Consider the following 72,089-nt stretch of genomic DNA (forward strand, 5'->3'; position numbering starts at 1 on the left):
TGACTGCACTGTCCCTCTGGGTGGTCACTCACTTCCCTCTATCTGCACAGTATCTGTGCTGTTACCTCTTCCTGTGGTGAGCTGCAGGTTACTGCTCGTGATCTGGACCCTTTGTGAGGTCAGAAATTATATTTTGATGAATTTTCTGAACCTACCTGTGTCCATTCTCATTCTTGTTGAAGATGTTGGATCTCCTCCCCTATTTGAACCTTCAGCCATGGTGGTGACAGATTCCCAGATTCTGATGCTCTGTAATAAATATATTAATATGAAGTTAGACAGAAATATTAAAATGAGGAGAGCGTTGCCTTGTTAAACATGATACCAAGTCCCTCCTCCCCCATCAGTACAACATTTGTTAGCTCTGGGATCGAGCATTTCACGAGTGTTATGATCAACGTTCCACATCAGGTGTGAAACAGACAGCTGCCCAGTGAAACCCACTGAGTCCTTGTTCTCCACCATAAATTCTCCCGCTTCTGACCGTGATGGACTCACATTTGTCTTCACTAATCTTTTTCTTTTTAAATACTTGTAGAAGATTTTACAGTCCACTTTTATGTTCCTTCCACGTTTACTCTCATACTCTGTTTTTCCTCTTAATCATCTTGGTCCTTTTTCGCTGAATTCTAAACTGCTCCCAATCCTCAGGTTTGCTGCTTTTTCTGGTAACTTTATATGACTCTTCTTTGAATCTATCCTTAATCTCTTTTGTTAGCCTCGGCGGAGCCACGTTTCCTTTTGTGTTTTTGCACCAGAAAGGAATGAATGACCAGAAATATGGCCCACTCTTCGTCTTAGGATAAACCCAATCACTGAAACTATCGATAGTTGGTGGGGAATTGAGGGGAAACATCTCTCGGGGCCTCTCCAGACACAAAGGGGAATGTGTCTTTTTCTGATCCAAAGTGGATGACCTCACACTTGCCCACATAAAACACCATCTCCCACAGTTTTCCTCACTCACTGAGTCTGTCTGTGTCCCTGGTTTCCAGTTCCCCAATAGGGTCAGATTCTGTTTTCAGCACAAAGTAACAGGTAATGAAATCTACCCTTTTATTAGGTATATTAAGGTGACATGCAGCTAAGGCGGGAAATGGAGTTGAGGTACAGATCGGTTACGATCTAATAGAGTGACGGGACAGGTTTGAGGGGCTGAACGGCGTCCTCCTGTTCCTGTCTAATGTCATTGGGTGGAGTGTGAAACAAACGGGTGATGATACAGTGTCACACACTTTGGGGAAGGCATTGTGTCACCACACGATGGCAGTGTACCCTGTGAGAGAGACAGTGAGAGAGGATGCCTCTGAACATCAGTGAGTGTGAGAGAGAGAGGATGCCTCTGAACATCAATGAGTGTGAGAGAGAGAGAGGATGCCTCTGAACATCAATGAGTGTGAGAGAGAGAGAGGATGCCTCTGAACATCAATGAGTGTGAGAGAGAGAGAGGATGCCTCTGAACATCAATGAGTGTGAGAGAGAGAGGATGCCTCTGAACATCAATGAGTGTGAGAGAGAGAGGATGCCTCTGAACATCAATGAGTGTGAGAGAGAGAGGATGCCTCTGAACATCAATGAGTGTGAGAGAGAGAGGATGCCTCTGAACATCAATGCGTGTGAGAGAGAGAAGATGCCTCTGAACATCAATGAGTGTGAGAGAGAGAAGATGCCTCTGAACATCAGTGAGTGACTGAGTGTTTTGTGTGGAGAGAAGTGCCAGGATGATGAAACCCGACCTTTAACCATCAACGATTTGTAAAATCCGGCACAGACTGGGATTGAACAAGTTAAATTGCCAGAAGACACGTGTCCATATCACAGGTTGGATCAGACACAGCAAGTGGCGTCTCGGGGCAAAGGATCAGAAACCTCTTCCTCATATCGATCCAAAGTTGGAGGAAGTGAGGTTCCCACAAACGGAAAATTTTCGCTTCTGTCTCTGCGAGTTTCAGCATTTTGCTTTTACTTTGTGTCACTCGGGCATAAATGTTGAGACCCACTCAGTTCCCCCTTCAGTGTGATTTTTTTACCAGAAGGCTTCTTCAATCCCAGTGCTTTTTGATTAAAGTAGATCTGGGTTACAATTCGACCCTAACATCCACCTGAGAATAATGGGGTCACCCGCATTTGGTGTTGATTGATTCTCTGCATTAGGTTTTATCTTTAATTCTGATCACCATCTGGTTTCCACCCAGAACCGTGTGTGTGATGAGAGAAAGAGGGGAGATTGACTTTACCCTCCAGTCTCCAGGTTACAAACCGTCGCCAGCAGAAGGGGGCGATGCAACAGATCTACTTTACCCCCTAGTCTCCAGATGACAAACCGCCGTCAGCAGAGGCGTGCGATGCAACAGATCTACTTTACCCCCCAAGTCTCCAGGTTACAAACCTCAGTCAGCAGAGGGGGGCGATGCAACAGATCTCGTTTCCGTTCCTTGAGCTCGCTGACAACTTACAGCCGGCAAATGGAAAGAAGTGTTTTGAACTTTGTGTCGCTGCAATTATATTTGTTTTTCATAGAACACATATTATAACCCCGCCATTTCTTAACAATGGTATTACTGAAAATGATCTCTTTATAATATGAAAGTAACTTTACACACCAGACTTGTACTTTAATCTAAAGGACCTGTCTCAGTGATGTTTTAAAATCACATATTAAAACACGGTCCTCTATTTATACCTGTTAAGTTAGATTAAAGATATTTATTAATCGATAAACGGATGGTTAGAAAAAGGCTTTTAAGATTAATATGTGTCGATAACCAGGGGACACAGATTTAAGATAATTGACAAAAGAACCAGGGCGGGGGGTGGGGGAAATGAAGAGATTTTCATTTTGATGTGGCCAGATATTATGATCTGGAATGCACTACCTGAACGGGTGGTGGAAGCAGATTCAATAGTAACTTTCAAAAGGGAATTGGATAGAATAATGGAATGATTACAGCATCAAAGGAGGCCATTCAGGCCATCGAGCCTGTGCCAGCTCTTTGTAAGAGCATTCAAGTTCGTCCCATTCCCCCGCTCATTCCACGCAGGTCTGCAAATATTTTCCCTTACACAATTTATCCAATTCGCTTTTGAAATTTATTATTGAATCTGCTTCCACCACCCTGTCAGGCAGCGCATTCCAGATCATTAAACTCACTGAATGTGGTTCTTTCGCCAATCACCTTTAATGTGTGTCCTCTGGTTTTTGATCCTTCCGCCAATGGGAACAGTTTCTCTTTATTTACTTTATCTAAATCGCCATGATTTTGAACATTTCTATCAAATCAAAGAGCAGGGAAATGAATCTGGATTGTATCGGGACAAACATCGCTCTCAGTTTAATAAAAAGAACCCTCGGCAGAGGCCGGGAGCTGGATCATGTGATCACCCAGAACATTATTTTGTGCTTTGTATCAGAATAATCAATTGGAAGAAATTTTACAAATCATTAAATAAGATTTACGCATCATTTAATCACCAGTTTATATTTAAATGATAATCATTTAATTCAACTACAATTGTTAAATCCAGAAATAGATTTACTGATGGGAAATAACATTAAGTTAAACCCAATATCCAGTTCCGAATTTTAAGTTGATTTATTTTGACTGTTGGATAGGAAATATATTTGAATTCGGTAACACTGTCTGGCACGACCTTAACTCACAGTGTAATATCGATATTATCGGGGCTATAAAGGTGGGTTCTTTCCGAGTTGGTGCTGGGGGCGGGGAGACACTGTATATCTGCTAGGCACTGCCTCAGACTGGAGTCACCTCTTAGATCAAACCCCTTTTCTCTAAAACACACACAAGATTCATTTGTGACTGTGTGTTTTGAGACAGAAACTGATCTCACTTCACATTTCATTGCACGGCCTCATGCTGGATAATTGTACTCGGTGATCAGACTCTCCCAGTCTCATTCTCACCATTTCCCCCATTACCTTGTAACTTTTGTGGACTGTCTACAGGACCAGTGTTTATCTGAGTAAATGGGACTTTCTCTTACCTTTCTCCTCAGTCGATCTATGGAAGCTTTTTGAATCGGAAGGATTCTCTCTGGTTGCTGCTCTCACAATCCTGTGCTGATTCACCTGCTGTTGTTCATCAGTCTACAATCCCTGTTTACTTCCAGCTGTGGACTTTTCTCAATCACCCCGTCATTCACCAGGATATCTAATTATGGCGGGGCAGAAAATGACATCAATATTGACGGTGTGAAGGAGAATCTAATCTAAACTTTTCCTTAAATATTGAATTTAATACACTGTTTGATGAACTCTGTTCCCACATTCCATGTCTCTTCACCATCCCGACCACAATATGTGATCGTTTCATTCTCCTGCCCCAGTTTGAGGCAATTCCCTCTCCATGTGCCACCCCTGTTTTTAGGATCATATTTTCCTCTGGATTCTGATCCACTCCCTTCCCTCCGTGTGGCCCCCAGTCCCGCACAGTCTGATCCTGATCCACCCCTTCCCTCCGAGTGGCCCCCAGTCCCGCACAGTCTGATCCTGATCCCCCCTTCCCTCCGAGTGGCCCCCAGTCCCGCACAGTCTGATCCTGATCCACCCCTTCCCTCCGAGTGGCCCCCAGTCCCGCACAGTCTGATCCTGATCCACCCCTTCCCTCCGAGTGGCCCCCAGTCCCGCACAGTCTGATCCTGATCCACCCCTTCCCTCCGAGTGGCCCCCAGTCCCGCACAATCTGATCCTGATCCCCCCTTCCCTCCGAGTGGCCCCCAGTCCCGCACAATCTGATCCTGATCCTTCCCTCCGAGTGGCCCCCTGTCCCGCACAGTCTGATCCTGATCCACCCCTTCCCTCCGAGTGGCCCCCAGTCCCGCACAGTCTGATCCTGATCCCCCCTTCCCTCCGAGTGGCCCCCAGTCCCGCACAGTCTGATCCTGATCCACCCCTTCCCTCCGAGTGGCCCCCAGTCCCGCACAGTCTGATCCTGATCCACCCCTTCCCTCCGAGTGGCCCCCAGTCCCACACAGTCTGATCCTGATCCACCCCTTCCCTCCGAGTGGCCCCCAGTCCCGCACAATCTGATCCTGATCCCCCCTTCCCTCCGAGTGGCCCCCAGTCCCGCACAATCTGATCCTGATCCTTCCCTCCGAGTGGCCCCCTGTCCCGCACAGTCTGATCCTGATCCACCCCTTCCCTCCGAGTGGCCCCCAGTCCCGCACAATCTGATCCTGATCCTTCCCTCCGAGTGGCCCCCTGTCCCGCACAGTCTGATCCTGATCCACCCCTTCCCTCCGAGTGGCCCCCAGTCCCGCACAGTCTGATCCTGATCCCCCCTTCCCTCCGAGTGGCCCCCAGTCCCGCACAGTCTGATCCTGATCCACCCCTTCCCTCCGAGTGGCCCCCAGTCCCGCACAGTCTGATCCTGATCCACCCCTTCCCTCCGAGTGGCCCCCAGTCCCGCACAATCTGATCCTGATCCCCCCTTCCCTCCGAGTGGCCCCCAGTCCCGCACAATCTGATCCTGATCCTTCCCTCCGAGTGGCCCCCTGTCCCGCACAGTCTGATCCTGATCCACCCCTTCCCTCCGAGTGGCCCCCAGTCCCGCACAGTCTGATCCTGATCCCCCCTTCCCTCCGAGTGGCCCCCAGTCCCGCAGTCTGATCCTGATCCCCCCTTCCCTCCGAGTGGCCCCCAGTCCCGCACAGTCTGATCCTGATCCCCCCTTCCCTCCGAGTGGCCCCCAGTCCCGCACAGTCTGATCCTGATCCACCCCTTCCCTCCGAGTGGCCCCCAGTCCCGCACAGTCTGATCCTGATCCACCCCTTCCCTCCGAGTGGCCCCCAGTCCCGCACAGTCTGATCCTGATCCACCCCTTCCCTCCGAGTGGCCCCCAGTCCCGCACAATCTGATCCTGATCCCCCCTTCCCTCCGAGTGGCCCCCAGTCCCGCACAATCTGATCCTGATCCTTCCCTCCGAGTGGCCCCCTGTCCCGCACAGTCTGATCCTGATCCACCCCTTCCCTCCGAGTGGCCCCCAGTCCCGCACAGTCTGATCCTGATCCCCCCTTCCCTCCGAGTGGCCCCCAGTCCCGCAGTCTGATCCTGATCCCCCCTTCCCTCCGAGTGGCCCCCAGTCCCGCACAGTCTGATCCTGATCCCCCCTTCCCTCCGAGTGGCCCCCAGTCCCGCACAGTCTGATCCTGATCCCCCCCTTCCCTCCGAGTGGCCCCCAGTCCCGCACAGTCTGATCCTGATCCTTCCCTCCAAGTGGCCCCCAGTCCCACACAGTCTGATCCTGATCCTTCCCACCGAGTGGCCCCCAGTCCCGCACAGTCTGATCCTGATCCTTCCCTCCGAGTGGCCCCCAGTCCCGCACAGTCTGATCCTGATCCTTCCCTCCGAGTGGCCCCCAGTCCCGCACAGTCTGATCCTGATCCTTCCCTCCGAGTGGCCCCCAGTCCCGCACAGTCTGATCCTGATCCTTCCCTCCGAGTGGCCCCCAGTCCCACAGTCTGATCCCCCCCTTCCCTCCGAGTGGCCCCCAGAACCGCACAGTCTGATCCTGATCATTTCCTCTGAGTAGCCCCCAGTCCCGCACAGTCTGATCCTGATCCCCCCTTCCCTCCGAGTGACCCCAGCCCCGCACAGTCTGATCCTGATCCCCCCTTCCCTCCGAGTGGCCCCCAGACCCGCACAGTCCGATCCTGAACCCCCCTTCCCTCCGAGTGGCCCACAGACCCGCACAGTCTGATCCTGATCCCCCCCTTCCCTCCGAGTGGCCCCCAGTCCCGCACAGTCTGATCCTGATCCTTCCCTCCGAGTGGCCCCCTGTCCCGCACAGTCTGATCCTGATCCTTCCCTCCGAGTGACCCCAGCCCCGCACAGTCTGATCCTGATCCCCCCTTCCCTCCGAGTGGCCCACAGACCCGCACAGTCTGATCCTGATCCCCCCCTTCCCTCCGAGTGGCCCCCAGTCCCGCACAGTCTGATCCTGATCCTTCCCTCCGAGTGGCCCCCAGTCCCGCACAGTCTGATCCTGATCCTTCCCTCCGAGTGGCCCCCTGTCCCGCAGTCTGATCCTGATCCTTCCCTCCGAGTGGCCCCCAAACCCGCACTCGATTGACTGAACAATACCGAGACCCCCTCCCATCAGTTCATCAAATACCGAGACCCCCTCCCGTCAGTTCATCAAATACCGAGACCCCCCCCTCAGTTCATCAAATACTGAGACCCCCCCCTCAGTTCATCAAATACCGAGACCCCCTCCCATCAGTTCATCAAATACTGAGACCCCCCCACTCAGTTCATCAAATACTGAGACCCCCCCCCCTCAGTTCATCAAATACTGAGCCCCCCCCTCAGTTCATCAAATACCGAAACCCTCCCCTCAGTTCATCAAATACTGAGACCCCCCCCCCTCAGTTCATCAAATACTGAGACCCCCCCTCAGTTCATCAAATACCGAAACCCTCCCCTCAGTTCATCAAATACTGAGACCCCCCCCCCCTCAGTTCATCAAATACTGAGACCCCCCCCCTCAGTTCATCAAATACTGAGACCCCCCCCCCCCTCAGTTCATCAAATACTGAGACCCCCCCCTCAGTTCATCAAATACTGAGACCCCCCCCCCTCAGTTCATCAAATACTGAGACCCCCCCCCTCAGTTCATCAAATACTGAGACCCCCCCCCCCTCAGTTCATCAAATACTGAGACCGCCCCCCTCAGTTCATCAAATACTGAGACCCCCCCCCTCAGTTCATCAAATACTGAGACCCCCCCATCAGTTCATCAAATACTGAGACCCCCTCCCCTCAGTTCATCAAATACTGAGACCCCCCCCCCTCAGTTCATCAAATACTGAGACCACCCCCCTCAGTTCATCAAATACTGAGACCACCCCCCTCAGTTCATCAAATACTGAGACCCCCCCCCCTCAGTTCATCAAATACTGAGACCCCCCCCTCAGTTCATCAAATACTGAGACCCCCCCTCAGTTCATCAAATACTGAGACCCCCTCCTCAGTTCATCAAATACTGAGACCACCCCCCTCAGTTCATCAAATACTGAGACCCCCCCTCAGTTCATCAAATACTGAGACCCCCTCCTCAGTTCATCAAATACTGAGACCCCCCCTCAGTTCATCAAATACTGAGACCCCCTCCTCAGTTCATCAAATACTGAGACCACCCCCCTCAGTTCATCAAATACTGAGACCACCCCCCTCAGTTCATCAAATACTGAGACCACCCCCCTCAGTTCATCAAATACTGAGACCACCCCCCTCAGTTCATCAAATACTGAGACCCCCTCCTCAGTTCAAATACTGAGACCCCCCCCCTCAGTTCATCAAATACTGAGACCCCCCCCCTCAGTTCATCAAATACTGAGACCCCCCCCTCAGTTCATCAAATACTGAGACCCCCCCTCAGTTCCTCCTTCTCTCTGATTGTTTTTCCCGGGAGTTTATTCAATCCCCGGGGCCGGGGTTTTGATTAAAGGAGCTCCGGCTCTCAGTCTCGGGACCCGGGCTGATCTAATCTCCGATTCACAGATCTCCCCGCGCCCCGCCATCTCCGGAGGGAGGGGGGAGATCACCGAGACCGACCGCCCGCTCATCTCAAGCTCCCCTCACTCACCCGCCCGCCCGCTCCCTCCATCCACAGGGCGGCGGCTCCGTCCGTCCGCGGGGGGTGAGGTGGATTCAGCCTCACTCACTCACCTTCTCTCTCTTTTTTTCTCTCCATTACACCCGCTCCGCCTTGGCCGCCATTTTGTCTCCAAACCGCCTTCTTCTCCACCGACTGCGCTCCATCCGGGGTTGGGCGGGTCGGGGCATGCGCACTGCGGACATTCACCGTCAATTAACGCCCCCTCCCAGAGTCCGCCCCTGCGATTGGGTCAGAACCCGCTGATTGACATCCCCGTTGACCAATCGGGGCTCGGTCCCCGCCCCGCGCTTGATTAACTGACCGCGAGGGGGGCGGTGCGGCCCCGATCACGAGACGGCTGATTTTAAAACTGCGCGGCCGTTAAACCGAAACCGCGCGAGCCGGGAGTGCGCGTGATGTCAGTCACCTGGGTGGATCATTTTCAGCTACAGGCACGATGGGCAGAATGGCCTCCTGGGTCATAAATTTCTATGATTCTGAGATGGTATGTGGTTCTGTGCCATGTGATATTTGATTCTATTAATACAGTCAGTGATGGAGAGGGAGAGTATTAATGCTCTCAGTAATAGAAGGGGTAATATAACTGTCAGGAATGGAGCGGGTGGAATTAATACCGTCAGAAATCGAGCGAGGGAGCATTAATACTATCAGAAATGAGCGAGGGAGTATTAATACCGTCAGAAATGAGCGAGGGAGCATTAATACCATCAGAAATGAGCGAGGGAGCATTAATACCATCAGAAATGAGCGAGGGAGCATTAATACCATCAGAAATGAGCGAGGGAGCATTAATACCATCAGAAATGAGTGAGGGAGCATTAATACCATCAGAAATGAGTGAGGGAGCATTAATACCATCAGAAATGAGCGAGGGAGCATTAATACCATCAGAAATGAGCGAGGGAGCATTAATACCATCAGAAATTAGAGAGGGAGCATTAATACCATCAGAAATGAGCGAGGGAGCATTAATACCATCAGAAATGAGCGAGGGAGCATTAATACCATCAGAAATGAGCGAGGGAGCATTAATACCGTCAGAAATGAGCGAGGGAGCATTAATACCATCAGAAATGAGCGAGGGAGCATTAATACCATCAGAAATGAGCGAGGGAGCATTAATACCATCAGAAATGAGCGAGGGAGCATTAATACCATCAGAAATGAGCGAGGGAGCATTAATACCATCAGAAATGAGCGAGGGAGCATTAATACCATCAGAAATGAGCGAGGGAGCATTAATACCATCAGAAATGAGCGAGGGAGCATTAATACCATCAGAAATGAGCGAGGGAGCATTAATACCATCAGAAATGAGCGAGGGAGCATTAATACCATCAGAAATGAGCGAGGGAGCATTAATACCATCAGAAATCGAGCGAGGGAGCATTAATACCATCAGAAATCGAGCGAGGGAGTATTAATACCATCAGAAATCGAGCGAGGGAGTATTAATGCCGTCAGAAATCGAGCGAGGGAGTAATAATACTGTCAGAAATCGAGTGAGGGAGTATTAATACCGTCAGCAATCGAGCGAGGGAGTATTAATACCGTCAGAAATCGAGCGAGGGAGTATTAATACTGTCAGAAATCGAGCGAGGGAGTATGAATACCGTCAGAAATCGAGCGAGGGAGTATGAATACCGTCAGAAATCGAGCGAGGGAGCATGAATACCGTCAGAAATCGAGCGAGGGAGTATGAATACCGTCAGAAATCGAGCGAGGGAGTATTAATACCGTCAGAAATCGAGTGAGGGAGTATTAATACCGTCAGAAATCGAGTGAGGGAGTATGAATACCGTCAGAAATCGAGCGAGGGAGCATGAATACCGTCAGAAATCGAGTGAGGGAGTATGAATACCGTCAGAAATCGAGTGAGGGAGTATTAATACCGTCAGAAATCGAGTGAGGGAGTATTAATACCGTCAGAAATCGAGTGAGGGAGTATTAATACCGTCAGAAATCGAGTGAGGGAGTATGAATACCGTCAGAAATCGAGCGAGGGAGTATTAATACCGTCAGAAATCGAGCGAGGGAGCATTAATACCATCAGAAATGAGCGAGGGAGCATTAATACCATCAGAAATGAGCGAGGGAGCATTAATACCATCAGAAATGAGCGAGGGAGCATTAATACCATCAGAAATGAGCGAGGGAGCATTAATACCATCAGAAATGAGCGAGGGAGCATTAATACCATCAGAAATGAGCGAGGGAGCATTAATACCATCAGAAATCGAGTGAGGGAGTATGAATACCGTCAGAAATCGAGTGAGGGAGTATTAATACCGTCAGAAATCGAGTGAGGGAGTATAAATACCGTCAGAAATCGAGTGAGGGAGTATTAATACCGTCAGGAATCGAGCGAGGGAGTATGAATACCGTCAGAAATCGAGCGAGAGAGTATGAATACCGTCAGAAATCGAGCGAGGGAGTATTAATACCGTCAGAAATCGAGTGAGGGAGTATTAATACCGTCAGGAATGGAGCGTTGGAATATTAATATTGTCAGTGATGGAGCAGGGAGTATTTATACTGTCAGGAATGGAGTTGGGGCGTATTGATACCTTATGGAATGGAGCGGGGAAGATCAATACTGTCAGGAATGGAGTGGGGGAGTATTCAAACCATCAACATTTCTTCAGTTTAATATTAATACTTTAAGGAATGGAGCTGGGGCGTATTCATTCTGTCAGTGTGTTAATACAGTCTGATTTAGCAGCGGATTATCACTACTGTCAGGAATCGAATGGGGAGTATTAATACTGTCAGGATTAGAGCTGTGAAGTATTAATACCATCAGGATTAGAGTGGTGGAGTATTAATTACCTCGGTAATGGAGCATGAGATTATTAATACCGTCAGTAATAAAGTGGGGTAGTATTAACACCGTCAGGAATGGAGCATTGGAGTATTAAAACTGTCAGTGATGGAACAGGGAGTATTGATACTGTCAGTAATGGAGTGGGGAGTATTAACACTTTCAGTGATAGTGGATCAGGCTGGATAGCTCATTTTCGGCCAGCGCAGGCACGATGGGCCGAATGGCAACCTTCTGGGCCGTAAATCTCTATGATTAAGATTCGATATGATTCTGTGATATGTGATTCTACGATCTATCATCCTGTGATTTCAGATTCTATGGTCGGTTAGTCAATCATTTTATGGTCCTGTGAGATCTAGAAGAACATAAGAAATAGGAGCAGGAGTCGGCCTCACGGCCCCTCGAGCCTGCTCCGCCATTCAATCAGATCACGGCTGAACTTCAACCTCAACTCCACTTTTCTGCCCGACCCCCATATCCCTTAATTTCCCTTCGAGTCCAAAAATCTATCGATCTCAGCCTTGAATATATTCAATGACTGAGCATCCACAGCCCTCTTGGGTAGAGAATTCCAAAGATTCACAACCCCCTGAGTGAAAAAAATCATCCTCATCTCAGTCCTAAATGTCTGACCCCTTATCCTGAGACTATGCCCCCTTGTTCGAGACTCTCCAGCCAGGGGAAACATCCTCTCAGCATCGACCCTGTCAAACCCCCTCATAATCTTTGATGTTTAAATGAGATCACCTCTCATTATTTTAAACTCCAGAGAGTATCGGCCCATTCCACTCAATCTCTCCTCAGAGGAGAACCCTCTCATCCCAGGGATTAATGCAGTGAACCTTTGTTGTACCGCCTCGAAGCCAAGTATATCTTTCCTCAGATAAGGAGACCAGAATTGTCCCCAGTATTCCAGGTGAGCTCTCCCCAAGTCCCTGTCCAATTACAGTCAGACTTCCTCACCCCTGTACTCCAGGTGAGCTCTCACCAAGTCCCTGTACAATTACAGTCAGACTTCCTCACCCCTGTACTTCAGGTGAGCTCTCACCAAGTCCCTTTACAATTACAGTCAGACTTCCTCACCCCTGTACTCCAGGTGAGCTCTCACCAAGTCCCTGTACAATTACAGTCAGACTTCCTCACCCCTGTACTCCAGGTGAGCTCTCACCAAGTCCCTTGACAATTACAGTCAGACTTCCTCACCCCAGTACTCCAGGTGAGCTCTCACCAAGTCCCTGTCCAATTACAGTCAGACTTCCTCACCACTGTACTCCAGGTGAGCTCTCACCAAGTCCCTGTACAATTACAGTCAGACTTCCTCACCCCTGTACTCCAGGTGAGCTCTCACCAAGTCCCTGTCCAATTACAGTCAGACTTCCTCACCCCTGTACTCCAGGTGAGCTCTCAACAAGTCCCTGTACAATTACAGTCAGACTTCCTCACCCCTGTACTCCAGGTGAGCTCTCACCATGTCCCTGTACAATTACAGTCAGACTTCCTCACCCCTGTACTCCAGGTGAGCTCTCACCATGTCCCTGTACAATTACAGTCAGACTTCCTCACCCCTGTACTCCAGGTGAGCTCTCACCATGTCCCTGTACAATTACAGTCAGACTTCCTCACCCCTGTACTCCAGGTGAGCTCTCACCATGTCCCTGTACAATTACAGTCCGACTTCCTCACCCCTGTACTCCAGGTGAGCTCTCACCATGTCCCTGTCCAATTACAGTCAGACTTCCTCACCCCTGTACTCCAGGTGAGCTCTCACCAAGTCCCTGTCCAATTACAGTCAGACTTCCTCACCCCTGTACTCCAGGTGAGCTCTCACCATGTCCCTGTACAATTACAGTCAGACTTCCTCACCCCTGTACTCCAGGTGAGCTCTCACCATGTCCCTGTACAATTACAGTCAGACTTCCTCACCCCTGTACTCCAGGTGAGCTCTCACCATGTCCCTGTCCAATTGCAGTCAGACTTCCTCACCCCTGTACTCCAGGTGAGCTCTCACCATGTCCCTGTACAATTACAGTCAGACTTCCTCACCCCTGCACTCCAGGTGAGCTCTCACCATGTCCCTGTACAATTACAGTCAGACTTCCTCACCCCTGTACTCCAGGTGAGCTCTCACCAAGTCCCTGTACAATTACAGTCAGACTTCCTCACCCCTGTACTCCAGGTGAGCTCTCACCAAGTCCCTGTCCAATTACAGTCAGACTTCCTCACCCCTGTACTCCAGGTGAGCTCTCACCATGTCCCTGTCCAATTACAGTCAGAGTTCCTCACCCCTGTACTCCAGGTGAGCTCTCACCAAGTCCCTGTCCAATTACAGTCAGACTTCCTCACCCCTGTACTCCAGGTGAGCTCTCACCAAGTCCCTGTACAATTACAGTCAGACTTCCTCACCCCTGTCCTCCAGGTGAGCTCTCACCAAGTCCCTGTCCAATTACAGTCAGACTTCCTCACCCCTGTACTCCAGGTGAGCTCTCACCAAGTCCCTGTAGAATTACAGTCAGACTTCCTCACCCCTGTACTCCAGGTGAGCTCTCACCAAGTCCCTGTCCAATTACAGTCAGACTTCCTCACCCCTGTACTCCAGGTGAGCTCTCACCAAATCCCTGTACAATGACAGTCAGACTTCCTCACCCCTGTACTCCAGGTGAGCTCTCACCAAGTCCCTGTCCAATTACATTCAGACTTCCTCACCCCTGTACTCCAGGTGAGCTCTCACCAAGTCCCTGTACAATTGCAGTCAGACTTCCTCACCCCTGTCCTCCAGGTGAGCTCTCACCATGTCCCTGTACAATTACAGTCAGACTTCCTCACCCCTGTACTCCAGGTGAGCTCTCACCATGTCCCTGTACAATTACAGTCAGACTTCCTCACCCCTGTACTCCAGGTGAGCTCTCACCAAGTCCCTGTACAATTACAGTCAGACTTCCTCACCCCTGTACTCCAGGTGAGCTCTCACCAAGTCCCTGTACAATTACAGTCAGACTTCCTCACCCCTGTACTCCAGGTGAGCTCTCACCAAGTCCCTGTCCAATTACAGTCAGTCTTCCTCACCCCTGTACTCCAGGTGAGCTCTCACCAAGTCCCTGTACAATTACAGTCAGACTTCCTCACCCCTGTACTCCAGGTGAGCTCTCACCAAGTCCCTGTACAATTACAGTCAGACTTCCTCACCCCTGTACTCCAGGTGAGCTCTCACCATGTCCCTGTACAATTACAGTCAGACTTCCTCACCCCTGTACTCCAGGTGAGCTCTCACCAAGTCCCTGTCGAATTACAGTCAGACTTCCTCACCCCTGTACTCCAGGTGAGCTCTCACCAAGTCCCTGTCGAATTACAGTCAGACTTCCTCACACCTGTACTCCAGGTGAGCTCTCACCAAGTCCCTGTCCAATTACAGTCAGACTTCCTCACCCCTGTACTCCAGGTGAGCTCTCACCAAGTCCCTGTACAATTACAGTCAGACTTCCTCACCCCTGTACTCCAGATGAGCTCTCACCAAGTCCCTGTACAATTACAGTCAGACTTCCTCACCCCTGTACTCCAGGTGAGCTCTCACCATGTCCCTGTACAATTACAGTCAGACTTCCTCACCCCTGTACTCCAGGTGAGCTCTCACCAAGTCCCTGTCGAATTACAGTCAGACTTCCTCACCCCTGTACTCCAGGTGAGCTCTCACCAAGTCCCTGTCCAATTACAGTCAGACTTCCTCACCCCTGTACTCCAGGTGAGCTCTCACCAAGTCCCTGTCCAATTACAGTCAGACTTCCTCACCCCTGTACTCCAGGTGAGCTCTCACCAAGTCCCTGTCGAATTAGTCAGACTTCCTCACCCCTGTACTCCAGGTGAGCTCTCACCAAGTCCCTGTCCAATTACAGTCAGACTTCCTCACCCCTGTACTCCAGGTGAGCTCTCACCAAGTCCCTGTCGAATTACAGTCAGACTTCCTCACCCCTGTACTCCAGGTGAGCTCTCACCAAGTCCCTGTCGAATTACAGTCAGACTTCCTCACCCCTGTACTCCAGGTGAGCTCTCACCAAGTCCCTGTACAATGACAGTCAGACTTCCTCACCCCTGTACTCCAGGTGAGCTCTCACCAAGTCCCTGTCGAATTACAGTCAGACTTCCTCACACCTGTACTCCAGGTGAGCTCTCACCATGTCCCTGTCCAATTACAGTCAGACTTCCTCACCCCTGTACTCCAGGTGAGCTCTCACCAAGTCCCTGTACAATTACAGTCAGACTTCCTCACCCCTGTACTCCAGGTGAGCTCTCACCAAGTCCCTGTCCAATTACAGTCAGACTTCCTCACCCCTGTACTCCAGGTGAGCTCTCACCAAGTCCCTGTACAATTACAGTCAGACTTCCTCACCCCTGTACTCCAGGTGAGCTCTCACCAAGTCCCTGTACAATTACAGTCAGACTTCCTCACCCCTGTACTCCAGGTGAGCTCTCACCAAGTCCCTGTAGAATTACAGTCAGACTTCCTCACCCCTGTACTCCAGGTGAGCTCTCACCAAGTCCCTGTACAATTACAGTCAGACTTCCTCACCCCTGTACTCCAGGTGAGCTCTCACCAAGTCCCTGTACAATTACAGTCAGACTTCCTCACCCCTGTACTCCAGGTGAGCTCTCACCAAGTCCCTGTACAATTACAGTCAGACTTCCTCACCCCTGTACTCCAGGTGAGCTCTCACCAAGTCCCTGTACAATTACAGTCAGACTTCCTCACCCCTGTACTCCAGGTGAGCTCTCACCAAGTCCCTGTACAATTACAGTCAGACTTCCTCACCCCTGTACTCCAGGTGAGCTCTCACCTAGTCCCTGTGCAATTACAGTCAGTCTTCCTCACCCCTGTACTCCAGGTGAGCTCTCACCAAGTCCCTGTACAATTACAGTCAGACTTCCTCACCCCTGTACTCCAGGTGAGCTCTCACCAAGTCCCTTTACAATTACAGTCAGACTTCCTCACCCCTGTACTCCAGGTGAGCTCTCACCAAGTCCCTGTACAATTACAGTCAGACTTCCTCACCCCTGTACTCCAGGTGAGCTCTCACCAAGTCCCTTGACAATTACAGTCAGACTTCCTCACCCCAGTACTCCAGGTGAGCTCTCACCAAGTCCCTGTCCAATTACAGTCAGACTTCCTCACCACTGTACTCCAGGTGAGCTCTCACCAAGTCCCTGTACAATTAGTCAGACTTCCTCACCCCTGTACTCCAGGTGAGCTCTCACCAAGTCCCTGTCCAATTACAGTCAGACTTCCTCACCCCTGTACTCCAGGTGAGCTCTCAACAAGTCCCTGTACAATTACAGTCAGACTTCCTCACCCCTGTACTCCAGGTGAGCTCTCACCATGTCCCTGTACAATTACAGTCAGACTTCCTCACCCCTGTACTCCAGGTGAGCTCTCACCATGTCCCTGTACAATTACAGTCAGACTTCCTCACCCCTGTACTCCAGGTGAGCTCTCACCATGTCCCTGTACAATTACAGTCAGACTTCCTCACCCCTGTACTCCAGGTGAGCTCTCACCATGTCCCTGTCCAATTGCAGTCAGACTTCCTCACCCCTGTACTCCAGGTGAGCTCTCACCATGTCCCTGTACAATTACAGTCAGACTTCCTCACCCCTGTCCTCCAGGTGAGCTCTCACCATGTCCCTGTACAATTACAGTCAGACTTCCTCACCCCTGTACTCCAGGTGAGCTCTCACCAAGTCCCTGTACAATTACAGTCCGACTTCCTCACCCCTGTACTCCAGGTGAGCTCTCACCATGTCCCTGTCCAATTACAGTCAGACTTCCTCACCCCTGTACTCCAGGTGAGCTCTCACCAAGTCCCTGTCCAATTACAGTCAGACTTCCTCACCCCTGTACTCCAGGTGAGCTCTCACCATGTCCCTGTACAATTACAGTCAGACTTCCTCACCCCTGTACTCCAGGTGAGCTCTCACCATGTCCCTGTACAATTACAGTCAGACTTCCTCACCCCTGTACTCCAGGTGAGCTCTCACCATGTCCCTGTCCAATTGCAGTCAGACTTCCTCACCCCTGTACTCCAGGTGAGCTCTCACCATGTCCCTGTACAATTACAGTCAGACTTCCTCACCCCTGCACTCCAGGTGAGCTCTCACCATGTCCCTGTACAATTACAGTCAGACTTCCTCACCCCTGTACTCCAGGTGAGCTCTCACCAAGTCCCTGTACAATTACAGTCAGACTTCCTCACCCCTGTACTCCAGGTGAGCTCTCACCAAGTCCCTGTCCAATTACAGTCAGACTTCCTCACCCCTGTACTCCAGGTGAGCTCTCACCATGTCCCTGTCCAATTACAGTCAGACTTCCTCACCCCTGTACTCCAGGTGAGCTCTCACCAAGTCCCTGTCCAATTACAGTCAGACTTCCTCACCCCTGTACTCCAGGTGAGCTCTCACCAAGTCCCTGTACAATTACAGTCAGACTTCCTCACCCCTGTCCTCCAGGTGAGCTCTCACCAAGTCCCTGTCCAATTACAGTCAGACTTCCTCACCCCTGTACTCCAGGTGAGCTCTCACCAAGTCCCTGTAGAATTACAGTCAGACTTCCTCACCCCTGTACTCCAGGTGAGCTCTCACCAAGTCCCTGTCCAATTACAGTCAGACTTCCTCACCCCTGTACTCCAGGTGAGCTCTCACCAAATCCCTGTCCAATTACATTCAGACTTCCTCACCCCTGTACTCCAGGTGAGCTCTCACCAAGTCCCTGTCCAATTACAGTCAGACTTCCTCACCCCTGTACTCCAGGTGAGCTCTCACCAAGTCCCTGTAGAATTACAGTCAGACTTCCTCACCCCTGTACTCCAGGTGAGCTCTCACCAAGTCCCTGTCCAATTACATTCAGACTTCCTCACCCCTGTACTCCAGGTGAGCTCTCACCAAGTCCCTGTACAATTACAGTCAGACTTCCTCACCCCTGTCCTCCAGGTGAGCTCTCACCATGTCCCTGTACAATTACAGTCAGACTTCCTCACCCCTGTACTCCAGGTGAGCTCTCACCATGTCCCTGTACAATTACAGTCAGACTTCCTCACCCCTGTACTCCAGGTGAGCTCTCACCAAGTCCCTGTACAATTACAGTCAGACTTCCTCACCCCTGTACTCCAGGTGAGCTCTCACCAAGTCCCTGTCCAATTACAGTCAGTCTTCCTCACCCCTGTACTCCAGGTGAGCTCTCACCAAGTCCCTGTACAATTACAGTCAGACTTCCTCACCCCTGTACTCCAGGTGAGCTCTCACCAAGTCCCTGTACAATTACAGTCAGACTTCCTCACCCCTGTACTCCAGGTGAGCTCTCACCATGTCCCTGTACAATTACAGTCAGACTTCCTCACCCCTGTACTCCAGGTGAGCTCTCACCAAGTCCCTGTCGAATTACAGTCAGACTTCCTCACCCCTGTACTCCAGGTGAGCTCTCACCAAGTCCCTGTCGAATTACAGTCAGACTTCCTCACACCTGTACTCCAGGTGAGCTCTCACCAAGTCCCTGTCCAATTACAGTCAGACTTCCTCACCCCTGTACTCCAGGTGAGCTCTCACCAAGTCCCTGTACAATTACAGTCAGACTTCCTCACCCCTGTACTCCAGATGAGCTCTCACCAAGTCCCTGTACAATTACAGTCAGACTTCCTCACCCCTGTACTCCAGGTGAGCTCTCACCATGTCCCTGTACAATTACAGTCAGACTTCCTCACCCCTGTACTCCAGGTGAGCTCTCACCAAGTCCCTGTCGAATTACAGTCAGACTTCCTCACCCCTGTACTCCAGGTGAGCTCTCACCAAGTCCCTGTCCAATTACAGTCAGACTTCCTCACCCCTGTACTCCAGGTGAGCTCTCACCAAGTCCCTGTCCAATTACAGTCAGACTTCCTCACCCCTGTACTCCAGGTGAGCTCTCACCAAGTCCCTGTCGAATTAGTCAGACTTCCTCACCCCTGTACTCCAGGTGAGCTCTCACCAAGTCCCTGTCCAATTACAGTCAGACTTCCTCACCCCTGTACTCCAGGTGAGCTCTCACCAAGTCCCTGTCGAATTACAGTCAGACTTCCTCACCCCTGTACTCCAGGTGAGCTCTCACCAAGTCCCTGTCGAATTACAGTCAGACTTCCTCACCCCTGTACTCCAGGTGAGCTCTCACCAAGTCCCTGTACAATGACAGTCAGACTTCCTCACCCCTGTACTCCAGGTGAGCTCTCACCAAGTCCCTGTCGAATTACAGTCAGACTTCCTCACACCTGTACTCCAGGTGAGCTCTCACCATGTCCCTGTCCAATTACAGTCAGACTTCCTCACCCCTGTACTCCAGGTGAGCTCTCACCAAGTCCCTGTACAATTACAGTCAGACTTCCTCACCCCTGTACTCCAGGTGAGCTCTCACCAAGTCCCTGTCCAATTACAGTCAGACTTCCTCACCCCTGTACTCCAGGTGAGCTCTCACCAAGTCCCTGTACAATTACAGTCAGACTTCCTCACCCCTGTACTCCAGGTGAGCTCTCACCAAGTCCCTGTACAATTACAGTCAGACTTCCTCACCCCTGTACTCCAGGTGAGCTCTCACCAAGTCCCTGTCCAATTACAGTCAGACTTCCTCACCCCTGTACTCCAGGTGAGCTCTCACCAAGTCCCTGTACAATTACAGTCAGACTTCCTCACCCCTGTACTCCAGGTGAGCTCTCACCAAGTCCCTGTACAATTACAGTCAGACTTCCTCACCCCTGTACTCCAGGTGAGCTCTCACCAAGTCCCTGTACAATTACAGTCAGACTTCCTCACCCCTGTACTCCAGGTGAGCTCTCACCAAGTCCCTGTACAATTACAGTCAGACTTCCTCACCCCTGTACTCCAGGTGAGCTCTCACCAAGTCCCTGTACAATTACAGTCAGACTTCCTCACCCCTGTACTCCAGGTGAGCTCTCACCATGTCCCTGTACAATTACAGTCAGACTTTCTCACCCCTGTACTCCAGGTGAGCTCTCACCATGTCCCTGTACAATTACAGTCAGACTTCCTCACCCCTGTACTCCAGGTGAGCTCTCACCAAGTCCCAGTACAATTACAGTCAGACTTCCTCACCCCTGTACTCCAGGTGAGCTCTCACCAAGTCCCTGTACAATTACAGTCAGACTTCCTCACCCCTGTACTCCAGGTGAGCTCTCACCATGTCCCTGTACAATTACAGTCAGACTTCCTCACCCCTGTACTCCAGGTGAGCTCTCACCAAGTCCCTGTACAATTACAGTCAGACTTCCTCACCCCTGTACTCCAGGTGAGCTCTCACCAAGTCCCTGCACAATTACAGTCAGACTTCCTCACCCCTGTACTCCAGGTGAGCTCTCACCAAGTCCCTGTCCAATTACAGTCAGACTTCCTCACCCCTGTACTCCAGGTGAGCTCTCACCAAGTCCCTGTCCAATTACAGTCAGACTTTCTCACCCCTGTGCTCCAGGTGAGCTCTCACCAAGTCCCTGTCCAATTACAGTCAGACTTCCTCACCCCTGTCCTCCACCCCCCGCACTCCTGACAATAAAATGATTCTCTGACCCATGATTCCCAGTCCCTGGAAGCGCCCTCTCCGTCAATCTCTTTGGTTGTCAGGGTAACAGGGGACGGGCCTGGGCCTCAGTGTCACTCACCGAGCGGCTGCCGGGGAGGCGAGGGCGGGGTCACCGCCCGCCTGTCAGTCAGTCAACCAACCAATCAGCTGCCGTGGTGATGGAGTGGGCGGGGCTGTCACTCACCGTCCGGTTTTCAGGGGCGGGGCTGTGTTTGACGCAGGCGCGCTGACGCTTTTGCAGACTCACGGTGGAGGGCTCTTGTTGGGAGAGCGCGGCCGGTGGAGCATCTGTCCGAGAGTCGGCAATGTGGCGGTGGTGGAGGAAGAGGCAGAGTGCGGGCGGCGCAGAGGAGAAGGATGAGCGGCAGGCGGAGGGCGGCCAAGAGGAGGAGGAGGAGGAGGAGGAGCGGGGGTTGAAGGGCCCGGGGGTGGTGGAAGCAGAAGAGCGGGCCGGGCGGCCTGAGAGTCCACCTTCGCCATTGTCTGCGGCCCCAGCAGACGGTGGGTGTGGGAAGGGAATATTAATACTGTCTGGAATGGAGCGGAGGAGTACTAACAACGTGAGTAATGAAGCCCGGGATTATTAATACTGTCTAGAATGGAGCTGAGGAGTACTAACAGCGTGAGTAATGAAGCGTGGGACTATTAATACTGTCTGGAATGTAGCGGCGGAGTATTAATAGTCTGAGTAATGAAACCCGGGATTATTAATACTGTCAGGAATGGAGTGGAGGAGCATTAATAGTCTGAGTAATGAACCCCGGGAATATTAATACTGTCAGGAATGAAGCGGATGAGCATTGTGTAAACTCCTATCTGTATATTCAGACCATGAAACATTCAGTTTAAACTCCTATCTGTATATTCAGACCATGAAACATTCAGTTTAAACTCCTATCTGTATATTCAGACCATGAAACATTCAGTGTAAACTCCTATCGATATATTCAGATCATGAAACATTCAGTTTAAACTCCTATCTGTATATTCAGACCATGAAACATTCAGTTTAAACTCCTATCTGTATATTCAGACCATGAAACATTCAGTGTAAACTCCTATCGATATATTCAGACCATGAAACATTCAGTGTAAACTCCTATCGATATATTCAGACCATGAAACATTCAGTGTAAACTCCTATCGAAATATTCAGACCATGAAACATTCAGTGTAAACTCCTATCGATATATTCAGACCATGAAACATTCAGTTTAAACTCCTATCTGTATATTCAGACCATGAAACATTCAGTTTAAACTCCTATCGATATATTCAGACCATGAAACATTCAGTGTAAACTCCTATCGATATATTCAGACCATGAAACATTCAGTGTAAACTCCTATCGATTGTTTCATGGACTGAATATATCGATAGGAGTTTGCACTGAATGTTTCATGGTCTGAATATATTCAGTGTAAACTCCTATCGATATATTCAGACAATGAAACATTCAGTGTAAACTATCGATATATTCAGACCATGAAACTTTCAGTGTAAACTCCTCTCTATATATTTGGCATACCAGGAGTTGGGACATCTGGATACGATAAAAATTTTAAAGAGTTTGTATTATCAGAAAAATGAGATTATAATCCAGCAGTAGGTTGTGTAGATATGTATAATTCATAAGACTTCCTGTTGCCATGGTTTAATAATACTTTTCTAAAACAAACAACTCCTGTTTGAATACTATTTTAACTGAGAAAATTATTCTACGATTTATTCAGTCCTCCCAGCACTGCTGGTATTATAGTGAACATTCACACATGTCCGCCTCCCATTCTGGCCTGTTTCAAAAACAGCGAGAACACATTCCAGTTCATCTGTCACAGTTTGAACAAGGCCATCGAGATGCTCTAGTAACGAATTAAAAGTCTTATTTCTAACGCTCATTTGCCCTACGTGTCACACTTAATGCTTCACTCGTCTCCTGTCACATTCACTTCCTGTTACACATCAGAATACACAATTCAGGTATTAAAATTGGAGTGTAACCTCTCGCCCACTGTCAGTGGGGTGTGGGTGTGGGGCCGGGTCAGTGAGGTGTGGGTGTGGGGCCGGGTCGGTGGGGTGTGGGTGCGGGGCCGGGTCAGTGGGGTGTCGGTGTCAGTTTGACTTTGTGGGATGGACAAACAACAACACGTGAACTGTACAGGGTCGGTGAGAAGGCAATCTCCAGATTACAAAGCCTCACTACAAAGAAAAGATGCTTTGAAGTTTGAAACTCGATAAACACGAGGGATAGAAGGATATGTTGATCAGGTTTGATTAAGTGTGGTTGGAGGAGGCTCAAGTGAAGCATCAACACCTGCCTCGACCAGTTGATCCGAATGGCCTATTTCTGTGCTGTCCACCTGTGTGATTCTATGTAATAAAGGGAAGTGACGAGGCTGCATTTTATGAATCAGTTTTGCAAAAAGGGAATTTTGGAATCTTTTCTCTAATTCTGTATCTTGGAACAAGCGAACTCCTCCGGTGAAAATGGGAGATTCCAGTATCCCAGCCAGAGCGTGGAATGTTATGGAAAAGTTGACTGAGTTTAACTTGTTCGTTAAGATTAAACCACAAATGAGACTTTTGTATTACAGAGGAGAGGGCTTGATCAATGAGAGGCGCCCAGATAGACAAGTGGGTGAATCGTTAGACACGTGTATCCCGACTGCCAGCCTTCCTTTCCTCTCAATCTTTTGTCGCCTTCAGAATTTCTGCCCATCTTTCTCACAACTTCATGTTTGAATCTCTCCAATCGGGTTTCCCCTCCTGTTACAGCACTGAAGTGGAAATACTCAATGTCACAAATAACACCTTCTGTGAACATGGTAAACTATCCCTCCTCATTCTTCACCACCTCTGCAGCCTTTGACACGGTCGATCACTTTATCCTCCTCCAAAGCCTCTCCTCCGTTGTCCAGCTCAGTGGGACTGCCTTCACTTGGTTCCACTTTTACCTGTCCAGTCGTATCAGGAGAATCATCACCAATAGCTTCTCTTCCCACCCCCACACTGTTACCTCTGGAATCCCCCCGTGGATCTAACCTCACCCCCTCCTATTTCTCATCTATATACTGCCCCTTGGAGACATTATCCGAATCAGCTTTCACAGGTATACAGAGAACACTCCGCTCTACCACTCCACCACCTCTCTCGACCCCTCTACTCCCTCTGCTCTGTTACGCTGCCAGTCCGAGATCCAGTCTTAGACGAGTTCAATAACTTCTCCAATTAAACATTGGGAAGACTGAAGACACCATCTTCAGCCCCCGCCACGAATTCTGTTCGAAACACAAACACAAGAGGAGAATTCAGATTGTAAAACAGCAGTCAAATCTATCTCATATATTCATGGTGTTTTCTGAGATTGTGAAACCCTTAATGAGATTCCAAATATGAATGATGTGCATCACCTAACGCTTTAAAGTTACACGATTCATAACATTATACATCAGTATTAATATTAGAACAGTGGTAAATCTCCTCACCTCCTGCACTGCTCATTAGTGTTAATATTAGAACAGTGGTAAATCTCCTCACCTCCTACAGTGCTCATTAGTGTTAATATTAGAACAGTGGTAAATCTCCCCACCTCCTACAGTGCTCCTTAGTGTTAATATTAGAACAGTGGTAAATCTCCCCACCTCCTACAGTGCTCCTTCGTGTTAATATTAGAACAGTGGTAAATCTCCTCACTTCCTGCAGTGCTCAATTGTCATGTGCTGACAACATGAGTGATGTGGTAAATATATTCTAATAGAAGCACCAACCAGGACACATCTCCATTAACACACGGACAATATCGCTGCCCACAGTGACCAGAGGAATTAAACCCAGCTATATATTATATATGTGGATAGATATCAAATTCATAAAGTACGAGGATTTACTATCAATACTGAACAAATCAAAAATATTAAACACTTCTGTGAATAAAATAATACAATAGCGCCAGAATGTAAAACCGAGTGAAGGGCCATTTAATTCATCAATGATGATGCTGCTCCATATTTCCTTTCAGATTATTCACTACCTCAGCTATAAGGCTGGTTCTGCTGGCACTGTGTGAGCAAATCTTACCAATGGGCGCTCCCGGTGCAGAGTCTCGACCGACGGGAACTGGGTTGTGGAGATCAGCAGGACTCACTGGATTTCACTGGGCAGCTGTCTGTGTCCCACCTGATGTAGAGCGTTGATCATAACAATCGAGATACGCTCGATCCCAGAACTAACGGCTGTTGTACTGATGGGGGAGGAGGGACTTGGTTTCATGTTTAACAAGGGAACGCGCTCCTGCTCATTTTAATATTTCTGTCTAACCCTCCTGTTAATATTATATTTATTACAGAGCATCTGAATCTAGGAACGTTTGTCACCACCATGGCTGAAAGTCCAAACAGGGGAAAAGATCCAACATCTTCAACAAGAATGCAAATGGACACAGGTAGGTTCAGAAAATTCATCAAAATATAATTTCTGTCCTGACAAGGGGTCCAGATCACGAGCAGGAACCTGCAGCTCACACAAGAAGAGGTAACATCACAGATACTGTGTAGATAGAGGGAAGTGAGTGACCATCTAGAGGGACAGTGCAGTCACAGGTGGAGGGATCTTGTGATTACTGGAACTGTCCAATTGGTACCTGGTGTTGGGGACTGTAAGTTGGATAGAGACAGTGGCTGAGAGGATTGTCTTCCTGAGTAAGTGTGAGAACGGGGAGCTGGGGGACACCCCGAGTGGGGTGGGGGTGAGAGGTCGGTGGGTCACAGAAATAGGAGAGTGATAGTGGTGGGAGATTTTATAGTCAGGGGAATATACAGACTCTTCTGCAGCCCTGAGCAGGTCCCAAATAGTAAGTTACCGCCCTGGTGCCAGAAAGAAGAACATCCTGGAACAGGTGGGACCATCTCTGAAGGAAAGGAGAGCAGTGGATAGTCATGGTCGGAACCAATTACACGGATAGAAATACGTTTATAGAGGGAATATTAGGACTGAGGCTCTAGATATAAGATAAGACCTCCAGGTGGTGATCTCCGGATTGTTTTACACTCGGCCACTTAAGGAGGGAAACATGAGGCAGGTCAATGTGTGGTTCTTGGGCTGGAGCAGGAGGGAAGGATTCACGGTCTTGGGGAGTAGAGTGAGTTAAGTCTCCTCCCTGACTTCATTTCACCGCATTCGTTGTGGGTCCAGTGGCTTCTCCACTTTGGCTATTCTTCTCAGATGCAAATCCTTCACTAATTATCTCTAACTCTGGTCCCACATCCTCCTCTAAATGGACTGTTGGAGCAGAAATAGAAGATTTAAGAAATAATGAAAAGATATTAGCAGAATAAAGGAAGGGGACTTAGAAGTAATGAGAGATAAGCTTATTGATGTCAGGGAAAAAACGAATACTGTTTAAAATTCCCCATAAATCAGAGTTCGTTTTAAATGTTGTGTCTGTGAATGTACAAATCATTCCAAACACATTTGGAAAGTCAGAAGCATAAGAGATATGGTCCAGGAGATATGAGACCATATGGTTTATGTTTACACGGGACTCAGAGCAAAATCTTCCTGGTTATAACATTTTGAGGGGAGATTAATGAAGATTCTAACACTGGTGTTAGTGGGAATGTGGGTGTACTGGAGGAGGATGTGGGACCAGAGTTAGAGATAACTAGTGAAGGATTTGCATCTGAGAAGAATAGCCAAAGTGGAGCAGCCGCTGGACCCACAACGAATGCGGTGAAATGAAGTCAGGGAGGAGACTTTGCATATAAAAACTGTGCTGATAGATTAGAAAGAGACAAAGTAGTGTATCTGTTCAAGAGGGAGACAAGGTAAACCGGGTAACTGGAGATCAATTAGTGTACGTCAGTGGTGGGCAAACTCCTCGAATCTATAATTCCAGATCGAATTAGAGATACAGGGGATGATCGGGAGGCTGGAACGGATTCACTATAGACAAGTCGTGTTTCACATATTTAAACACCGTTTTTTTAAGAATTGACTGTACGGAACGATGGAATGTAGCACATGCGGTGTATATGGGTTTTCAGAAGGTGTTTGATAATGTGCCTCGCAGGAGGCTTCAGCTGTTTGGTTTAAGAGGAAATGTCGCCGCCCGGATAGAAAGTCGATAATGTGTTTAGTTTTCTCCATTTTTGTTCACAGATCCGAACACTGCAATCACTGAGCTCCTGACAAAGTGCGACGATTACCAGCTGTTCCAGTTGACGAAATTCTACCGGGACAGACTGGAACAGGCGATTGAAGAGGGAGTGGAGGGCGTCAACTTCGTATTAACGTATGAGAAACATTTCAGTGGACAAGAGTATCACGTAAGTGGGATGGACACAGAATGAGTTTGGATTATTTAAACATAACATAACAGAACTGACAGAATATCACATCTTCGAATCATAGAATGTTACAGAACAGAAACAGGCCAAACAGAGGAGAAATGGATGAAATTACAAATATTCTGAATCTGAACCAATGATTGGATGAGATAGAAATACCCAGCGGAATGGTCAGTATCTGTACAGAGAAAGGACAGGGTAACATCAACTTGCATTTATATCGTGCCTTTAACATAGTAAAACATCCCAAGGCGCTTCATAGGAGCAATTATCAAATAAATTTTGACTCCGAGCCACGTGAACAGTTATTAGGAGAGCTCGGTCAAAGAGGTAGGTTATAAGGAGTTTCTTTGAAGGAAAGGAGCGTGAGGTGGAGAGGTTTAGGGAGGGAATTCGAGGTTAGGGCCTAGGCAGCTGACTCACAGCTGCCAATGGTGGAGCGATTTCCATCGGGGATGCGCAATAGGCAAAACTTGGAGGAGTGCAGAGATGTCGGAGGGTTGTCGGGCTGGAGGAGGTTACAGAGACAGGGAGGAGCGAATGATGAGGGATTTGAAAACATCGATGAGTATTTTAAAATAGAGGTGTTCCCGGACCGGGAGCTAATGTAGGTCAGCGAGCACAGTGGGTGATGGGACTTGGTGTAGTTAGGATACAGGCAACAGCGTTTTGGGTGAGCTCAATTTTATGGATGGTGGAAGATGGAGTGCCGGCCAGGAGACCATTGGAATAGTGGAGTCTGTAGGTGAAAAGGGATGGATTTGGTCTTTCCAATATTTAATTGGAGGAAATTTCCTCCGGACTCAACTATTCCAATGCTTTCCTGGCTGGCTTCCCGTCCTCTGCCTTCGGTAAACTTCAGCTCATCCCAAACGCTGCTGCCTGTACCCTGTCCCTCCTCCATCCCACTCACCTCTCACTCCTGTGCTCACTCACCTGCTGCCTCACAGTTTTCGAATGCCGTCCTGTTTAAGCCACACCATGGCCTCGTCCCACCCAAACTCTGACTTCCTCCAGCCTTACAGCCCTCCTGCCCCCTAGAATTCTCTATTGCTCTGGCTCTGACATCTTGTGCATCTCATCATCACCCAAGCAGTAGTGGTCCAGTGTTGGGACGTCTTTCTACATTAAAGGCATTATATAAATATACATTGTTACTGATGACAGTCTTGGCTGCACGAGCCCCATTGCTGGATATGTGCTCCCGGTTACCGAGGTTTCATACCGGCAGTGGATGTGCAGAAAACTGGGTGTCAGACATTTAATTACTTACAGAAAAGTGACGGATATTTAGCACCGTTATTATTATTGGTCGGCTGTCCTCACTGGTAAATCAGGAGTGGTAATTTCTCAGACAGTTTTCCAGCTGATTTCCTCACTTTAGAATCGTCCCTTCCCTGTCACTTCAGCTCTGATTCGCTGCTGTTTTATTTTTAGACAAATCAATAATTTGTGAGAGTAGGAGGTAAGTGCGAGTAACAGGAGTATCATATTGTCAATCAGTAATCTGATGTCATGTTGGACACTGAAGGACAGAGAAAACAAGTCCCATTAAAACTATTGCAGGTTCTCAGTGATTCCTCACTCTCTGAGAACAATATTTCTCATTTACATTATAGTTTCATCACATTTCATTCCCATAATGACTGAATCAAGGTGTTAACAGAATATTCTGCCCATGTTCAGAATTGATCAATACCCGGCCCTGTGATTACTTTCTGTGTTCTTTATAAACTGGGAGATCCCATCACGGAGCAGCTCCGCTCCTTTTCATTCTCAGTCTTTGTCTTTCACTCCACTCAATATAAACTGTGAGATCCCATCACGGAGCAGCTCCGCTCCTTCTCATTCTCAGTCTTTGTCTTTCACTCCACTCCTCAATATAAACTGTGAGATCCCATCACGGAGCAGCTCCTTTCCTTCTCATTCTCAGTCTTTGTCTTTCACTCCACTCCACTCAATATAAACTGGGAGATCCCATCACGGAGCAGCTCCTTTCCTTCTCATTCTCAGTCTTTGTCTTTCACTCCACTCCTCAATATGTTCATTATTATTCTTTACAGAAAGTCACTGAGCTCGCGGAGAAGGGAAACAGGGCAGACAGTTCCAAACTTCTCCTCAATCTGGTGATGGAGAAAGGCTCCCGGGCCCGAAGGGTGATGTGGGAATCCTTTGTGAAAATGCACAGAATACCAAAGTTGGTCAAAATACTGAAAGAGATTCAGGAACTTGGTACGTTAAAATCACACACTGAATTCAATTTCAGATTGAAACAATGCAGAATTTACTATAATATTACACAGATCAGATTTTACGAAAGCTCATTGATTTAAACAGGTCCTGATCCATTTGATTATATGAACATCGGACGAGGTTTATCTGAAATACCCAGTCACCTGAAAGGTAAGTGATGAAATGGAGATTTCAAACCGTTTATTTCACTTCTGAGAATCAGAATGTTTGATTGTAGCCGTTTATTGAGAGATTGTCAGAATCTGGGAATCAAGTTCAAAGGGTGGAGGAAACAGAATAAAGTTAGATTTTGATTTGCGAATAATCTTTGAATCGTCTGCGCGATCCATTCCTATTCGCAGTTCTCAATTATTTGTAAATTTGCAGATGTTTTATTACTCCAGTTAATCCAGGCTTAAAAGTTGTGAAAAAGCGTTCATACCTGGCAGGATCCTGATACACTGTGAATACCCATACACACCTGGTATGATCCTGTTACACTGTGAATCCCCATACACACCTGCCAGGATCCTGATACACTGTGAATCCCCATACACACCTGCCAGGATCCTGATACACTGTGAATCCCCATACCCACCTGCCAGGATCCTGATACACTGTGAATCCCCATACACACCTGCCAGGATCCTGATACACTGTGAATCCCCATACCCACCTGCCAGGATCCTGATACACTGTGAATCCCCATACACACCTGGCAGTATCCTGATACACTCTGAATGCCCATACACACCTGCCAGGATCCTGATACACTGTGAATCCCCATACACACCTGCCAGGATCCTGATACACTGTGAATCCCCATACACACCTGCCAGGATCCTGATACACTGTGAATCCCCACACACACCTGGCAGGATCCTGATACACTGTGAATCCCCACACACACCTGGCAGGATCCTGATACACTGTGAATCCCCATACACACCTGGCAGGATCCTGATACACTGTGAATCCCTATACACACCTGGCAGGATCCTGATACACTGTGAATCCCCATTACCACCTGACAGGATCCGGATACACTGTCAATCCCCATACACGTCTGGCAAGTTCCTGACACACTGTGAATCCTCATACTTACCTGGCAGGAACCTTTGTGCACTGTGAATCCCACACACTATGCGTATGCACCGCACAGATGCTCTGGGCTCAAATTTAATGAGCAGTGCCTTGAGCCAGATGTTAAGGGTTACCAGGCGCCAGCCCCATCCACCCCCCCCCCCCCCACCCCCAGAAATCTGCCCACCATCAACTAGAGGGAAAGAGTTGGATAAATGCAAAATATTAAAATATTATCATTTCACAGCACAGAATGAGACGTCCAAGTGCTCGATCTCATCTCAGAAGATGTTAACACAATGGATCATTAATCCGTGGAGGGAAAGACAATATTCAGGGTAATTCGGAAGTTATGGGTTAACTTCCGAATGGCAGAGAAAGTGAGAACCTTATTCTGCTCAAAGAATAGTCGTTTAACTCGGGGGTCTTTTTAGACCCAATGCAATGAATAATGGAAACAGATTTGTAATTTCCCAAACCTGCATTATAAGAAATTCAGACCAAAATGAAATAACGGAGTATAATTATTCGGAGAACAGTTGAAATGAACTGTGAATGTTTTCTGCTCCACCATCACACTGAGTGATGTGGGCAGTAATTCTAATTCTAATATGAATGGACTGTTTGAAAAACACATTCAATGTAGGTGTAAAACTGCTAAAAAATTGTTCACAATTTCTGAAACACAATATAACAGGAGAATGATTAGAGACAGCAAAAGGCCATTTGGCCCAAATAAGCATGTCCCTAAGAGAGATGACACCAACTACCCCTCCTCACAGTGTATCCACAGAAACACGTACAACTTTTCTCTTGACCCCACTTACACTGCCCTTTTAGTATCCTTCCCAAGTTTCTCTGGCCCTTTGTGTGAGAAAACTACCCTGACTTCCCTTCTCCGTTATTAATTATTTTGTTGTTTGTGAGCCTGTTTCCTGTTTCCATTCAGTATATTCAAGACTGTGATCGATAGATTTTTGGACACGAAGGGAATCAGTGGATAAGGGAATTGGGCGGGAAAGTGGATTTGAGGTAGATCAGCCATGATCTGATTGAATGGCGGAGCAGGCTCGAGGGACCGTATGGCCCACTCCTCCTTCTATTTCTTATGTTCTTTTGTACTTACGAATGTTGGGAATTCCATTAAAACATTTCAATTCAGAAGTTTCTTGCCCAAACAAAATACATCAAACACTCTCACCATTCCTTCAAACTAAACTCCTAATACCTTAATTCATCTTTCTGATTCCCCTCTGTAACTTCAGAATGGCAGTAACCTTTACCTGTGATCAGGTGACGATAGAAATGCACGTAATATCCCAGATAACCCAACCGAGTCTAAAAACAACAGCAACTTAACTCCTGTCCATTCAATCTTTCGCTCTCCCAGTGCACACAATACCCCAGATAACCTGCCCGAGGTCTGATACAATAACAGTGGAAATTCTGTCCATTCACGGTCTGTCCCTCTCCCAGTGCACACAATACCCCAGGTAACCTGCCCGAGGTCTGATACAATAACAGTGGAACTTCTGTCCATTCACAGTCTGTCCCTCTCCCAGTGCCCACAATATCCCAGATAACATGCCCGAGGTCTGATACAATAACAGTGGGACTTCTGTCCATTCACAGTCTGTCCCTCTCCCAGTGCCCACAATATCCCAGATAACCTGCCCAAGGTCTGATACAATAACAGTGGAACTTCTGTCCATTCACAGTCTGTCCCTCTCCCAGTGCCCACAATATCCCAGATATCCTGCCCGAGGTCTGATACAATAACAGTGGAAATTCTGTCCATTCACGGTCTGTCCCTCTCCCAGTGCACACAATACCCCAGGTAACCTGCCCGAGGTCTGATACAATAACAGTGGAACTTCTGTCCATTCACAGTCTGTCCCTCTCCCAGTGCCCACAATATCCCAGATAACATGCCCGAGGTCTGATACAATAACAGTGGGACTTCTGTCCATTCACAGTCTGTCCCTCTCCCAGTGCCCACAATATCCCAGATAACCTGCCCGAGGTCTGATACAATAACAGTGGAACTTCTGTCCATTCACAGTCTGTCCCTCTCCCAGTGCCCACAATATCCCAGATATCCTGCCCGAGGTCTGATACAATAACAGTGGAACTTCTGTCCATTCACAGTCTGTCCCTCTCCCAGTGCCCACAATATCCCAGATAACCTGCCCGAGGTCTGATACAATAACAGTGGGACTTCTGTCCATTCACAGTCTGTCCCTCTCCCAGTGCCCACAATATCCCAGATAACCTGCCCGAGGTCTGATACAATAACAGTGGAACTTCTGTCCATTCACAGTCCGTCCCTCACCCAGTGCCCGCAATATCCCAGATAACCTGCCCGAGGTCTGATACAATAACAGTGGAACTTCTGTCCATTCACAGTCTGTCCCTCTCCCAGTGCCCACAATATCACAGATAAACTGGCCGAGGTCTGATACAATAACAGTGGAACATCTGTCCATTCACAGTCTGTCCCTCTCCCAGTGCCCGCAATAACACAGAAAATCTGCACGAGGTCTGATACAATAACAGTGGAACTTCTGTCCATTCACAGTCTGTCTCTCTCCCAGTGCCCACAATATCCCAGATAACCTGCCCGAGGTCTGATACAATAACAGTGGAACTTCTGTCAACTCACAGTCAATCCCTCTCCCAATGCACACAATAACATATTTCCCATTTCCGCAGAAGGTTAGCACCTCTGATGGTTTCATAGGATAATACACTAGAACCTCCAGTTTCGTATAACCAGAATCACATTTGGATTTTAATGAGATGTCCATGGTTCAGGCCAGGGCTGATAGTATTAATCATCAGAGGGAAAATATCACTTTCACAGAAATCTCCATGTTCAGTAAATATTAGAATCATGTGAGGATTTGAAACTTCTCTCCGCCATCATTCACTTTCAAGCGAGTTTTTCAGTAACTCAGTTTAATTTCCTGCTCGCAACTCTATTGAAGCTGGGAATTCAATCTCAGAACATTTACTGAATAGTAAAGTGATATTGAGAATTTGGTTTTATGCCTATACAACTCACATTAAGAATCACTTTCTGTCTGTTCTAATTGAAGATGTTCAACAGAAACACAAGGAAACACTCCGGGTCCAAACTGAAACACTGAGAGTGAACACGATCTTAATAAAGGAGAAGGTTAAGATTTTCCAGCTGGTCACTCTATACACTGAACTAACGGTCATTTCTACTGTTCGAGATCGGACACTTGTAGAACATGAACTGCTGGCAAGAGGCCGAGAGCATGAAGAGTGGAGAGAGAAACATCTCCGGAGAGAACTGGAAAAAATCCGAACTGATCAATTGTTCCAGAGCAGCTTTTCCAAGAGAAAATCCAAATCTGGAAGTTCAGCAGCAGTGAGTGGAGTCGCGGGGATTGGAAAAACAACAATGGTACAAAAGATTGTTTATGACTGGGCCACTGGGAAAATATACCCATACTTTCAATTTGTTTTCAGTTTTAAATTCCGGGATTTGAACGCTATTAACTGTGGAATAAACCTGAGGAACCTGATACTAGATTTGTTTCCTTACTTTGGGAATATTCTGGGAGAGCTCTGGAAGAACCCAGAGGGATTACTGTTTATATTCGATGGTTTAGATGAATTCAAGGACAGTATCGATTTTGCTGACAATCGGAGAAATACAGAGGCTGATTACATCTGCACAGATCCTGAAGACCAGTGTGAAGTGTCTGAAATTGTGTACAGTTTAATACAGCACAAGCTGCTCCCAGGATGTTCAGTGCTATTGACCAGCCGCCCCACTGCATTACATTTATTGGAAAAGGCTGAGATCAGTGTTTGGGCTGAAATCATGGGATTTGATGGTGAGGAACGGAAGGAATATTTCAACAATTTTTTTGAAGATCAGGCGGTGGCAGCAGCTGTTTTCAAACATGTGGAGGAGAACGAGATCCTGTACACCATGTGTTACAACCCTTCCTACTGCTGGATCCTCTGTCTGTCACTGGGTCCCTTCTTCACACAAAGAGACAGGAAACAGCAGCGAGTTCCCAAGACCATCACCCAACTATATTCCTACTATATTTACAACATTCTGAAAAACCATGGCCGAGAGATTGAATCCCCCCGTGATGTGTTACTGAAGGCCGGTGAGATGGCCTTCACTGGAGTCTCCGAGAAGAAGATTGTGTTTAGAAATGGAGATTTGATCAAGTCCAATCTGCAACCTTCCCAGTTCCTGTCTGGGTTCATGATGGAACTTTTGGAGAGAGATGATTCTGCCCAGAGTGTGGTTTACACATTCCCGCACCTCACCATCCAAGAGTTTGTGGCCGCACTCGCACAATTCCTGACTCCAGATCCAGGGGACATCCGGAAACTCCTCAGTGAAGCCCACAGCAAGGAAGATGGGCGATTTGAGATATTTCTCCGTTTTGTTGTCGGTCTCTCCTCCTCACAGTCAGCTCGGCCCCTGGAGGAGTTTCTGGGTCCATTTCTTCATCAAACGATCTGCGGAGTGATTGACTGGGTGAAGGAGAAGGTTGAAGGACAGATTGGAAAGACAGAGCGTGAAACTGGGAAAAGGAACCTCCTGAACACATTCCACTACCTGTTTGAGTCTCAGAATCAAACACTGGCTCGGGTCACAGTGGGATCTGTGGAAACACTAACATTTCATGGATTGGGACTGACCCCGATTGACTGTGCGGTCCTGTCTCATGTCATTGGACTCTGTGATACAATAAAACACCTCAATCTGGGGAGCTGCTCCATTCGGTGTGAAGGACTCCAGCGGCTGAGATCCGTACTGCACAAATGCCAGGTGTTGAGGTGAATGATTATTTGTCTCTAACTGTCAGGCCAATTGTAGAACAGTCACGGATTGTATTGCTGATCCGAAATGAAGGGAAACAAGCAGTTCAGTTAAACCAGAGAGAAACAGATTCAACACAAATATGACAAATGATAAGAGGATCGGTTAGTAATTCCCTCAGGACTGGAGAATCTAAAATGGATCCTTGTGAACAATTCGGGATTTCACAATTTTTATCCGATCAGTAAATACAGGTCACTGAAAGAGTCTGATAATTTAATTGTAATAAATGATATTTATTGTTGTTTTTCTCACTGACTGAGATGCGTCCATTGAAGAGGCTCCTTCTCACTGTTACTTACAAGTAGATCGACACTAATTGCAGCAGTCTGTGTGTCGGAGCATCCCACCCTCTTACCGAGGTGTGGGGGCAAGTGACAGTCACCGGACTGTCAACGTGTGTTGGAGAGGGAAGCAGAAACACCAAACATTCAGTAACAAACAGCAAAACACAGCTTTCGGGCAGTCAACCGCCAGTGGGCGAGCTGAGCTTTCCCCGCAGGACGACGGTCCGTTATCTTAACTCATCAATGACACAGCCCTTCACACTCTCCAATACATCCATCATCTCTTTACCCAGCTGGCAGCACTCGTGCCTCTGAGTCAGAAGGTCGTGGATTCAGGCCCCTCGCTCATTAATCCAGGCCGACACTTCAGTGAGATTTGGGAACTAAAATCTGCCTTTGAAAAGGTTCCAATCTAACGGGTTGTGGGGTATTAGGCCAGGAGTACAGACACACACCGGCCAGCGGTGGGGCCTCACACACAGCGGGAGGCTCCTGGGTTAACCAGGGGGCAGTGAACCCGGGAATTTCCCATAATCTGCCCCCTGTGTGTGAGGCCCCGCTCGGGGAGGGAACTTCAGAAAAATCCCCATAAACTGTCGGGAACGTTGCGCCTGAAATAAATGTGGAGAGAATTTAATGGGAATAAAGTGAGAGACTCCCCTCCCCGATAAACGAGAAGTACAGGGACATTTAAAACTAGTAACAGGACAGAATAAACTCTCCTTGTTACATAAAATCCTGGGGGATGGATTTTACAGCAGCCTTTAGTGCCGTTTCACAATATAACTCACCCCGAGGTATGAAACAGATTAATATAATACTGCATAAAGTACAGGTAATCACCACTTTATCATTTAATTCAGGAAAATTGCCCCATTCCCATAAAATCTGGGATTTAAGAATCAGCAGAAATGAGACAATTTCCCCAAACATGACGGGACCTCCAGGAGGGTGATTCTGATCATCAGGGAATGAGACCGGACTGAGGGACATTTGAAGGCTTCACACAGACAGCACTTTATTTAATAAATATATTTACTGACAGTCCCTGAATATATGGAGCGTCGGACAGAGTAAGATTCATTGTCCGCGACAGGGAAATCTAGTTATTAATTTCCTGAAGATACTACAGGAAACACTGAAAAATCAGAGAGAAATTGTGTCAGATCGGGGATTGGATTCAGTTTGTTTCTCACTCTCTGTATGTTTGTGTTTAGACTGGCAGGAAATCAACTGGAAGATTCAGGAGTGAAACTATTGTCTGCGGCTCTGAGGAACCCGGACTGTAAAATACAGACACTGGAGTAAGTATCAGACTGTGTGAGATTGTGTTTGTAATAACTGGATGTCTAACACTGTACATTAAGGTCAGTATAAGTAATAATAATACAAATAAATACTGGGAATTTACTCTGATTCCTGTTATCTCTGCTCGTCTCTCTCCTCACTCTGATCTCGAGGTTATGGTACAACGGTCTCACAACTTCTTGTGCCGATGATCTCTCCTCCGCTCTCAGTACAAACCGGTCACTGACGGTTCTGAACCTGGGTAATAATAAACTGGGAGATTCAGGAATGAAACTACTGTTTACGGCTCTGAGGAACCCGGACTGTAAAATACAGGAACTGCGGTAAGTATCAGATTGTGTGAGATTGTGTTTATAATAACTGGCTGTCTAACATTAAACATTATTATTAGTAAAATTAAGTGTTACTAATAATGTACATTATTATTATTATCAGTAATAGTGTTATTAATAAACACTGGGGAATTACCCTGATTGCTGTTAATTCTCTCTCTCTCATCCCCAGTCTGGATGATGTCGGTCTCACAGATTCTTGTACCGAGGATCTCGTCTCCGCTCTCAGTACAAACCGGTCACTGACGGATCTGAACCTGGGATCAAACTCCTTCACAGACCGATCTGTCCCCGCTCTCCGCTCCCTCATACTGACCCGCAGGAGTCTGGAGCGGATCTGGTGAGTATTAGTGTTAATGTTTAATGTAATAAATAAAATATCAGTGGGATTCAGTCCCTTTTATGGGTAATATTTCTCTGTAATTATTATTGAAATATTAACCCCAGTCTCCCTGTTATTGACACTGTTGTTCAATTTGTTTATTTCCTGTTTAATCTTTAATCTGTTTCAGGCTGTGGGAGAATCAGTTCAGTTCAAACGGAAAGAGACACCTGGAGTCACTGCGGGAATCCAGACCCGGACTGAGTGTGGGAGTGTGAACATTTCAATTTATAACCATTCCTGGTCCCATTATATGAACATTTCAATTTATAACCATTCCTGGTCTCATCATATGAACATTTCAATTTATAACCATTCCTGGTCCCATTATATGAACATTTCAATTTATAACCATTCCTGGTCTCATCATATGAACATTTCAATTTATAACCATTCATGGTCTCATTATATGAACATTTCAATTTATAACCATTCCTGGTCTCATCATATGAACATTTCAATTTATAACCATTCCTGGTCCCATTATATGAACATTTCAATTTATAACCATTCCTGGTCTCATCATATGAACATTTCAATTTATAACCATTCATGGTCTCATTATATGAACATTTCAATTTATAACCATTCCTGGTCTCATTATATGAACATTTCAATTTATAACCATTCCTGGTCCCATTATATGAACATTTCAATTTATAACCATTCCTGGTCTCATCATATGAACATTTCAATTTATAACCATTCATGGTCTCATTATATGAACATTTCAATTTATAACCATTCCTGGTCTCATTATATGAACATTTCAATTTATAACCATTCCTGGTCTCATCATATGAACATTTCAATTTATAACCATTCATGGTCTCATTATATGAACATTTCAAATTATAACCATTCCTGGTCCCATTATATGAACATTTCAATTTATAACCATTCCTGGTCTCATTATATGAACATTTCAATTTATAACCATTCCTGGTCTCATTATACGAACATTTTTGGCCGATTCTCTGTCCCTCCCCTTTAACCGGCCGCGCTCCAGGTTGAAATCCGAACGGCCCTTTAACGGTTTCCAGCTCGAGCTGAGTGAGCGTCGTCTCCCATTGTGACGTCAGAGGCCCAGTGACAGGGTCACGAGACTCAGTCACCCGGTCCCACAGCGCTGATTCTGCAGGATATCCGGGGCTGGATGGTCACCAATGGGGCACTGGGTCAATGTACAGACAGGAAGGGCCCAGGGTGGGGCTCAGTCTGGGCTGCAGTGGGACACTGGGTCAATGTACAGACAGGAAGGGCCCAGGGTGGGGCTCAGTCTGGGCTGCAGTGGGACACTGGGTCAATGTACAGACAGGAAGGGCCCAGGGTGGGGCTCAGTCTGGGCTGCAGTGGGACACTGGGTCAATGTACAGACAGGAAGGGCCCAGGGTGGGGCTCATTCTGGGCTGCAGTGGGATACTGGGTCAATGTAAAGACAGGAAGGGCCCAGGGTGGAGCTCAGTCTGGGCTGCAGTGGGACACTGGGTCAATGTACAGACAGGAAGGGCCCAGGGTGGGGCTCAGTCTGGGCTGCAGTGGGACACTGGATCAATGTACAGACAGGAAGGGCCCAGGGTGGGGCTCAGTCTGGGCTGCAGTGGGACACTGGGTCAATGTACAGACAGGAAGGGCCCAGGGTGGGGCTCAGTCTGGGCTGCAGTGGGACACTGGGTCAATGTACAGACAGGAAGGGCCCAGGGTGGGGCTCAGTCTGGGCTGCAGTGGGACACTGGGTCAATGTACAGACAGGAAGGGCCCAGGGTGGGGCTCATTCTGGGCTGCAGTGGGATACTGGGTCAATGTACAGACAGGAAGGGCCCAGGGTGGAGCTCAGTCTGGGCTGCAGTGGGACACTGGGTCAATGTACAGACAGGAAGGGCCCAGGGTGGGGCTCAGTCTGGGCTGCAGTGGGACACTGGATCAATGTACAGACAGGAAGGGCCCAGGGTGGGGCTCAGTCTGGGCTGCAGTGGGACACTGGGTCAATGTACAGACAGGAAGGGCCCAGGGTGGGGCTCAGTCTGGGCTGCAGTGGGACACTGGGTCAATGTACAGACAGGAAGGGCCCAGGGTGGGGCTCAGTCTGGGCTGCAGTGGGGCACTGGGTCAATGTACAGACAGGAAGGGCCCAGGGTGGGGCTCAGTCTGGGCTGCAGTGGGACACTGGGTTAATGTACAGACAGGAAGGTCGCAGGGTGGGGCTCAGTCTGGGCTGCAGTGGGACACTGGGTCAATGTACAGACAGGAAGGGCCAAGGGTGGGGCTCAGTCTGGGATGCAGTGGAACACTGGGTCAATGCACAGACAGGAAGGGCCCAGGGTGGGGCTCAGTCTGGGCTGCAGTGGGACACTGGGTCAATGTACAGACAGGAAGGGCCAAGGGTGGGGCTCAGTCTGGGCTGCAGTGGGGCACTGGGTCAATGTAAAACAGGAAGGGCCCAGGGTCGGGCTCAGTCTGGGCTGCAGAGGGACACTGGGTCAATGTCCAGACAGGAAGCGCCCACGGTCGGGCTCAGTCTGAGCTGCAGTGGGGCACTGGGTCAATGTAAAACAGGAAGGGCCCAGGGTGGAGCTCAGTCTGGACTGCAGTGGGACACTGGATCAATGAACAGACCGGAAGGGCCCAGGGTGGGGATCAGTCTGGGCTGCAGTGGGACACTGGGTCAATGAACAGACAGGAAGTGCCCAGGGTGGGGCTCAGTCTGGGCTGCAGTGGGACACTGGGTCAATGTCCAGACAGGAAGGGCCCAGGGTCGGGCTCAGTCTAGGCTGCAGTGGGGCACTGGGTCAATGTAAAACAGGAAGGGCCCAGGGTGGGGCTCAGTCTGGACTGCAGTGGGACACTGGTTCAATGAACAGACAGGAAGGGCCCAGGGTGGGGATCAGTCTGGGCTGCAGTGGGACACTGGGTCAATGAACAGACAGGAAGGGCCCAGAGAGGGGCTCAGTCTGGGCTGCAGTGAGACACTGGGTCACTGTAGAGACAGGAAGGGCCCAGGGTGGGGCTCAGTCTGGGCTGCAGATGGACACTGGGTCAATGTACAGACAGGGAGGGCCCAGGGTGGGGCTCACTCTGTGCTGCAGTGGGACACTGGGTCAATGCACAGACAGGAAGGGCCCAGGGTCGGGCTCAGTCTGGGCTGCCGAGGGACACTGGGTCAATGTCCAGACAGGAAGCGCCCAGGATCGGGCTCAGTCTGAGCTGCAGTGGGGCACTGGGTCAATGTAAAACAGGAAGGGCCCAGGGTGGGGCTCAGTCTGGGCTGCAGTGGGGCACTGGGTCAATGTACAGACAGGAAGGGCCCAGGGTGGGGCTCAGTCTGGGCTGCAGTGGGGCACTGGGTCAATGCACAGACAGGAAGGGCCCAGGGTGGGGCTCAGTCTGGGCTGCAGTGGGACACTGGGTCAATGTGCAGACAGGAAGGTCCCATGGTGGGGCTCAGTCTGGGCTGCAGTGGGACACTGGGTCAATGTACAGACAGGAAGGGCCAAGGGTGGGGCTCAGTCTGGGCTGCAGTGGGGCACTGGGTCAATGTAAAACAGGAAGTGCTCAGGGTCGGGCTCAGTCTGGGCTGCAGAGGGACACTGGGTCAATGTCCAGACAGGAAGCGCCCACGGTCGGGCTCAGTCTGAGCTGCAGTGGGGCACTGGGTCAATGTAAAACACGAAGGGCCCAGGGTGGGGCTCAGTCTGGGCTGCAGTGGGGCACTGGGTCAATGTACAGACAGGAAGGGCCCAGGGTGGGGCTCAGTCTGGGCTGCAGTGGGAAACTGGGTCAATGTACAGACAGGAAGGTCCCAGGGTGGGGCTCAGTCTGGGCTGCAGTGGGACACTGGGTCAATGTACAGACAGGAAGGGCCAAGGGTGGGGCTCAGTCTGGGCTGCAGTGGGGCACTGGGTCAATGTAAAACAGGAAGGGCCCAGGGTCGGGCTCAGTCTGGGCTGCAGAGGGACACTGGGTCAATGTCCAGACAGGAAGCCCCCACGGTCGGGCTCAGTCTGAGCTGCAGTGGGGCACTGGGTCAATGTAAAACAGGAAGGGCCCAGGGTTGGGCTCAGTCTGGACTGCAGTGGGACACTGGATTAATGAACAGACAGGAAGGGCCCAGGGTGGGGCTCAGTCTGGGCTGCAGTGGGACACTGGATCAATGAACAGACAGGAAGGGCCCAGGGTGGGGCTCAGTCTGGGCTGCAGTGAGACACTGGGTCACTGTACAGACAGGAAGGGCCCAGGGTGGGGCTCAGTCTGGGCTGCAGTGGGACACTGGGTCAATGTACAGACAGGGAGGGCCCAGGGTGGGGCTCAGTCTGGGCTGCAGAGGGAAACTGGGTCAATGTCCAGACAGGAAGGGCCCAGGGTGGGGCTCACTCTGGGCTGCAGTGGGACACTGGGTCAATGCACAGACAGGAAGGGCCCAGGGTGGGTCTCAGTCTGGGCTGCAGTGGGACACTGGGTCAATGTACAGACAGGAAGGGCCAAGGGTGGGGCTCAGTCTGGGCTGCAGTGGGGCACTGGGTCAATGTAAAACAGGAAGGGCCCAGTGTCGGGCTCAGTCTGGGCTGCAGAGGGACACTGGGTCAATGTCCAGACAGGAAGCGCCCACGGTCGGGCTCAGTCTGAGCTGCAGTGGGGCACTGGGTCAATGTAAAACAGGAAGGGCCCAGGGTGGAGCTCAGTCTGGACTGCATTGGGACACTGGATCAATGAACAGACAGGAAGGGCCCAGAGTGGGGATCAGTCTGGGCTGCAGTGGGAAACTGGGTCAATGAACAGACAGGAAGGGCACAGGGTGGGGCTCAGTCTGGGCTGCAGTGGGACACTGGGTCAATGTCCAGACAGGAAGGGCCCAGGGTCGGGCTCAGTCTAGTCTGCATTGGGGCACTGGGTCAATGAAAAACAGGAAGGACCCAGGGTGGGGATCAGTCTGGGCTGCAGTGGGACACTGGGTCAATGAACAGTCAGGAAGGGCCCAGGGTGGGGCTCAGTCTGCGCTGCAGTTGGACACTGGGTCAATGTACAGACAGGGAGGGCCCAGGGTGGGTCTCACTCTGGGCTGCAGTGGGACACTGGGTGAATGCACAGACAGGAAGGGATAAGGGTGGGGCTCAGTCTGGGCTGCAGTGGGGCACTGGGTCAATGTAAAACAGGAAGGGCCCAGGGTCGGGCTCAGTCTGGGCTGCAGTGGGACACTGAGTCAATGTCCAGACAGGAAGCGCCCACGGTCGGGCTCAGTCTGAGCTGCAGTGGGGCACTGGGTCAATGTAAAACAGGAAGGGCCCAGGGTGGGGCTCAGTCTGGGCTGCAGTGGGGCACTGGGTCAATGTACAGACAGGAAGGGCCCAGGGTGGGGCTCAGTCTGGGCTGCAGTGGGGCACTGGGTCAATGCACAGACAGGAAGGGCCCAGGGCGGGGCTCAGTCTGGGCTGCAGTGGGACACTGGGTCAATGTCCAGACAGGAAGGGCCAAGGGTGGGGCTCAGTCTGGGCTGCAGTGGGGCACTGGGTCAATGTAAAACAGGAAGGGCCCAGGGTCGGGCTCAGTCTGGGCTGCAGAGGGACAGTGGATCAATGTCCAGACAGGAAGCGCCCACGGTCGTGCTCAGTCTGAGCTGCAGTGGGGAACTGGGTCAATGTAAAACAGGAAGGGCCCAGGGTGGGGCTCAGTCTGGGCTGCAGTTAGACACTGGGTCACTGTACAGACAGGAAGGGCCCAGGGTGGGGCTCAGTCTGGGCTGCAGTTGGACACTGGGTCAATGTACAGACAGGGAGGGCCCAGGGTGGGTCTCACTCTGGGCTGCAGTGGGACACTGGGTCAATGCACAGACAGGAAGGGATAAGGGTGGGGCTCAGTCTGGGCTGCAGTGGGGCACTGGGTCAATGTAAAACAGGAAGGGCCCAGGGTCGGGCTCAGTCTGGGCTGCAGTGGGACACTGGGTCAATGTCCAGACAGGAAGCGCCAACGGTCGGGCTCAGTCTGAGCTGCAGTGGGGCACTGGGTCAATGTAAAACAGGAAGGGCCCAGGGTGGGGCTCAGTCTGGGCTGCAGTGGGGCACTGGGTCAATGTACAGACAGGAAGGGCCCAGGGTGGGGCTCAGTCTGGTCTGCAGTGGGGCACTGGGTCACTGCACAGACAGGAAGGGCCCAGGGTGGGGCTCAGTCTGGGCTGCAGTGGGACACTGTGTCAATGTACAGACAGGAAGGTCCCAGGGTGGGGCTCAGTCTGGGCTGCAGTGGGACACTGGGTCAATGTACAGACAGGAAGGGCCAAGGGTGGGGCTCAGTCTGGGCTGCAGTGGGGCACTGGGTCAATGTAAAACAGGAAGGGCCCAGGGTCGGGCTCAGTCTGGGCTGCAGAGGGACACTGGGTCAATGTCCAGACAGGAAGCGCTCACGGTCGTGCTCAGTCTGAGCTGCAGTGGGGAACTGGGTCAATGTAAAACAGGAAGGGCCCAGTGTGGGGCTCAGTCTGGGCTGCAGTTGGGCACTGGTTCAATGTACAGACAGGAAGGGCCCAGGGTGGGGCTCAGTCTGGGCTGCAGTTGGGCACTGGGTCAATGTACAGACAGGAAGGGCCCAGGGTGGGGCTCAGTCTGGGCTGCAGTGGGAAACTGGGTCAATGTACAGACAGGAAGGTCCCAGGGTGGGGCTCAGTCTGGGCTGCAGTGGGGCACTGGGTCAATGTAAAACAGGAAGGGCCCAGGGTCGGGCTCAGTCTGGGCTGCAGAGGGACACTGGGTCAATGTCCAGACAGGAAGCGCCCACGGTCGGGCTCAGTCTGAGCTGCAGTGGGGCACTGGGTCAATGTAAAACAGGAAGGGCCCAGGGTGGGGCTCAGTCTGGACTGCAGTGGGACACTGGATCAATGAACAGACAGGAAGGGCCCAGGGTGGGGATCAGTCTGGGCAGCAGTGGGACACTGGGTCAATGAACAGACAGGAAGTGCCCAGGGTGGGGCTCAGTCTGGGCTGCAGTGAGACACTGGGTCACTGTACAGACAGGAAGGGCCCAGGGTGGGGCTCAGTCTGGGCTGCAGTGTGACACTGGGTCAATGTACAGACAGGAAGGGCCCAGGGTGGGTCTCAGTCTGGGCTTCAGTGGGACACTGGGTCAATGTACAGACAGGAAGGGCCCAGGGTGTGGCTCAGTCTGGGCTTCAGTGGGACACTGGGTCAATGTACAGACAGGAAGGGCCCAGGGTGGGGCTCAGTCTGTGCTGCAGTGGGACACTGGATCAATGTACAGACAGGAAGGGCCCAGGGTGGGGCTCAGTCTGGGCTGCAGTGGGACACTGGGTCAATGTGCAGACAGCAAGGGCCCAGGGTGGGACTCAGTCTGGGCTGCAGTGTGACACTGGGTCAATGTACAGACAGGAAGGGCCCAGGGTGGGACTCAGTCTGAGCTGCAGTGGGACACTGTGTCAATGTACAGACAGGAAGGATCCAGCATGGGGCTCCACGGTTACATCCACTGAAACGAAGGGGGCCCTGGCTTAACATCTCATCTGGGGAAGCAGCAGTAAATGGAATATAAAATCAGGCGGAGTGAAAAACGAGCTGCCAATTCGCTGTCGCCCGTTTTGCACTAACGCCCGAGGTGAATTTATTCTCTCATCTATTCCCTGGACTGGCGATCTAATGAGGTTAAATTGTCAGATAGCTGAATAGTGAATCCTAAATTAATCTCACCAGTCTGCAGTCGTGCCAGACACTGATCTAAATTATAATGTAATAATCAGTGATCCAGCTCATGCTGAATTATGGTGATACTCTCAGCTGCTTTTACAATCGGTTATTCATTGTGTTAAGCTTCAGCCTATTAATTATGTTGTTAGGATTGATACATGACCCAGTCTACCACTGTTTATGTGTACTTATTATTGGTGTACTCAATGTTTAAACAACGGTAATTATGATTTCCAAGTCAATAAAACATTATTGTGCATGATTTGCTGTCTGACTTCTTTGAAGGTTTTTTAGAAAGCGTTAATCCATTCACTCAGTGGCTTGTGGGCATCCTAATTAATGATCGGTGAGGTGAACTCATTCAATCTGAACTGGGAGATGTTAGACAGTTCAGCGAGCAATATTCGGCATCATTCACTTCCAGACAAGGGCTGGGAGGTTAAACCCAGACGGTTCCTTCGTGAGGCGGTAAGGTGAAGGGGTCAAAGGTTCATCTGATCCCTTGCCATATATTTGTTGAGACACTGAATACCAGCGCTCTAACGGGCTTATAACACACAACCCTCTGGTTCAGAAGCTATTGTGCTCCCACTGAACCACAGCTAACACGAGTATGGAATGAAATCTAAATCCACCTGTATGAATGAGCCACGCTCCAGATCTCAAGATATGAATAGGATTGAAGGTACAATGTACATGAAGATCTCAGAGTGACAGCATCTGATCTCGGGGAAGGCCCCCAGTTTCAGTACTGAGAACTGAACCAGTGCATCATGACAGTAAGGGACAGGATAGGAAAAGCCGAATCTGTGGAGGTGCAAACCCAGGATCAGTCTGCCCAATGAGGAGAGGACACAGCTCCACATCTCCATAACTTATCCAATCCTCCATTGGCATCATTAAATCAACCTAAATATTTCTGGATCAAATTCAAAAAATCATTCCTTTTTGGTTATTAGCTAAAAACGGAGACCAAGTGTCATACCTGTTTGTCAAATAGTGTGTGTCTGACACAATGTTAAGATGCAGCTGCTCCCCCGTTATAGAAAGAGAATCTCTGCCTGATCTAACCGAGCACTTTAAGCCGCAGTTATGCTGCGATAGAAACAGTCTGCACTTTCTCGAGAGCCTTGTGGAGGGAAAGGGGAAGAGCTGTCCGTTTCTCTTTCCCACTCTCTGTCCGTTTCCCTCTCTCCTCTCTCCCTCTTTCTGAATCTCCCGAAGACTCCGTTTCTCTTTGTTATTTTTCATTCTCTGATCTCCAAGCTCTCTATTTTTCGCGGTGACTCCTTTTCTTTTTGTCTGACGCTCTCTTTCTTTCTGCCCCTTTATCATCAGTCTCTCTGAGTCTCCAGCATAGGAACACATGAACAGGATTAGGCCATTCAGTCCGTCGAGTCTGTTCCGCCATTCACTTAGATAATGGCTGATCTTAACTCAATCGATCCGCCTTGGTTCCACAACCCTTAATACCTTTGCCTAACAAAAATCTATCAATGTCCGTTTTGGAATTTCCAATTGACCTCCAGCCTCTACAAACTTTTGAGGGAGAGAGTTCCAGGTTTCCACTCCCCTTTGTGTGAAGAAGTGCTTCCTGACATCACCCCTGAACGGCCTGGTTCTAATTTTAACGTTATGCCCCCTTGTTCTGGACTCCCCCACCAGCGGAGAAATAGTCAAAAACAGCTTTAACTGGGCCACAGCACCTCCTGCAGTCAAGGTTGTGACGGAGAGAGAAAGTAAGTGAATCGACAAAATACAAATCGGGTCTCAATTGGGACACGCGGCGCCCGTTTTTTGGCACTTACTGGACTCCTTAGGCCCCAAAATGGTGCCCACATTGCCTTTAACCACGACTATCTGAACATGAGTGCCTGGAGGAACCCCAACAGCGCTATTGAAAGGACCTTGCAGGATTTACAGATTAGTTGCTGGATTATTGTTACTGGCTGCTGATGCATTTGTAAATGTTTTTGTGGGAGAAGTTTGGAACGCTCTTCTCCAGACGGCAGTTGATGCTAGCTCAATTGTGAATTTTAAAGCAGAAGTTGATAGATTTCTGTGATCCAAGGGTATTAAGCGATATCGGGCCAAGGCTGGTATATGGAGTTTGGCCACAGATCAACAATTACCTTATTGAATGGCAGAACAGGCTCGAGGGGGTGAATACCACTGCCACTGGGGTACGGTAGCATAGTGGTTATGTTACTGGTCTAGTAATTCAGAGGCCCAGACGAAAATCCAGACTCCATGAATTCAAATCCCATCACAGCAGCTAGCGAATTTAAATTCAATTAATTAAATAGAAATGTGGAATTAAAATGCTAGTATCAGTAATGGTGGCCATGAAACTACCGGATTGTCATAAAACCCCATCTGGTTCACGAATGATTTTCAGGGAAGGAAACCTGCCGTTCTTATCTGGTCTGGCCTATATGTGACTCCAGACCCATAGCAATGTGGTTTATTCTTAATTGCCCTCTGAAATGGTCTAGCAAGCCACTCAGTTGTAAAATCTCGCTACGAAAAGTCATATTAAGAATAAAACTGGGCAGACCACTGGGAACTCCCTTCCGAACAGCACTGTGGGAGAACCGTCACCACAAGGACTGCAGCGATTCAAGAAGGCGGCTCACCACAACCTTCTCAAGGGCAATAAATGCCGGCCTCGCCAGCGACGCCCACATCCTGTAAATAAATTTTTAAAAACTTGCTGCCTCCTCATAAGCGCCACCTTTTCCTGCAATGAAAGCGGGACGTGTGTCTGGGTGATGTGCTTGTCATGGTTGAATAGCTGCCAGAGTGCAGTGACCTGTGTGTTGTGGTTGCGCGGCTTGCAACAGTGATAATGTGTGACAGTGAAATGGAAGCACCTAATTGGAAGTGTTGAGTACTGATTGAAAGAATTTGATGGTGTGTGGGTGATGGGGGGTATAGTTCGTGGAGCACTCGATGCGGCTAGTGGTGCAATTGGTAGGAGCTGACACTTGAGAGTTGATCTCACGCACCTTGACCTACTCGTGTCAAAGTATTGAACTTCTTCCTGCACTGCATTCATGTTACGTGGTGCTATGCGGCTGGCATTGACTTCGCCCCCTACTGCCTTTTGAACATATAACTGGAGGGCCACGTGCCCCTTCTTCTGTCCACCTCTTGCACTAAACCCTTTAGTGCTACATCAGCGAACCTTTGTGCTCTCACTCTCGCAGGCCTGATACCAACTCGGACCGGCAGATTGGTGAGGTCCAGCAAGCAGATTGGAGGGTGTGGGATTTAGTGATACGCAATGTTTATTCAATGTTTTAACATAATTCAACAGTTTGTAAACATAGGGATGGGACCTGCATTTATGTTTTACGTGTGTGATGTCAGATCTCCGTTCAGACTCTGCAGACAGCACACTGTTATTTTTTTAGCAAATAACACGTACCAGCTATCTTTAAGACATTTTGACTGGCTTTCAGATAGACAGCCTGCCTTTAAGAGATTGGGGCTACCCCTGTTGGTGTGAAGTGCGAATGTCCTTGAATTCTCGTGGTAACGCTGATTTGGAACGCTGCTTTCAGGTAAGTACTGAGGCTGGACAAATGTCTCGTCCTGCCTGCAAAGGAAACACCGGGCGCGGGTAAATTGCAGATCACGATACCCACGCCCGGTTTCTGGCACTGCTCAATTTAACGCCTAGAGATTCCAAAAATCTATCGATCGCAGCCATAAATATAATCATCCACTGAGCATCTACAGCCCTCTGGGACAGAGAATTCGAAAGATTCACAGCCCTCTGAATGAAGAAATTCCTCCTCATCTTTTTCCTAAATGTCTGACCCCTTATCCTGAGAGTTCTAGACTTTCCAGCCAAGGGAAACAACCTCTCAGCATCGACACTGTCAAGCCCTCTCAGAATCTTTCATGTTTCACTGAGATTACCTCTCATTCTTCTAAACTCCAGAGAGTATAGGCCCATTCTACTCAATTTCTCCTAATAGGACAATCTTCTCATGCCAGGAATCAATCTAGTGAACCTTCATTGCACCACCTCTAAGGCAAGTACATCCTTTATTAGATAAAGAGACTAAAATTGTACACAGTACTGAAGATGTGGTGTCAACAAAGCCCTGTACAATTGCAGCAAGACTTCCTTACTCGTGTACTCCAACCCCCTTGCAATAAAGGACAACATACCTTTTGCCTTCAGAATTGCTTGCTGTACTTTCATGGTAACATTTTGTGTTTCGTGTGGAAGGAAACCCAATCCCTCTGAGCACCAACATTTAATATTTCCTCATAATTTAAAAATATTCTATTTTCTATTCTTCCTACCAAAGTGAATAACCTCACATTTCCAAACATTATATTCCATCTGCCACCTTCCTGCACATTCCTTAAAATGATCGCCATTGTTTATCGACCATCATATCTTTTAATCTAATTTCTCAATTAACCTGAGCCAACTCGCCCATCAAACCTATGTAATTGGCTTTGATTAAGTTTAAGACTCTAGTTTCGAACTGAAGTGTGTCACTCTCGAAATCAATGTGAAATTGTATCATATTACGATCACACTTCTCCAGAGGATCCCATCCTGTCAGATTACGAATTAACTCTGTCTCATTACACAAGACATGATCTAAAATAGCCTGTTCCCTGATTGGTTCCACATACGATCGTTCTAGGAAACTGTCCCAAATGCATTCCACGAACTCATCCTCCAAACTAATTTTGCCAATTTGATTTGTCCAGTCGATATGAAGATTAAAGTCCCCCACCATTATTGCCGTAACTTTGTTACAAGCTCCTCTTATTACTTGATTAATGCTCTGTCCAACAGTATAACTACTGTTAGGGGGCATGTAAACTACTCCAACCAGTGTTTTCTGCCCGTTGTTATTTCTTATCTCCACCCATACTGATTCTACATCCTGATCTTCCGAGCCAAGATCCTTTCTCACCACTGTCTTTATGTCATCTTTTATTATCGGGGTTAACCCCGCTCCTTTTCCATTTTGTCTGCCTTTATTATTTACTAGAGATTTAATACAATGATTCCAGAGATGAGGGACTTCAGTTTGGTGGATAGACTGGAGAAGCTGGGATTGTTCCCCTTGGAACACACACGGTTGCGAGGAGATTTGATAGAGGTATTCAAAATCAGGAAGGGTCGAGACAGAATAGATAGAGATAAACTGTTCTCATTGGTGGAAGGGTCAAGGACCAGAGGACATAGATATAAGATGATTGGCAGAAGAACCATAGGTGACATGAGGAAAAACTTTTTTTTACACAGCGAGTGGTTAGGATCTGGATTGTACTGCCCGAGGCGGGGTGGTGCAGGCAGATTCAATCATGGCCTTCAAAACGGAACTGGACAAGTACTGGAAAGGAAAACAAAATCAGGGCTACGGGGAAAGGGTGGGGGGAGTGGGACTAGCTGGATTGCTGTTGCATAGAGTCAGCGCAGGCGTGATGGGCTGAATGGCCTCCTTCTGTGCTGTAACTTTTCTATGATTCTTTTATCAGAGCTACCGCCGCTCCTTTTCCATTTTGTCTGTCTTTTCCAAAAGTCAAGTCCCCTGGAATATTTAGTTCCCAACCTTGGTCACCTTGCAACCACGTTTCAGTAACGACGACGAGATCAAACCCATTTACCTCTATTTGCGCCATTAATTTGTTTAGCTTGTTACAACAACTTCATGCGTTCAGAAAAGCGCCTTTAATTTGAACGTTTTACTCTTATTCCCTGATTTGTCCTTATTCACTGAAGCACTATTGCCATTAAACTCTCTGTACCACCCTGACACACTCTACTTATCTTTACCCAAATCAATAAACTACCCCATGGCCTTGACTTTTCCATTTTGATTCATGAGTTCACCCTTACATAAAATCGCTCCCCACCCTGCCTTTTCAGTTTAAAGCCGAATCTACCGCCCTATTTATTCGATTCGCCAGTACACTGGTCCCAACCCGTTTTAAGTGGAGTCCATCCAAACAGAACAGCTCCCACTTTTCCCAGTACTGGTGCCAGTGCCCCATGAATTGAAATCCCTGTCTCCCACACCAGTCTTTGAGCCATGCTTTTAACACTCTGATCTGTTTGACCCTATGCCAATTTCCTCAGATCTCAGGTAGTAATCCAGAGATTAATACCTTTGCCGTTCTGCTTATTAATTTGGAAGCTAGCTCCTCAAATTCCCTCAGCAAAACCTCATTCCTTGTTCTACGTATGTCCTTGGTTCATACGCAGACCACGACAACGGGATCCTTCCCATCATGCTCCAAGAGCTGGTTGTCGTCAGTGTACATGTGGAATCTAACATTGTGCTTCAGGATGATGTCGCCGAGGGGCAGCATGTAGATGAGAAATAGGAGGGGGCCAAGGATAGATCCTTGGGGGGCTCCAGAGATAACGGTGCCGGAGTGGGAAGAGAAGACATTGCAGGTGATTCTCCGGCTATGACTGGATAGATAAGAATGGAAGAGGCGGGCGCAGTCCTACCCAGCTGGACGACGGAGGAGAGGCGCGGTAGGAGGATGGTGTGGTTAACCGTGTCAAGGGCCGCAGACAGGTCGAGAAGGATGAGGAGGGATAGTTTACTACGGTTGGAGTCAAATAGGAAGTCATTTGTGACTTTGATAAGGGCCGTTTCAGTTCTGTTTCAGCACCGTTTCAGAAACAGAAAAATGGACTGGTACAAACCCAGACCGGCAGATTGGTCGGGTCTGATATGCAGATTGGAGGATCTGGTGTGTAGTTTTGGGAAAACTTTATTCAATAGTTAAAATAAAAGAACACTTTTTAAAGATAACGAAGTGATCGGTACCTGTGCTTTATCTGTACAATTTCTGATCTCCTTTCAGACCTGTATCTGTGTTTCACTTTATATTTCCTGCCCTTTGTACAGTGTGTGTCTTTCCCAGTGAGGAGTGGTAGTCTGTAATAAATGTCCCAGTGCTGTGTTGACACAAAATGGTGGCCATGAATACACACAAAATTCACATCTGCACATGTGTGACAATCAGTGCATTTACTTTAAAAGAAAATGTCTCTCTCAGTTTGTATCTCCTTCTCTGTACTTTACGGCCCATGTGTGTCACAATGTCAGCTCAAGTACATGTACAGCACACAGTGGGTGAAAAGGAACCAATCACTCCGGCCCTGAACCGGAAACAAAATGCTCGCCAGCAAGGCAGCCATCTTACTGAGGGGGCAAGGCCAAATAAATGCAAACACAGTCCTGGTATTCATTTCCAGAGGAGTAGAATTGAGAAGCAGAGATTTTATGTTAAACGTGTACAGGACCTTGGTTAGACCAGACTTAGAATACTGCAATAAAGTCAGTCAATGCTGCAAACACACAGCATGTCAGGCAGCATCTGTGGAGAGACAAACAGAGTTAATGTTTCAGGTCTGTGAACAGTTCTGGCCTCCATATTATGAAAGCAATACAGATGCACTGGAGAAGGTGCAAAAAAGATTCACTAGAATGAACTGAGAGGTTATAAATATCAGGAAAGACTGAACAGGCTGGGACTTTTTATTCTAGAGAAGAGCAGGTTGAGGGGTGACCTAATAGAGGTCTCTACAATTTGGAAGGGGTTTAATAGGGTAGAGGTCGGGTAGACGTTTCCACTTGTGGGGAGTCCAAAACTTGGGGTCATCAATATAAAATAGTCACAAATAAACCCAATAAGGAATTCAGGAGAAACTTTTTAACCAAGAGAGTGGTTAGAGTTATGGAACTTGCTCCTACCTGGAGTAGTTGAGGCGAATAGTAGAGATGCATTTAAGGGGAAGTTGGATAAGTACACGAGGGAGAAAGGAAGAGATGGATATCCTGATAGTGTGAGATGAAGTTAGGAGGAGGCTCGTGTGGAGCATAATCACCGGCATGGACCAGTTGGGCCGAATGTCCTGTTTCTGTTTAAAATTTAAGTCTCCTCTTTTCAATTCCCATGAAAATAATCCTGTTTTTTCAAGTCTTTCCAAGTAAGTTTCCTTTTCCTGGCCTCATTCGAGTGAATCTACATTGTGCTCTCCCTGTGGCTTTAATGTTGTTTCTATAATGGGACACCGAAACTGCTCTGGAACTATGAGGTTTAACCAAAGAGAATAACGAATAAATCTTCATCATAATCATCAGTCCCAGAGAGCAGAAAAACGGGTTATAATCAAAGAGTAAAAATACAAATAACTAATAAATCTTCATCCTAGTCGACAGTCCCAGAGAGCAGTAAAACGGGTTATAATCAAAGAGTAAAAATACAAATAACGAATAAATCTTCATCCTAGTCACCAGTCCCACAGAGCAGTGAAACGGAATATAATCAAAGAGTAAAACGACAAATAACTAATAAATCTCCATTCTCGTCAGTGTTGCTGGTCTCCTATTAGATAGAGAATTTCCGAACGGTTCACTCACGATTGTACAAACTGATTGCAATGTGATGTCTGCACATTAACCAAGTTATGTTGGTCTAAAAAAACGGTATCCACGACCATTTTCCAATGTTACTTTATCTCAACATGTCCGTCTATGATATAAATCTCTTTCTGATACAAGAATATGATCCCAGAAATTACTTTTGCTCAAAGAGTGGACAAATAATGAACACATTCCAATGAAGGTTAATAAAACTTGCATTCCCAGACCGCCTTTAATTTTACACACATTCCCAAGCGGATTCACGGAGGAGTGAGGGGAAGACAGGTACAAAAGGAATCAGATACCGGGGATGAGGGGGCGGACACCGGGGTTGAGGGGGTGGACGTATGAGGAGAGGTTGAGTAGATTGGGACTCTACTCATTGGAGTTCAAAAGAATGAGAGGCGATCTTATTGAAACATATAAGATTGTGAAGGGGCTTGATCGGGTGGATGCGGTAAGGATGTTCCCAAAGATGGGTGAAACTAGAACTAGGGGGCATAATCTTAGAATAAGGGGCTGCTCTTTCAAAACTGAGATGAGGAGAAACTTCTTCACTCAGAGGGTGGTGGGTCTGTGGAATTTGCTGCCCCAGGAAGCTGTGGAAGCTACATCATGAAATAAATTTAAAACAGAAATAGACAGTTTCCGAGAAGTAAAGGGAATTAGGGGTTACGGGGAGCGGGCAGGAAATTGGACATGAATTTAGATTTGAGGTTAGGATCAGATCAGCCATGAACTTATTGAATGGCGGAGCAGGCTCGAGGGGCCGATTGGCCTACTCCTGCTCCTATTTCTTATGTTCTTATGTTCTTATGAAAACCTTGGTCAAAGAGTGGGTTTCAGGAGGGTGTAAAAGGAGGAGAGGTAAATGGAGAGTCGGAGGGGATAGGATTGCTTTTAGAGAGAAGAATTTCGATGTCTGAAGAACAAAAATGGACCTACGACCAAAGAAGGAAATAATAGAAGGGTTGACAAAAGCTTGGAGCAAGAAATGGGTTTCATGGAAGGTCTGAAAGAAGGAAAGAACTTGCCTTTATTTCGCGCCTTTCAAGGCCTCAGCACGTCCCAAAACAGGCAATGAAGAACATTGTGTAGTGTATTCACTGTGGTAATGTCGGAAACGTGGCATCCAATTTGCACACAGCAAGATCCCACACAATGCAATGAGATATGTGGCCAGAAAATCGGCTTTAGGATTGTTGTTTGAGGGCTAAATATTGGCCAGGATACCGGAAAGAACTCTCCTGCTCTTTTTCGAATATTGCGGTGGCAACTTTTATATTTACCTGAGAGTGAAGATGAGCCCTCGGTTTAACGTATCCTATTGTTGGCACCTCCGACAGTACAGCACTCCCACAGTACTGTCCCTTCAACAGTACTGCGCTCCCACATCCCTGACCATCGAACAGAGTGCCAGTCCATCAGTACTGACCCTCCGACAGTGCAGAACGTCCTCAGTATTGCGCCTCTGACGGTCCTGCGCTCCCACAGTATTGAACCTCCGTCATTAATGCACTCCCTTAGTACTAACCATAGAATCATAGAATCATCGAAGTTTACAACATGGAATCAGGCCCTTCGGCCCAACATGTCCATGTTGCCCATTTTATACCACTAAGCTAGTCCCAATTGCCTGCACTTGGCCCATATCCCTCCATACCCATCTTACTCATGTAACTGTCCAAATGCTTTTTAAAAGACAAAATTGTACCCGCCTCTACTACTGCCTCTGGCAGCTCGTTCCAGACACTCACCACACTTTGAGTGAAAAATTGCCCCTCTGGACCCTTTTGTATCTCTCCCCTCTCACAAATCTATGCCCCCTCGTGATAGACTCCCCTACCTTTGGGAAAAGATTTTGACTATCTACCTTATCTATGCCCCTCATTATTTTATAGACTTCTATAAGATCACCCCTAAACCTCCTACTCTTCATGGACACTATTGCACTCCATCAGTACTGACCCTCCGACAGTGCACCACTCCCTCAGTACTAAACCTCCGACAGTGCGCCACTCCCTCAGTACTAACACTCCGACAGTAGTGCGCTCCCTCAGTACTGACGCACCGACAGTGCAACACTCCCTCAGTACTGACGCCCTGACAGTATTGCGCTCCATCGGTAGCTACCCTTCGACAGTGCAGCCCTCCCTCAGTACTGACCCTCTGACAGTACTACGCTTCCTGAGTACTGACCATGTGACTGTACTGCTCTCCCTCAGTGCTGATTCTCCGAACGTTTTGCATTCCCTCAGGACTGACCCTCCAACAGTGCAGTGCTCCTTCAGGACTGTACTGCAGTGTCAGCCTGGATTATGTGTTCAAGCCTCTGGAATTGGGCTTCAATGCACAGCCTTCTAACTCACAGGTGAGACTGCGAACACTGAGCCACGTCTGAGACTTGAAAGGAGAAGAGTTAGATGGAGGGGCTTAGGAAGGCAATTCAGGAGCGTGGATATGGCTGAGGTCACTGGTGTCAAAAGTAGGCCAAATGGACTGCGGATGCACAAGCGGCCAGCGTTGGAGGAGCAGAGTGTTTGGGAGGGGCTGTCGGACTGGAGGGGGTTACAGAGATAGGGAGGGATGAGACCCTGATGGATTTAAGTGTAAGAAAAAATAAAAAGAATCGACAGGCTTCGGAGACTGGAATCAAATGTCGGTTAGTAAGGGATTCCGTGATTGGTGAGCGGCTCATCAATCAAATGTCAGGGGTGGGGATGGAATCCGTGGCTAGGATGTGGAAATTTTTGGGCCAAAGTTGATGACTTCCCAATTTTTAACTGGAGGAACTGGTGGCTCATCTAAAACAGGATATGGGTCTGACAACACAAAGACATTGGAAGTGTCAAGAGAGGCGGTGGTTTTGTCAGCGTCCATCTGAAAGCTGGTCCGTGTCTGTGGACTATTTCACCAAAGGGCAGCATGTAGATGAGGAAGAGGAGGGAGCCAAGGATTGAACCTTTAGAAACATCAGAGATTACGGTGATAGGGTGGGAAGAGAAGCTTCTCCTGGCTCTGATCAGATAGGTGAATGGAACCAAGTGAGGGTAGTCCCAGCAAAAGAGGCCAGTTTCCGATGAATGAGATGGTGACGGGTGGGTTCTCTGTAGGTCTGGAAATGGGGAGTGTTTTAAACCCAAGGATGAGAATTTTAAATGTAATGAATATGTAACTGGGAGCCAGTGAGGGTCAGTGAGTCCGAGCAGTGCCTGGTGCTGGTTGGACACGGACAAGAGTTTTGGACGAGCTCACGTTTATAGAAGGTGGGGGTTGGGGGGCCGGTCAGGAGTCCATTGGAGGAATGGAATCTGGAGGGGACAGAGACATTGATGAGGGTTTCAATGGCAATGGGCTGAGGAAGGAATGGAGGCGGGTGAGGGAATTACGGGGCCTTTGTGATGGAGGTGAAAAAGGGTCATGACTTCAGCTCGGTTTTACACCCGGCCAATTTTACTGGAGCCGTTAACCAATGTAGAACAAACGGGAAAACATCTGCAGTAAAATAGCGGAGAGAGGAATGTCAATGGGACACGTTCAGTGTCCGTCCCCTAATATCACCCACAGGCATTTCTAGGCTTCAATCCTCAACCTGCCCTTTAACTGTCCTCGTATCAGAGACTCAAAATTCATATTTTAACTGGGAAACTGCAGGAACAGAGTGAAACGGGTCTGCTCGTGTCCCTGGATTCAGTGCACACTGCGGAGAAATCGGTCTAAATTACAAATGAAACACCAGGAGTGAACATGGTCAATGTAGTTATATAAAAGCTGTAAATGAAGCCGTTTATTATTGTTGGATCAGTCCTGTATGAGATCAGATTTAAACTTTATTCCTGAGAGAGGTCTGATTAAGTAATATCGTGGACTTTGAGATGTTTGTGTTTTATTCACCACATTATTTACATCGGAGTCAAAGCTGCTGATATAATGTGTTTGTTAAACTGACTGTAACTAATAGCAATGGTCAGGAGTATAACCGTGTCATTGGAGACTTATCCCCTGTATAAATCAGGGCTTGTTGGAATGGATCAGCTCAGAGTGCCTGCTGGAGCTGTGGTTTCCAGGCCAACAGAAGTCAGTGCTTCTCACAGAAATGGAAGATCCAGTAATCCATCAGATAATACGGATTTATTATCCAGTTCTTGCAGCATTTGGAGTTCCGGGTAAGCCGTTATCTCATCTGTTAAAGGTGTAAATCGGTGTTAACTCTGCTGCTGTACTTGGCAAATTGTTTTTTGTCCCTACATATTTTACACAGTGACTTGTTCTGTTCCATTGGTTGAATGATGGAATGTGTTAAGTCTCTGCTCTTTCGGTATTGAGGCGCTGCATTATATCTGTCATGAATTTGTCCATCCAACCCTGGCATTGTTACTGCATTATTCTCTGTACTGAATATATTGGGCTAAGAGTTGGTATCAGACCATCAGGAGATGATAACAATTTCTTGTTGTGGAACTAACCTGTCCTGGAATATGTTTTCATCAATGTGTTTTCAGTGATTGATAATGAGACAGCTCACGGTCTCAGTGTTACAAGGAGGCAGCGGAATATCCTCCCTCTCCAATAACATGCTTCAGTTTAACTGGGATTTCAATGTATTTATTGGTGATCACTGTTATGAAATATTATTTCATTATGTGTGTATCTGACGCCGCTTCAGATGTCTGGTTACTGAACTGAGTTTTCTGCTGAATCTTTCACATCTCCTTCTCTGTTTCACTGTGGATGAATTCACTGACAGTCTATTGCTGGACTTCACTGTAAAATGAAATGTATAATGTTTTGTGGTTTCAATTTGCACTGTCCCTGTTGGAATCAGCAGCCCTTCTATTTACCTGTAGTTTATAAGTATGATGTTGGCGTTTTGTAAATTGAACAGTCCCGCCATCTATCCCTGTACCCTATAATTCTTGGAGAAGGAATCTCAATTATTGTGAGATCTGCCTGGGAGAGGGATTCGATTCTGTTTATTCCATGATTTGTAGATGAAGTGAATAGTGTAAGTGAACAGGTGGAGAATCGGATGATCTGTAGAAACATTAAACTATTGCACAGAGGCTTCATTGTTCAACAAACTGACACTGAGAATAGGATCGGTGGAACACGGGGCTGGTGAACAGAATGCAGGCACAGGATGATAGGATTTAATCGGATATGAAAATTGACTTGAGATAGGGAGTAGAGTGAGTGATAGAGAGGGCGACTGAGAGGGAAAGCGAGAGGTTATGGTGTGAATAATTCATCAGAATGAGCTGCTGAAACTTCCAGTACAATTAAACAGAGAAAACATGACTTGAATGTGTCATTATGATGTGGTCAGATTGGGTGAGTTTTTATTGTGGGACTCGCTCCTCATGTTTCTATCCCTGTCAGGTCCTCAGTCTGTTTTTGTGAATGTTCTTTGTTTTCCAACTTTACACTAAACATAATAAAATTTGCTGAAAAAAATATAATCAGAAATGTCTTGATCGTAATGAATTGTTCGGATACAGTACGTTAAAGTTAGGTGAATTCAATAAACAACGAGGTTGATTTAATTAATACTTTTAAATTTAATTTCAAGTGAATTACAAAGTAAATTTATTGCACACATTTTATAACTACACAGGTTACCTGATATCAATAACCACAGAAATGAACTATTGAATGTATTAGTTGGATTGTTTTAGTGGGACCGATAGATTTGATTTCCTCTCACACTCTGCTGCAGTCTCTCCCTGTGAATCCCAGCCTCTCCTCTCACTGCATTGAATCCTCTATCTCCTCATCCCTTGCTTCAATTTGTCCACTTTCCCAAATCTTCTGCTCCTGACTCCCGTCCAGCTCCTCCATGTCATTTTCCTTGTCACCCTCCCAATCTCACTCACTCGCTCGGACTCTAGCTGCCTTTCCCATTTAGTGCCAGCCACTGTCGGCTCACTTGACCCAGAAAAATAAACCAGCTGTACCTCCCCCTGTCCCCTCACCTTCCCGACCCTTCCCCCTTTTTCCCGTCAGTCTGGAGCCCAAATCCGGCTTTAATGCGCTGGATTCCCGGTGTGTAAAACCCCTTTTCCCTTCCCAACCGGCACTGCGCCCTCACTCAGCCCTTCCAGTGTATCCGGTGCTCACTTTATTCACTTTCTGTATCCATCTCCCAATTCATTATTGATCATTGTGTTTAAAAACATCTCTCAGCCCGAAAGCGCTGCCCCGGTCAATCAATCACTTTCCACCCTTCCATGCAGCAACAAAGCTGGAAATTTCTCCCCAGATCCTCTCAAACTGCTGCTTTGACTCCAGGTCTGATCAGTAATTTCTCTGATTCATTTTCTCTCTCTTATAGTTAACTTGGTGGCGATTGTGATCCTGTCCCGAGGAAAGTGCGGTCTCTCCAAATGTATCAGTGTCTACCTGGTGGGAATGGCAGTGGCCGATCTCATGGTCGTCATCATTAGTGTGATATTGATGTGGATCAGTGCGATTTATTTCAGAGATTCATTCCTGCTCATTACTCCCGTGTGTAGTTTTATTACCTCCTTGAATGCTGCAGTCACTGTGGTTTCTGTTTGGTTCACAGTCGCTTTCACTTTTGATCGATTTGTGGCCATTTGTTGTGAGAAGCTGAAAACTAAATATTGCACCGAGAGAACGGCGGCTGTGGTTCTGGGAACAGTGAGTGTGCTGGGCTGTTCAGTGAGTGTCCCCTGGTACTTTATGAATGAACCTCGATTTATAATTGATGATGTTCCCTGGTTTTGTGTTGTTAAACAGAGCTTCCGTACTTCCCCAGCATGGGCCGCATTTGACATGTTTCACCTCATTTTAACCCCTTGTGTCCCGTTCTGTCTGATTTTGCTGCTCAATGTTCTGACAGTCAGGCGTATTTTAATGTCCAGTCGAATCCGCAGGGGACTCCGGGGCCGCAGCAATGGAGAGAATCAGAGTGATCCAGAGATGGAGAACCGAAAGAAATCCATCATTTTACTCTTCAGTATATCGGGCAGTTTTATACTGTTGTGGATGGCACGGGTTGTATTTTACATTTATATACGAATTGCAGACAATTGGTATTATTACTCCTACACTGACCCAGGTTATATCACAGAACACACAGCAAAGATGCTGCAGCTTCTCAATTCCTGCACAAACACGTGTATTTATGTCCTGACCCAGACTAAATTCAGAGACGAGCTGAAGAACGCGGTGAAATACCCACTCAATCTAATTGTTGAATTATTGAAATCATAGAAAGAGCTGAAGGGTTTCAAGCACTAGAACTAAATCCCATTTCATACTCCATCCCCTACACTTCCCGGGGGATGGAAAGTACATTTTATATTAGCAGCACAGAGCCCTGAAATGATCTTAAATCTGATTCTAAGGTTATATTTTATTCATAATCTGACCTATTGAGGTGGAGTTTGCTCTTTAGATGACACGTGCATTTTCATTGTTACTCAAAATTGCGGCACTAAAGGGCTCAGCTGGACTTTAATTAACTGAGTGCAAGGCAAAATGCCCAAAGCTGGAAATCAAAGTCATTTCTGTGGCCATGTTCAGAATGTGTGTACTCCACATTAATGGTGAGAGAGAGGAATGGAGAGAGGAAGAGAGAAAGAGTGAGACAGAGAGAGAGAGAGAGAGCATGAGAGACAGAGAAAGAGGGACAGAGAGGGAGGGGTAGGGGAGGTGGAGAGCGGGAGAGAGAGAGAGTGAAAGAAAGAGAGAAGGAGCTAGAATGAGGGAGAGAAAGGGAGAGGCAATTAGAGAGGAACAGAGACAGGGAGAGACAGGGAGAGAGAGAAAGAGTGAAAGAGGGAGAGAGGGTGCTCTAAAGAGGGAAAGAGAGGGATAGGCAATTCGAAAGAGGCAGAGAGAGGAAGAGAGAGAAAGAGAGACAGAGGCGGAGAGAGGGAGAGTGCGAGAGAGAGAGACAGAGAATGTGACAGAGAGAAACACAAAGAGAGAGGCAGGGAGAGAGATACAGAGAGAAAGAGAGAGGGAGAGACATGGAGGGCAGAGAGAGAGAGACAGAGAGAGGGTGGGACAGAGACAGACAGAGAGAGAGAGACGGAGGGAGAGAGTACACAAGGACAAAAGAAATGTATCAATTACAAAAGTGCAGAAACAAAGAGTGGCAGAGACAGAGTTACTCGGAGATGGAGAGAAACAAGGAGTCGGTTATTTAGATTGGAGATAAAAATAAAGAGAGAAAAAAACATATATTATAATGAGAGAGAGACAACACAGATATGGATTGAACGAGAGTGAGACACTGACAAATAATTATAAAGTGATAGGAGCGGAGAGGTAAATAGACAGAAGAAATCAATTCAAAATAATTAGAGACTGAGAGCGAGGCAGAGCAGGAGAGTGTCAGACATAAAAATACAGTAAGAGAAAGGGAGAAAGAGGAACAGAAAGCAAGGAAAATAATAGAAAACAGGATAGATGGAAGAAATACAAAAATTAAAACGGAGACTGAGAGAGATGGAATGAAATACAGAAACAGATGGAAAGAAGAGATCGAGAAGTCAAATAGAAACGGAGAGAAAGAAGTAGACAGAAGCACAACTGAAGAGAGTGAGAAACAAACAGAATAGAACAAAGACGGATGAAATGGGAAAAGTCGATCCACAGAGATAAACAAAGAGAGACGTGATGCCTGGAGGACCCACAATAAAGTCACTCAGCCTTGTGTAACTGACCCTGACCATTACTTACTGCAGGAGTTTCCCAGCTGCTCTGTGTAGTAAACATTCATCTGATAAACGAAAGCCTGAGATTCATTCAGCTTCAGCATGTCTGAAGGAAAAGGACGCTTAAAAGGTGGAAGGGCTGTTAAAAGGATTGTTAATGACACATTGTAAAAGATGCCACAGCAGAGGATAGATCACCATAGCAACAAGAACGATTCCAGGAGGGCTATAGGTGGTTTGAACTCCTGCCGACTTAACTTGGTTACGTTGTGGACATTGAGAGTCAATCAATCTTGGGTTATATTTGTCTGAACCAATTGTTGATAACCCGCCGTCCCAGAGGTGTGATTGTTTGTTTAAAGGGTCTTTAAAATCTGGGCAGATGTTGAGTGTGGAGAGACACAGATCCACCACGACTGCTCCAACCTCCCCTTTCACTTCCTGGCAGCACCACCTCACCTGGAATCTCCATGACTGCTCGCTAACTCCCAGCTTGATGCCTCGATGCTGGTTTACAGATTGCCTGTGAAGCAGATGACTTGGATACAAGAGAAACTCACGCTACACTACAACATTATCCTTGAAAATACCTGGAATCTTCCCGGCAAGCTTGAGCCAAACATAAGGATATAACTGTTGTTATGGGATCTGTCTGAGATACATATTTAATTTCCAAACAGTTATGTATTTTGGGAATTCAGAGTGTGTTGTTTTATTGTTGTTAAAGCAATTCTAAATCTGGCTAAACCAAAGATGTTGATTAAATTGTAATCTCAATTTTTCTAGTAAATTAACAATAAATGATTGTTTTGTTCATAAAGCCATGGTTTGTGCCTGAAACTTTATCTTTAGGATAAAGAACCCATTATTTAAATGTAACATTAAACATCGAGGAGACAAAAAGGAATTGCCCCAACTTACAGTGTAAAATCACTTTGCACCTTTTTGCTCCTCCATCTGGACCATGTGTAACTTTCCCAGTGAGCTGCTGGATTCTGTAATAAATCACTTTGTATTCTTACCCCTTCTGCTGTGTTACTAAACTGGACAGGGTCCCGCAGCACTCTCCTGATCTGTTACTGTTACAAATACTGTTATTGTTTCAGATTAAAGAAAAATATGAAGAATGGAGAAATGGATTAAACCCCAGATCAGAACTACATTCAGATTGAGTCCAATTTTACTCTGATTTATTTAACAGAAGCTAGAATTACATTCTCTACACAAAATGGCTCATTGGACCTTTCCTCCGAATGTCTGGTCTCTCCTTCTCTGTACGAATTAAGTCCAAATGACCAAATGTTAATCCATTTTTTTGCAGAAGTTCATATTTTGGTCTTTATTTCCCTCACAGCGCCAATGTCTTTGTGTTAAACACCAGCTAGTGCCAGTCTCACACAGTGTGCATCTTTAACTAAAGTGCAACAATGATTTAATAGGAACAGCAAATGAACCCTCTCAGTGTCTCTCACCATAACAAGCTTGCCCCTCAGTGAGATGGATGCCTTATTAGCGGCCATTATGTTTCAGGATCAGGACGGCCATTTTGTTTATGCTTCGTTGCGGCCAGTTTGTTCCTGATCACCATATTGCCCCCATTAAGTTGGCCGCCTTGCGCCTCAGTTAAATGGCAGCCTTGCCCCTCAGTAAGATGTCCAGCTTGTCTCTCAGTAAGATGGCTACCTTACTGGTGTCCATTTTGTTTCGGATTCATGGCATTGAAGTTGTTGTTCATAGATTCATGGTTTCATGGTAACTATGGCACAAGAGGAGGCCATTCGGCCCACTGTGTGTGTGCCGACTCTTCGAAAGGGCTGCCGAATTAGTCCCATTTCCCCCTCTGCTCTTTCCCCACATCCTTTATGAAGGCTTTGTAATCGTAGTTGTATAATGGAAATACGTGTATATGTATAGATGCAAATTGATGTTGTAGTTGTTGCTGTAATATATAAATACATGTTCTTGTTGTCGATAAAGATTGTCTCTCAATCTTTTACTCTTTAGATTCTTCTCCTTTATAAACTGGGATTTGTTTCTGTGTAAATGAGTGTTGCTGAGAGATTGTCCTTGTAACTGAGTGAGGGATCTTACTGTGTATTAGGTTTTTAATAAAACTGTTTTGCTTTCGCTGTTTTAAACGTCATGAATTTGTTTGAACTCTTTGGCTAATTGGAAAAATCCACAAACTGTAAGTTGATCACAAACTACAGGCTTTTTGTCCACTGCTAATTAAAACAAGAGAAAAGAGCAAAGGGAAAGTTCGTTCAATTTTGGAAACTGCAACATAAAGGGTGAAGTAGCAAAAAATGCCCAGGGTTTGTGTCCCCTGCTCCCGGAACAGAAGAGAAAATGAGCACAGGGGCAATTTGGACCCTGCAGCAAACACTAACCAGGACAGGCAGACAGACCAACACCTTTCAGGGGAGGGACGGGGGATGGTGAGTGAGGGAGTGAGGGAATGAGTGGTAAATCAGGAGAGAACACGCAGCAAACTTGTATTAGAGAGCGAGAGAAGCAACTTGTGCTCTTCAGTCTGCACTGAGTGTCTTTCTGTCTCTCTCTCTCTCCCAACTTTTCTCTCTTTTCTTTAGATTCTCTGCTTTGTAACTGGGGATTTTGTTTGTCAGTGGTGTTTGCTGAGAGATTGCCTGCCTGTGTAATGGGATGAATGAATGACTGAGTGTGAATGTGTTTGAGTGAGTGAGTGTGAGGGAGCTCTGGGCTCTTGCTGTGCCTTTTTAATCGCTTGCTTTGTTCTTAATCAATTCCTTTTCACAATCTCTCTCTCCAAAGGAATTTGTTTGTGGATATGCTGTAACATAAAGATGTGGAATGAGAATGTTTTGGAGGAGGAGTATTCCTTGTACAAGAAGCTTTCTCTCCACAGGGGACTGACCGAGGCCTTCACCAGAGGCTGCACGCAATGGGGCTCATGTGAGTTTTGTCTGGGTCACTATGGGATCAATGGGTCACGGTGGGATCACTGGGAACACTGTGGGATCACGGGCTGCTGGTGGATCACTGGGACACTGCAGGCTCACTGGGACATTGTGGGGTCATTGGGTTACTGTGGGATCACTGGGACACTGCAGGTTCACTGGGACATTGTGGGATCATTGGGTTACTGTGGGATCACTGGGACACTGCAGGCTCACTGGGACATTGTGGGGTCATTGGGTTACTGTGGGATCACTGGGACACTGCAGGCTCACTGGGTCATTGTGGGGTCATTGGGTTACTGTGGGATCACTGGGACACTGCAGGTTCATTGGAACATTGTGGGATCACTGGGGACACTGTGGAACCAGTGGGACACTGTGTGATCATTGGGTTACTGTGAGATCACTGGGACACTGCAGGTTCACTGGGACATTGTGGGATCACTGGGGACACTGTGGAACCAGTGGGACACTGTGAGATCATTGGGTTACTGTGGGATCACTGGGACACTGCAGGTTCACTGGGACATTGTGGGATCACTGGGGACACTGTGGAACCAGTGGGACACTGTGGGATCATTGGGTTACTGTGAGATCACTGGGACACTGGCGGCCATTTTGTTTAAGATGGCCGCCTTGCTGGCCGCCATTGAGTTTCAGCTTCATTGTATCAAAGGAGAAATGTCTTTATCCATTCTATGTAATATATAAATATTATAACACACGTTATTTTATATACACAAGTTGTTGAATACAAAGAAAGTCTCTCAAACTTTTACACAAATGCAGTTTGGATACTGGGACCTCTGGGTGCACCGTGAAATCAATGGGTGCGCTTTGGGAACACTGGGTGCACTGTGGGATCATTGAGATCATTTTGAGAGCACTGGGACACTCTGGGATTCCTGGGGCACTTTGGATCACTGGATCACTTTGGATCACTGGGTGCACTGTAGGATCAGTGGGTCCCTCTGCGATCACTGTGGGATCACTGGGTGCACTGTGGATCACTGGGACACTGTGCATGACTGGGGAACTATCACTGGGTGCAATGTGGAATCACTCGGTGCACTGTGGATCACTGGGACTCTGTGGATCAATGGAGCACTATCGCTCGGTGCACTGTGGGATATTAATTGACACGGTTGGGCCGAAAGGCACTGTTTACCTGCTGTAAATTCGGTGTAGGAAATAAATGATTGTCGTTGTTGTTGTTGTTGTTAAGCGGGGAATCCCAGAGACACCTCTTTACCCAGGTGGGCCGGATGGCTTCTTTCTGTGCCGTGCTATATTCTATGCAATGTGTGTATATATATATATATATATATATATATATATATGTCGAAAGATAAATATATTTTACATATAAGAATACGTTGCTGCAAAATAGAAATAGCAGTTTGGCCGAATGGCCTCTGTGCTATACTGTGCTGTACTGTACATTCAATGTAAAATATATATAACTATATAATTATATTACATATTATATTATACTGCATTGTCAAGAATTTGTTGTTGTTGTCAAATGAGGAATTCAAAGGAAAATCTTTACCCAGATGGGCCGAATGGTCTGTTTCTGTGACGTGCTGCATTCTATGTAATATTTATTTAAAGATATATTATATTGTATTATACATACATGAAGTAGTTGTTGTAAACGAGAAATAACAGTCGGGCCGAATGGCCTCTGTACTGTGCTGTACTCAGCATTCGATTTTAAATATATAGAAATATATTGTTAGATTATAGATTGTATTATATTTTCTACTCCAGAAGTTGTTGTCAAATAAGAAATTCAGGGGAACTTCATTATCCAGATGGGCTGAATGGCCTGTTTCTGTGTTGTGCTGTATTCTATGTAATATATATATAAAGATATGTACGGGGTTAAATTCGATAACCCCCGAATCCGGGCGCGGGGGTCGATTAACCCCCGAGTGATTAACCTGCACCCGGTCGTTGAGATGCAGACAGTCCGTGAGATTGGTGCTGTCTGGTGATTGACCTGATTCCTGCGAGCAGTCAGGCCTGGCTGCGCTGTTGAGCGGCTTCTCACCAGCAGGAGGAGGGGGGCTATATTGTGTGAGTGCTCAGCACCTCTGAAAGGCAGCTTGCACCTCTTAAAGGCAGCCTGCACCTCTTAAAGGCAGGTTGCCCCTCTGAAAAGCAGCCTTCACCTCACAAAGTCAAACATTTGATTCAGATACAAACCTCCGGGGTCATTTCTTCTCGCACAGTTTTGATTGAGAGCTTCTTTTGAATTAAACAGAACATTGCTTAAAATGACTGGCTCCCAATCACTGTTTTGAAGGCATTTATTAGCCTGTCTTTTTCAGACTGGTGAGTCTGTTTGGAATCTCTGAGAATGTTAATCAAGTCGACAGTTTCCATAGTTTGTGAGAAAAAGACAACAAAGAACCAGGATGTTCGAAAGTTCGGTCACAGTTTCGTATAGTATTTGTGAATTATTTATTATTTTATTTTCCAATAAGGATCTGGTTGAGCTTTACAGTAAAACTGTTGTCTTACTGCTACTATTCTGTTTATTCTCTCACTGTTTCATCAATTTGTTTGACAGTTAAAGTCTAAAACAAGGCCTAGTCTAGTGTGAATCTGTCACCCTCTGAAGAGCAGGCACTATTAGGCACTGGATAGAACGAGTGGGCTGAGATAATCTGAAGGGGTTTCACTGTTCATTACCTGGAGCCCTTCAAATGTTACATTGATATCAGGACAAGCGGAAACCCTGAGACATTGGGAGTGAAGCCTCACCTAACAGAGGAGCTGCTTTTTCAAGCTTAGAAATACAGCTGATTTTAAATCAGCAAAATTTCACTTAATTGAAGTAGACAAAAAGGCAAGTATCTCTGAACTATCACCACTATCCAAATAAACACGGACATTTTACTGATCGGGCAATAATGATCTTGTTCAAACTGTAGAAAATAAAACTCAGTTGTAATCTTTTTGAAATAACGATCTGATATAAAGCATTCTCCAACCAAACAAAAGCACCAAGCATCCCCAGGACATTGAGAGATTATGTGAGTGGGCAAAACTGTGGTCAATGGCGTTCAATCTGGGGAAATGTGAGGTCATCCACTTCGGATCTACGAAAGATAGATCAGAGAGTTTTCTAAATGGTGAGGAGCTCGGAACTGTGGAGGAGCAGAGAGATTTAGGGGTCCAAGTATAGAAATCATTAAAAGCTAGTGGACAGTTACAAAAATAATTGAAAAGGCTAATAGAATTTCGGCCTTTATTTCAGGAGGGCTGGAATATAAAGGGGAGGAAGTTATGTTCCAGCTGTACAGAGCTCTGGTTCGAACCCATCTGGAGGACTGCATTCAGTTCTGGGCACTGAACCTCAGGAAGGTTATGTTGCCCTTGGAGGGGGTGCAAAGCAGATTCACCGGAATTATATCCGGGCTAAAATGGTTAAATTAGGAGCACAGGTTGCATAGACTCGGCTTGTATTCCCCTGAATATAGGAGATTAAGGGGTGATCCAATTGAGGTGTTTAAGATGATTAAAGGAGTTGATACGGTCGATAGAGAGAAACTACTTCCTCTGGTGTGGAATCCAGAAAAAGGGGGCATAACCTTGAAATTAGAGCCAGGCCGTTCAGGGGTAATGTCAGGAAGCATTTCTTCACACAAAGCGTAGTGGAAATCTGGAACTCTCTCCCACAAAATTCTGTTGAGTCGGGGGGTCAATACGAAATTTCAAAACGGTGATTGATAGATTTTTGTTCGGCAATGGTATTAAGGATTATGGAACCAAGGCGGCTGGATGGAGTTAAGATACAGATCAGCCATGCTCTAATTGAATGGCGGAACAGGCTCGAGGAGCTGAATGGTCTACTCCTGTTCCTAACTAACAGGCTCGTGGGGCTGAATGGCCTCCTCTTGTTGCTGTGTAACAGGCTCCAGCGGCTGTTTAGCCTCCTCCAGTTCCTGTACAACAGTTTTGATGGGCTGAATAGCCTCCTTCTGTTCCTACTTATCTGGCTCGAGGGGCTGAAAGTCGTCCAGTTCCTGTATAACAGGCTCGAAGGGCTGAATCGCCTCCTCGTGTTCCTTTGTAACTGGCTCGAAGGGCTGAACGGCACGTCCTGTTCCTATGTAACAGGCTTGAGGGGCTGTATGGCCTTGTCCTGTTCCAGCGTAATGGGCTCGAGGTGCTGAATGTACTTCTGTTCCCATATAACAGGCTCGAAGGGCTGAATGGCCACTCTCGTTCCCGTGTAAGAGGCTCGAAGTGCTGATTGGCCTCCTCCAGTTTTTGTATCACAGGTTCGAGGGGCTGAATGGACTTCATTTACTGTATAACAGTCTTGTGGGTCTGATTGGCCGACTCTTCCTGAGTAACAGTTTCGAGGGTTGGAATGGGCTCTTCCTGTTGCTCTCTGACAGGCTTGAATGGTAGATTATACTCCTGTTCGTGTGTATCAGGCTGGAGGAGCTAAATGGCCTCGCCTTGTCCCATTGTCATAGGTTTGAGGGACTGCATGGCCTCCAGTTCCTGCGTAACAGGCTCCAAGGGCTGAAAAGCCTCATTCTGTTCTTATCAACAGGCTCGAGGGGTTGATTGGCATCCTGTTACTCTATAACAGGCTCGAAGGGCTGAATGCGCTCCAGCTGTTCCTGTCGAACAGCCTTGAGGTGCTTGCCGCCATTTCATCCAAGATGGCTGCCATACTCATCGTCATTTTGTCCAAGATGGCCGCCGTACTTGCCGCCACTTTGTCCAAGATGGCCGCCGTACTTGCCGCCATTTTGTCCAAGATGGTCAACGTATTTTCCGCCATGCTGGCCGTGTGTGAATACACATATACATGTCATATATATGTATATGATACATATGTGATAAATACAAGTTGTTGTTGTTGTGGTCGTGGTCTAAATATAAAGACTGCCACGCAGGGATCACTCTGGGGTGACTGGATGCAATCTGGGAACACTGGGTGCATTCTGGTACAACTCTTGTGTTGACTCGGTGCACTCTGGGATCCCTGGGCACACTCTGGGATCAATCTAGGGTGACTGGGTGAATTCTGGGATCACTCCGATGTGACTGGACACACTCTGGGATCCTGCGAGCACTCTGGGATCAGTTTGGGGTGACTGGATGCACTTTGGGACCTCTGGGTGTACTCTGGGATCACTCTGTGGTGACGAGGCGCACTCTGGGGTCACTGTGTGTTCACCGGGACATTCGGGGGTCACTGTCGACAATCCGCGTGGTAATTTACGCCATTTTTTCGAAGATGGCTGCGTTCCTGCCGCTATTTGGTCCAAAATGCCGCCATGCTGGCCGTGTGTAAAATACACATAATACAACTTATTCTTGTTGTACCAGTAGTTGTGGTGGTTATCTCAATATAAAGCCTGCTCCTCTGGGATGAATCTGCGGTGACTGGGTGCACTGTGGGATCCCTGGTTGCAATCTGGGATCACACTGGGGTGACTGAGTGCACTCTGGGACATTCTGTGGTCACTGTGGTATTACCAGGGACATTCTGTGCAGTACTTTCCGCCATTTTATACAAAATGGCTGCCGCACTCGCGACATTTGTCCAAGATGTCTAAGATGGCCGCCGTACTTGCCGCCATTTTGTCCAAGATGCCACGTTGCTGGTCGTGTGCAAATACACATACATATAAAAATATATATATATATGTATTATGAATACAAATATTTGTTGTTGTCCTAGTAGTTGTCGTGGTGGTCTCAATATAAAGACTGCCACTCTGGGATCACTCTGGGGTGTCTCTTGCCTCCCTCAGAGGGGACTGATCGTCTGCCCCAGATGGGACCGACCGAGGCCTCCTCCACAGGCTGCAACCAAACAGGGCCCACGTGAGTTCAGTCTGTTTATTGCCCTGGGGTTTAATTTCCTCTCTGGGCCCTGGGTTTGGGGCCTCGGTTTAACATGTTCCTATTCGATTGTGACCTATGTCCAGAAGTGAATGATGCCTCATGTTGCTCGCTGAACTGTCTGAAATCACCCAGTTCAGATTGAATGAGTTCACCTCACCGACCATTAATTAGGATCCCCACAAGCGACTGAGTGAATGGATTAACACTTTCTTACCAAATCGTCAAAGAAGAAGTCGTCTCACAGCAAATCATGCACAATAGTGATTTATTGACTTGGAATTCATAATTATCCTTATTTAAAGATTGAGTACACCAATAATAATTACATAGAAACAGTTGTGGGCAGGGACATCTAGCAATGTTAATAATAAATAATGAATAGGCAGATAATTAACACAATGAATAACCGATTGTAAAAGCAGCTGAGAGTACAACAGTAATTCAGCATGAGCTGGATCACTGATTATCACATTATAGTTTAGATCAGTGGCTGCAGATTGGTGAGACGAATTTCGGACTCACTATTTAAATATCTCACAATTTAACCCCATTCGATCGCCAGTC

At 47.6% G+C, this 72,089-nt stretch overlaps 1 protein-coding gene across 3 annotated transcripts; it reads left to right on the top strand.

Moving 5' to 3' along the window:
• The first annotated feature begins 8,957 nt into the window (after positions 1-8,957).
• On the top strand, positions 8,958-38,367 carry LOC137314029 (NACHT, LRR and PYD domains-containing protein 3-like). 3 transcript variants are annotated; one of them, XM_067979732.1, is made up of 10 exons: positions 8,958-9,123; positions 25,407-25,502; positions 27,218-27,384; positions 29,469-29,637; positions 29,743-29,808; positions 33,819-35,556; positions 37,104-37,190; positions 37,347-37,517; positions 37,699-37,866; positions 38,039-38,366. In XM_067979732.1, exons 2-10 carry the CDS (start codon positions 25,439-25,441, stop codon positions 38,124-38,126), a joined length of 2,718 nt encoding a protein of 905 aa, XP_067835833.1. In that variant the 5' UTR covers positions 8,958-9,123; positions 25,407-25,438; the 3' UTR covers positions 38,127-38,366. The 3 variants fall into 3 exon arrangements, with proteins under 3 accessions (XP_067835833.1, XP_067835832.1, XP_067835834.1); XM_067979731.1 differs by lacking the exon at positions 8,958-9,123 and adding an exon at positions 21,460-21,621 and having other exon boundaries at positions 38,039-38,364; XM_067979733.1 differs by lacking the exon at positions 8,958-9,123 and adding an exon at positions 21,626-21,683 and having other exon boundaries at positions 38,039-38,367.
• The last annotated feature ends 33,722 nt before the right edge of the window (positions 38,368-72,089 follow it).

Source organism: Heptranchias perlo, unplaced genomic scaffold, assembly GCF_035084215.1.
Source record: "Heptranchias perlo isolate sHepPer1 unplaced genomic scaffold, sHepPer1.hap1 HAP1_SCAFFOLD_50, whole genome shotgun sequence".
NCBI classification, from domain to species: Eukaryota; Metazoa; Chordata; class Chondrichthyes; order Hexanchiformes; family Hexanchidae; genus Heptranchias; species Heptranchias perlo.

Coding starts and splice junctions, on each gene's coding strand:
- LOC137314029 (XM_067979732.1), top strand. CDS start 25,439: ATGGCTGAAAGTCCAAACAGGGGAAAAGATCCAACATCTTCAACAAGA. Junction 25,503..27,217: donor AAGAATGCAAATGGACACAG/GTAGGTTCAGAA, acceptor TTTTGTTCACAG/ATCCGAACACTGCAATCACT. Junction 37,867..38,038: donor AGGAGTCTGGAGCGGATCTG/GTGAGTATTAGT, acceptor AATCTGTTTCAG/GCTGTGGGAGAATCAGTTCA.